The sequence below is a fragment of the Bos indicus x Bos taurus genome, unplaced genomic scaffold (assembly GCF_003369695.1).
Source record: "Bos indicus x Bos taurus breed Angus x Brahman F1 hybrid unplaced genomic scaffold, Bos_hybrid_MaternalHap_v2.0 tig00011622_arrow_arrow_obj, whole genome shotgun sequence".
Classification (NCBI taxonomy): Eukaryota; Metazoa; Chordata; class Mammalia; order Artiodactyla; family Bovidae; genus Bos; species Bos indicus x Bos taurus.
In genome coordinates, this window is record NW_020867858.1 from 78,027 (window position 1) to 149,222 (window position 71,196).

At 50.3% G+C, this 71,196-nt stretch overlaps 1 protein-coding gene, 1 pseudogene and 1 gene segment (V, D, J or C); all 3 read left to right on the forward strand.

Moving 5' to 3' along the window:
* Positions 1-26,305: 26,305 nt before the first annotated feature.
* LOC113889214 lies at positions 26,306-28,587 on the forward strand (annotated as a pseudogene).
* Positions 28,588-38,371: 9,784 nt separating this feature from the next.
* LOC113889215 lies at positions 38,372-41,092 on the forward strand. Its single transcript, XM_027535993.1, has 5 exons — positions 38,372-38,483; positions 38,566-38,997; positions 40,364-40,494; positions 40,818-40,935; positions 41,034-41,092. The coding sequence occupies exons 1-5, from the start codon at positions 38,438-38,440 to the stop codon at positions 41,090-41,092; spliced, it is 786 nt and encodes a 261-aa protein (XP_027391794.1). The 5' UTR covers positions 38,372-38,437.
* Positions 41,093-51,909: 10,817 nt separating this feature from the next.
* Positions 51,910-52,436, forward strand: LOC113889217. The segment is given in 2 exon segments: positions 51,910-52,019; positions 52,102-52,436. Coding segments are annotated over 2 exon segments (366 nt in total).
* The last annotated feature ends 18,760 nt before the right edge of the window (positions 52,437-71,196 follow it).

The following is a 71,196-nucleotide window of genomic DNA, read 5'->3' on the forward strand; positions in this document are numbered from 1 at the left end:
AGACCCTGAGGCTGGGAAAGATTGAAGGCGAGAGGAGAAGGGGACGACAGAGGATGAGACGGTTGGATGGCATCACTCACTCCACGCACTTGAATTTGGTAAACTCCAGGAGTTGGTGATGTGACGTTGGTGATGCCAGGGAGGCCTGGCGTGCTGTGGTCCATGGGGTCACAAAGAGTCAGACACGACTGAGTGACTGAACTGAACTGAAATAGTCACATGATAAAATAATATCTATATGAAAAGACAGGGCCATCCTATATTGTGTCTTCAGGCCTCTTCCTAGATGCAGTGATTTCAATGTAGCTCATAAAACACGTGCTCCCCTAACCAAATTCAAATACTGAGAGAGCTGAAGAAAAGAGACTTCACAGGGACCCAGAAAGGCCACGGGGATGGTGATCACACTCCATCCCCACTTACAAGGACAGGGCTGGTCCACATGGAAACTCCTCCTCATGCTCCAGGGTACAATCCACCCCTGGGTAAGGGAGCTCACATCCCTCCTCCCACAGGGCTGAGGTGTCAGGGAAGGCAGGGTGGTGGTGTAGAAGATGGGGGTGTGGGGTCTTCTCCTCTGCCTGGTGACAGCTCCCCACGGTGAGGTCTCAGGTGCAGACATGGGTCTGTAGGATGGTTGCAACTGCAGGTTACTGATAGGGACTGATGATTCTCCTTCCCAGGTGTCCTGCAGCAGTTGGGCCCAGAACTGGTGAGCCCTCAGAGACCCTCTCCTCACATGTGCTATCTCTGCTTACACCATCATGTGGTTATAGTCAGAAGTGGATTCGCCAGGCCGCAGGGAAGGGGCTAGAGCAGATGGCATGCATAAACTATGATGGTGACACTTACTACAGCCCCTCCATTAAGAGCCACACCTCCATCTCAGAGACATCCAAGAATCAGTTCTCCCTGCTACTGAGCTCTGTGACCACTGAGGACATGGCCGTGTGTTGCTGTGCAAGAGACACAGTGAGGGGAAGTCAGTGTGAGCCCAGACACCAGCCACCCTCCGGGGGCCCCATGACCACCAGCGGGTGCTGGGGACACACAATTGTGTGTTTCAGGAGCAGGTGCAGATGGTGATTGACAGCTGGTCTCCTCTCAGGGGGCTTCCTCTCCTTGTAGCAGTTTTTCTGGGGAACTTCTCTGCATTCATGACTCTTAGTTACCTCCTCAGTCTCTGAGGCAGAATGGTGGTTGGGATAGGGGAGGATATCCTCACTGCACGAAAGGCACAGTCTTTTAGGGTTGCTTCCTCTTGTCACTTAGGCCCCTTCTCTGGACATTTGGTGTAATCTCGCTAAGTCCACAGGAGAGGCTCTGAGTGACTCAGCAGTGCTGCTCATCACAGCAGGGCCAGTGAACGAGCTAGCCAGGGGTCAGCAGTGTAAGTGCAGCTGGACTCAGACAACAGAGGTGTATAAACCCAGAGCCAGGGAAGAACCCCCCTTGGTGGTGCTAAGTGAACTGACACCTCCCTCACAGCATCAGCCACAGTTCTCTCCATGGAGATGCAGCAGGACCTCCATGCCAGCCTGAGATAGAAGCTGAGTCTGCTGACACCACGCTCAGATGCAGGAGGATGAAAAGATTGTGTCATCTGTGTTCCTTCATCTATGTCTGTGGTGTCCTCAGACTCACCTTCTACATCAACCTGGGGTGGGGTCCCACTGAATTTCCATGGAGAAAACTATGAATAATGCTCTGAGTGTGGTGTCAGCTCTTTGAGCACCACCGAGGGGCATTCCTCCCTTCACTAATTGACAGGCTCTAGTAGGTGCAGTAGCTTCTGTCATTCTGGTGGTTTTATGGCAGATAGACGACACATACTAAAGGGAAGCTTGTACTTGAAAAGCAATTCTTACTTTATGTCCTCAGCTTTCTTGTCAAGGTATGAACCACCAGAAGTTTATACAAGGACAAGTCTTTCAAGGAGAGAGTACAATACATATAAGGAACATACTAAATATTCCCTGATGAATAAAGAAGCCATTGTGAGCACTGTCCTGGTGTTCAGCCATGTCTCCTGACTGTCTCATGGAACAAACACTACATTTATCTTATGGAACTTAGTGATTTTAAACACTTTTGTCCTGTGAATGCTAGCACTTCAGTCATGTCAGACTCTTTACCATCCAATGGACTATAACCCATTAGGCTCCTCTGTCCATGAGATTTTCCAAGCAAGAATGTTGCAGTGGGTTGCCATGCCCTCCTCCAGGGCATCTTCCTGACCCAGGGGTCAAACTTCTGTCTCTTACATCTGCTTATGGGACAGAAATGGTATGGACCTAACAGAAGCAGAAGATATTAAGAAGAGGTGGCATGAATATACAGAAGAACTGTACAAAAATCCTTCATGACCCAGATAATCACGATGGTGTGATCACTGACCTAAAGCCAGACATCTTGGAACGTGAAGTCCAGTAGGCCTTAGAAAGCATCACTACGAACAAAGCTAGTGGAGGTGATGGAATTCCAGTTGAGCTATTCCAAATCCTGAAAGATGATGCTGTGAAAGTGCTGCACTCAATATGCCAGCAAATTTGGAAAACTCAGCAGTGACCACAGGACTGGAAAAGGTCAGTTTTCATTCCAATCCCAAAGAAAGGCAATGCCAAAGAATGCTCAAACTACTGCACAATTGCACTCATCTCACACGCTAGTAAAGTAATGCTCAAAATTCTCCAAGCCAGGCTTCAGCAATATGTGAACCGTGAACTTCCTGATGTTCAAGCTGGTTTTAGAAAAGGCAGAGGAACCAGAGATCAAATTGCCAACATCCACTGGATCATGGAGAAAGCAAGAGAGTTCCAGAAAAACATCTATTTCTGCTTTATTGACTATGCCAAAGCCTTTGACTGTGTGGATCACAATAAATTGTGGAAAATTCTGAAAGAGATGGGAATACCAGACCACCTGACCTACCTCTTGAGAAATCTGTAGGCAGGTCAGGAAGCAACAGTTATAATTGGACATGGAACAACAGACTGGTTCCAAATAGGAAATGGAGTACGTTAAGGCTGTATATTGTCACCCTGCTTATTTAACTTATATGTACAGTACATCATGAGAAACGCTGGACTGGGAGAAACACAAACTGGAATCAAGATTGCTGGGAGAAATATCAATAACCTCAGATATGCAGATGACACCACCCTTATGGCAGAAAGTGAAGAGGAACTAAAAAGCCTCTTGATGAAAGTGAAAGTGGAGAGTGAAAAAGTTGGCTTAAAGCTCAACATTCAGAAAACGAAGATCATTGCATCCAGTCCAATCACTTCATGGGAAATAGATGGGGAAACAGTGGAAACAGTGTCAGACTTTATATTTCTGGGCTCCGAGATCACTGCAGATGGTGACTGCAGCCATGAAATTAAAAGACGCTTACTCCTTGGAAGGAAAGTTGTGACCAACCTAGATAGCATATTCAAAAGCAGAGACGTTACTTTGCCAACAAAGGTCCATCTAGTCAAGGCTATGGTTTTCCCTGTGGTCATGTATAGATGTGAGAGTTGGACTGTGAAGAAGGCTGAGCACCGAAGAATTGATGCTTTTGAACTGTGGTGTTGGAAAAGACTCTTGAGAGTCCCTTGGACTGCAAGGAGATCCAACCAGTCCATTCTGAAGGAGATCAGCCCTGGGATTTCTTTGGAGGGAATGATGCTGAAGCTGAAACTCCAGTACTTTGGCTACCTCATGCGAAGAACTGAATCATTGGAAAAAACTCTGATGCTGGGAGGGATTGAGGGCAGAAGGAGAAGGGGATGCCAGAGGATGAGATGGCTGGATGGCATCACTGACTCAATGGACTTGAGCCTGAGTGAACTCCGGGAGTATGTGATGGACAGGGAGGCCTGGCGTGCTGCGATTCATGGGGTCGCCAAGAGTTGGACATGACTGGGTGACTGAACTGAACTAGGTTGGTCAAAGCTTTTCTTCCAAGGAGCATGTTATCAGGGAAGCTTGAACTGATCTATCGGGGAAGCCCAAACAATGAGAAAAAATCACAAGCCAATGAAACAAGGAGCCCAGATGTGGGTGGTCCCAGATTTGGTAAAGTCAGCAGTTCATGTACCTGGAGAGAATGAACACCCTTCCACATGGCACACCCACCTGTCAGTCCCTCCCCCAGGGGACCCCCTCATGTACGGACGTGATTTCTGCATTCCCTGGTCACACGGGGACATGGAAAGGTGCTGGAAGAAGGGGGATGGCTCCCCTGAAACTAAGTCAGGAACCCAGAATCACCAAGAGGCACTTTGTCCTGCCTTCTTACTAGAACTTGGGCACCAGGACGTGAGAATCTCCTCACCGTGGTGCTTTCTGAATTCCAGCCTCTTGGAAGAGCCTTGGAATCTGAGCCTAAAATAAGTGCCCTGCTGAGTCCTTCATCCCTGTCTATGTTGGTCAAGTCTGTCCAGGCTCCTCTGACTCTTAGTGACATTTGATTTCTCCTTCGCCTCCCAGGTCAAGGACAACCTCAGCTGATACCTGCTGGTTCCTGCATCAAGAGGTAGTGTGTGTGGAAACTGTCATTTCCATCATTAAAGCAAGGAAATTCTCAACACCAAAACTTTCCCTGTACCTAACAGAGTCCTAACATTGCAGGGCAATCCCCCACACAAAACCAGAGAGGTGGGCAATCCACAGTTCAGGTGAGATCTGCCCATAGATGCAAAGCTTCAGGAGGAGCACCTTAAGGTTAATTATTACGAATTCCTGCAGGACCAGCAATTACCACTGTGAGGATGAGAGATCCTGGGGACCATAGTCCATGGTTTGTGGGATATAACTCCAGAAACATCCAGGTCTTCAAGGTGAGTGTTCATATTTATCCCTTCAGGACACCTGACGGACAAGGGGAAGGCCAACACTGAGAAATGTTAACACCTACCCAGAAGGTTCATCAGGAAAGACCCTCCATGGAAGAGCTCTTCCCCCAGCTTCTCCTAGGAGGTGAACAGAAATTCTTGTCCACTGCAGACCTACAGAGGGGGCAGATCTCACGGCTAAGAGAAGGAACTGGACCAGTGCACTGCAGCCCAGGAGAGAGTAGAATATGGATGGGCCAATACTGGAGACCCTGGCGATGCTCACAGCCAGACCCAGCTCCGCTGAGTTGTGGGTGTTCAACCTAAACAATGCAGTAAACCCCTACCCACACGTGACACCCAGGGACCATGCAGAGCTACGATGTGTAGCCTCTTTGAGGAGGGGAGTTAGTGTGCAGAGACCACAGCCCGGCAACATCCAGAGGGCAGGGCACTGTGGCTCTGGTATCCACGGCTGGAGACAGTCTCAGAGCACCTCACTGCTGGCCTCAGACCCACTCTCTGCTGCCTGATCGACATGGCCAGTATCCCTCTCCTGCTCTTGGGTATCTGATGTGCTCAAGACTATTTATGAAGGTTCCATCAGAGACTCACAACAGGGGGTACGCAGGTTTGTCACAGGGTCCTGCTGGAGGAGACTTGGCTGACTCAGCAGTGGGTCTGTTTCCCCACTGATGCCAGGTCCTGAGGTCCTTGGGCAGGGGGTCAGGAGGGACAGTGAGAAGCAGGATGGAGTCTGAGGATGGATGCACCCTGAGGCTGTCCTGCTGAAGAGATGTCCTGCCAGGGGACACGCATATGGCTGACCTAGTTTCTCTGCAGGGTGCTGTTGTGGCAAACCCACTCCAGTGTTCCTTCCCGGAGAATCCCATGGACAGAAGAGTCTGGTGGGCTACAGTCCATGGGGTCTCAAAGGGTCAGACATGACTGAGGTGACTAAGCATGCTCACCACCCCATTCCCTGGGTGAGCACTTCCTCAGGGCAGTCTCCCCTGAGTCAGCTGACAAGACCTCTGCCTCGTCCTCCTCCAGTGTCTCAGGTGTCTCCTCTCACAGGTGGGGCACTAGGAGCCCCTCAGGTGTTTGTGCTATGAGTTTTCTGGGGCGACTGCACTGGTTTCCAACAAGGGGGCTCATCTGGACCTTCTTGTGGGGCCCCTGCAGGGTCCAGGTGCTGCAAGAACAGGTGAGCCCAGGAGTGAATGGTAGGTGGAGTGGGCATCGAGCCCCATGCTTCTGCGTGCAGCTATCCTGTGACATGATGTTAGCCCACGGGGGGCTCCAGGAGGCCAAGGAACCCCAAGTCCTCTAGAGCGTCTGGACTCACTGTGAGTGTCAACTGCATTAGTGCACCTTCAGCCGCAGGGAGGCGACATCCAGGTGTTCTCACAAACTCCTTCCTTGGGGTCTCTCTACAGAGTGCATGCCTTATTGAGGCTATTTCTAGAGATGATTAAAAGAACATGCTGTCTCTAGAAGAATACTCTGAAGATGGAACAGAGCCATTTAATACCAGACTAGAAACACTGCTAGGACTGCCCTGTGAGCCCAGGCAGGGGATGCCCAGGACCCCAGTGCAGGGCTGCTGCCCAGGAGCATGTGGGGAGGTGTCCAGGAGTCTCAGAGACAGAGTCTTCTCTTTTCACTGAAAACAATAACTAGCAGGACAAGGACTGGTGATGTTTAACATTGGGGCCTGTTGGGATACACAGCCTGGTGAGGCCATGAGAAGTACAGATGTATATGTCTGTGAGTGTATGTGTGAGTGTGTGTAAGTGTGCATGTGAGTGTGTGGGTACATATGTGTGTGCATGTTTGTGTGTGTGTTTATATGAGTGAGTGTGTGTATGTGTGTGCATGTGAGTGTGTGTATGTAAGTATGAGGGTGTGTATGTGTGCATCTGAGTTTTTGAATGTGTGTGATTGGGTTTGAGTGTGTATGTGTGAGTGTGACAGAGAAGGCAATGGCAGCCAAGTCCAGTACTCTTGTTTGGAAAATCCTATGGACAGAGGAGACTGTAGGCTGCAGTCCACGGGGTCACAAAGAGTCAGATACGACTGAGCCACTTCACTTTCACTTTTCACTTTCATACATTGGAGAAGTAAATGGCAACACACTCCAGTGTTTGTGCCTGGAGAATCCCAGGGACGCCAGAGCCTGGTAGGCTGCCTTCTATGAAGTCTCACAGAGTCAGACGCAACTGAAGCAACTTAGCAGCAGCAGCATTGTGAGTGTTAAAGTGTGTGTGAATATGTGTGTCTGTGTGAATGTGTGCATGTATGTGCTTGTGTTTGAGTGTTTGTGTCTATATGTGTGTGAGTGCATGTCTCTGTGTGACAGGTGTGTGTGTGTGACAGGTGTGTGTGTGACAAGTATGTGTGTGTGATAGGTGTGTGTGTGTGTGTGTAACAGGTGTGTCTGTGTGAGACAGGTGTGTGTGACAGATGTGTGTGTGTTTGTGTGTGTGTGTGTGTGACAGGATGTGTGCATATCTCTGTGTGACAGGTGTGTGTTTGTGTGAGACAGGTGTGTGTGTGTGTGACAGGTGTGTATGTGTGTGTTTAACGTGTGTGTGACAGGTGTGTGTGTGTGAGACAGGTGTGTGTGTGCTTGTGTTTCTGTGTATGTGCGTGTGACAGGTGTGAATGTGCATGTCTCTGTGTTACAGGTGTGTGTGTATGTGACAGGTGTGTGTGTGTGTGTGTGTGACAGGTGTGTGTGTAACAGGTGTGTGTGTGTGTCTTTATGTCTGTGTGACAGGTCTGTGTGTGACAGGTGTGTATGTGACAGGTGTGTGTGTGTGTGTGTGTGTGTGTGTGAATACCCAGTGGTTGCTGACTTTGGGGAAACACACTGATTAGAGGTGAAGATGTCTCTGTGGCACTAAAGGCTGGTTCACGATGGGGACTGTGTCCTCTGGGGCAGGTCCCTCAGTGGAAGAGCTCTGTGTACACAGGGCTCAGGGACCTGGCAGGACACACACCCTTAAACAAGCATGAGAACATAGACCCACACCCAGTGAGCGTGATCATGGGTCATAAGACTACTCCTTCCTAATATCGCCCGTGTATTGAGTGTGAAGTTTTCAGCCTCAGAACATGCAGGTTACCTGAGTGTCCTAGGTTAAATATGGATATTCTGAGCCCTGAGAACATCACCCAGAGCAACACTGGCTCTGAACAGCAGTCCTGGGAGCACAGCCCTCACCAGGGACTGGAGCTGGAGAGTCCTCCTCCTGGTGGCCTTGGCTCCAGGTCAGGGTCACCCCAGTGCTGCGGTGAAGGAAGGGACAGGGTCCAGTCAAGGGGCTTCATGCACTTCTGTCCCGTCCACAGGGGTGCATGCCCAGGTGCAGCTGGTGCCGTTGGGGCTGAGCTGAGGAAGCCTGGGGCCTCAGTGAATGTGTCCTGCAAGGCTTCTGGATACACCTTCACCAACTACATACACTGGGTGTGACAGGCCCCTCAGCAAGGGCTTGAACAGATGGACAGATTGACAGCAAAGATGGTGGAGCAAAGTATGCAAAGAAGTTCCAGGGCAGAGTCATGTTGGTTGCAGACACGTCCACCAGCACCGCCTACATGGAGCTGAGCAGTCTGAGGTCTGAGGACATTACTGTGTGAGACACCCAGTGTGAAAACCCACATCCTGAGGGTGTCAGAAACCCGGAGGAGCAGGGCGGCTGTGCTGGGGCTGATGATGACAGGGATGATTGGGTTTGGGTCCTGAGAAAAGTGGATACAAACATGTGTTCACTGTTACAGGAGTGTGTTCACTGTCATAGGAGTGTGTTCACTGTCAGAATTTGTGTTCACCATCAAAGGAGTTGTGTGTTCACTCTGAGGACTGTGTTCCACCAGAGGGGTGTGTTCGCTTGTACAGGAGTGTGTTCCCTATCTGTGGAGTGTGTTTGCTGTTACAGGATTGTGTTCACTGTTAGAAGAATATGTTCATTTTTAGAGTGTGTTCCCTGTCAGAGGAGTGTGTTCAGTGTCAGAGGAGTCTGTTCACTTTTATAGGAATGTTTTCCATACAATTGATACTCTCTCAGAGGAGTGTGTTCCATACATAAACACCCTGTCAGAGGAGTGTGTTGTGTACAATACAGACTCTGTTAGAGGACTGTGTTCCATACATTACACGTTCTGTTAGAGAGTGTGTTCCATACAATAAGCACTGTATCAGAGGAGTGTGTTCCATACAGTAAAGATTCTGTAAGCAAAATATCAGCACTGGGGGGGAAGCGTCAGTGCACTCTAAGGACACAAGCCCCTGTGAGGTCTCTGTGTGGACCTGAGTCTTTGCCTCAGAGCCATGGCTCCATCCCACATGAAGTCCAGCTTCATCTCCATGCAGATGTGTTAAGTCGTCTGCAGGTGGTTGAGCCTTTTGCAGCCCCGCCCAGGAGTGAACAAAAACTCCTTTTGCTCTATGTCATGTCCAGGACCTGGTATGTTGGGATCTGGGTTCCAGCCATTCTAACTGTGCAGTGGTACCTCACGATCCTTTAAGCATGCAGTCCCTGATGGCTTGTGATGTGGAAGGTCTTTCCAAGTGCTCACGTGTCAGCTGTCCATCTTTGGAGGCAAGTTCAGACTTCACCCATTTTTCACTGGGTTGCTTACCTTCTGTTGTTCAGTTATGAGTGTCCACGTGTATTCATAGCACAAAGTTCTTACAAATATGCTATTTATAAGTGTATCTTTCCAGCCTGTGGCTTGCCGTTAGAGTCCCTTAACAGTGAGTTCAGAAAACAAGTGTTTTTCATTGTGATGCTCTCCAATTTATCAGTTTTTCCCCCATGGATCATGCTATTGGTCTTATGTCTAAAAATTGTTGGCAAATTTAAGGGCACCCAGAAGTTTTCCAAGTGCAGCCCCGCCCCTCCCTCAACAGATGGGGCTGAAGAGGTGGGAAAATCAGGAATATGGAAGAATCCTAGATCCATTGACAGGTTTGTCCTGTGTGTGTGTGTATGGGTGTTCAGTTGAGTCTGACTTGTTCAGACCCCATGGACTGCAGCCCACCAGGCTTCTGTGTCCGTGGGATTTTTCCAGGCAAGAGTACTGGAGGGGGTTGCCATTTCCTCCCTCAGAGGATCTTCCGCACCCAGGGATTGAACCCGTGTTTCCCACGTCTCTTGTGTCTCCTACATTAGAAGCAGACTCTTTACCACGGCACCACCTGGGAAGCCCTGCCCTAACTGTAGTTTCCCCTTTCCAGAACGGCCTATAAATGAAGTCACACAACATGCAGGCCTTTAAGACTGCTTTCTTTCACTTCGCCATATGCATTAAGGTTCATTCACACCAGCCATGGACAGTCCAGAAAGGAAATTAAGAAAGTATTCCATTTAAAATTGCATGTTAAAGAATTAAATGCCTAGCAATAAATTTAACCAAGGAGAGGAGAGACATGTGCACTGAAAACTACAAAACCTAAGACAAAACATAAAACACGGAAAGAAATGAGACTCCATGCGTGTTCAGTTGTAGCTGGCTCTTTGAGATGCCCTGGACTGTAGTCCGCCAGGCTTCTCTGTTCATGGGATTTTTCAGGCAAGAACACTGGAGTGGGTTTCCATTTCCTCAGGCGGGGCATCTTCCTGACCCAGGCATCCTATTTCTCCTGACAGTCTTGACTGCAGCCCAGGCCCCATGGAGCCTCCCCTCCTGTGTCTCCTGCACTGACGGGCGGGGTCTTTGCCATGCACGTCACCTGGTGCACACACATCTGAGCTCACAGATGGAACAGCTTCTCCACATTGTAGGACAGCAAGGCTTACCCGAGTCACTAACATGACCAGTGAGGAGCAGAAAGCCACTGAGTAAGAGGGCAGGGTTTCCCTTAGGGCTGATGGGAGCCCTCAGGACCCGGAGCAAGGAGGTGGCTGCTCAACTGTTCGGTGTCAAACGGTTAGTTTCATGACATGTGAAGTTTCCATCCACTAAAAAGAAAAGATTCCTAGATGACCCTTGAGGGTTCCATAGCTCGTTCTTCTATTCTTCCCATGCACGTGAGGACCACGGGCGGCCCACTCTTCCTCTGGGGGAAAGGACACCATGCTTGCCTGCAGTTCCAGCAGTCATGGATGAGGCTGCTCCAGCCGTTCGTGTGCAGTCCTGTGTGGACATGTTTTGGTTGACTCAGAGGCACCTAGAAGCATGCTTGCCGATCTTAGGAGAAACCTGCGGATATTGCTCAGTTGCTAAGTTGGCTCCATGAACTGCAGCACGCAGGGCCGCTTGTCCTCCACTGCTGCTGCTAAATCATTTCAGTTGTGTCCGACTCTGTACGACCCCATAGACGGCAGCCCAGCAGGCTCCCTCGTCCCTGGGATTCTCCAGGCAAAAACACAGGAGTGGGTTACCAATTCCTTCTCCAATGCACGAAAGTAAAAACTGAAATTGAAGTCACTCCGTTGTGTCCAACTCCTAGCGACCCCATGGACTGAATCCCACCAGGCTCCTCCATCCATGGGATATTCCAGGCAAGAGTATTGGAGTGGGTTGCCATTGCCTTCTCCAACTACCTCCTGGAGTTTGTTCAAACTCGGGTCCATTGAGTTGGTGATGCTATCTAACCACCTCATTCTCTGCTAACCCTTCCTCTGGCCTCAATCTTTCTCAGGATCTGGATCTTTTCCAATGAGTCACCTCTTCACATCAGGTGGCTAAAGTATTGGAGCTTCTGCATCATTCCTTCCAATGAATACCAGGGTTGATTTCCTTTAGGATTGACTGGTTTGATATCCCTGCTGTCCAAGACACTCTCAAGAGTCTTCTCCAGCAGCACAGTTTGAAAGCATCAGTTCTTTGGTGCTCAGCCTTCTTTATGGAAAATGGTAACCCACTCCAAGGTTATTCCAAGATAACCTCACAAATGGTATGAAAAGTGTAAAATTATGTTACCTTTCTTCGAAACTGTCACACTGCCTGCTGAGGTGACTGGATCAACCTTCTTTCCACCAACAATGATGAGCTTTTCCATTGTCCTCCTCACTGGTCAACAGTGGGCATTGCAAGACTGGTGGGTTTTAGCCATTCTAACAGTATGGCTGAACAGTGGCCCTGCGAGTGAGGAGAGCTCTTAGGGAGGGTCTGGATTCTCTCTGGTCCTGATGCTCTCAGACATCTCCCCTCCATACCTGTGGGGACAGACCCTCACTCTCCTGAAAATCCACTGCACTGTGACCTTCACAGAAGGGGAGTGGTCCCACAGAGAGCACAGGTCTCATTATAAGCATGGGGTTCCAGACCCCCAGCCCACCACATAAGCTCTGTCTCACACACACCAGAGTGGGCCGAGAGGCCCTCCCCGCCCCAAGAGCCCCTCCATGATGCTCACAGGTCATGCTGTCACCTCAGTAGCAGCCCAGGTGGTGGGACGATGGAAGGATGATGAAGCCCCCTCTGCCTTTGGAAATGCATCTGATGCAACATGCAAGTGTCTCTGTTCCCAGTGTGCTGTCCTGTGGAAGCTGGAGGGGCCAGCTCAGGGTAAGTGTGTGAGATGCGCCCCGATAGACCCCCATCCTCCTCCACTCCGGCTCTGGCCATGTCCAGAGAAAGGGCTGGAGGTCAGTGGGTGGCAGAACTGCATGGCCAACCCCGGCTGGCAGAGGCGGTGGCCGCAGGAGTCCTGGAACAACGTCTGCTTCTTGGAAATGTCCCAACACACTCTCCCCTTTTCCATCAGGCAGCAGGCAGGCCAGTCTGTGGGCGCCCCCACGGCCCTGCCTCAATGGGCCAGGCCAGGATCCCCATGAAGCCACCCCGGCACCTGTGCGCTCCCCACACTGCATCTGCTCCCTGACTGTGCCTCACACACAGCATCTCTGTTCAGGGGGCAGGTGACCGGGGGCAAGCCCTCTGGGCCAGCACTTTGGTCCTTGTAGGTCAGGAGCACCCTCTCAATCACCCCCTCTGGGGAGGGGGACCAGCTCCCTTGTACAGGATTCCTTCTAGCCCAAGAAAGGAGCTACAGGACTATTCCCCTACCCGACCTCACCCCAGCACCCCAACTTCTGAATAACGACAGCTTCTGTAAACCACGTGTGCAGGGGACGTAGGAGCTGGTGATGCCCCTGGTGGCCACACGCGTGTGCTCCACGTGTTCTCCACACCAAGCCCTGAGGTCCCCACCATTGCTGCAGGGCCCCCTCTGCCAGAGGGAAGGGGACCCTGTGTGTGGCAGCTGCAGGTCTGGCTTGGGCGCTGCCCTGATGTGGGCCCCTCAGAAATCCCAGGGGTCCCTGGCCTTTACTGGCTCTCCTGCCACCTGTGGGCATGTGATGTTTGCCTCCTTCTAAGGTTGTGCCTGTTTCCTCCCACACTCAGGAGGCTGACACGAGCTCCGGAGACCCATGGAGCCAACTGGGCTGCTAAATACAGCCAGAATGAATACCGATCCTTTTCACACCCAACTCGAGAGCTGCCCTTATCCCTGGTGGAGACTATTGGTCAGCAGGTGTCCTCCCACACTCTGAAGAAGACAGGGTGTAGGTACAGAAGGGTGGAAATAGTGGCCGGGTACATCACATCTAAGCCGAGTGAACTTCCTGAGACTCCTGTCTTCTGTTGTTGTCTCTGGGGCTGATGCTCCACACGGAGCACCATCCAGATGGGGAAGATGGAGACCCTGTGGACAGTAGGAGCCAGGCTCCACGGCATAGGGAGCCCTTTCCCGTTGCCAGCTCGTCTCCAATTGCATGTCTCAGGTACTAGGAATACCACAGGGCTGTCAAAGCACCGTTGCCCCGGTTATCACCACAGAACTTCCTAGGAGCACACTGGTTGCCAGAGCCCGTATAACACACACCCTGTGTTCCTGCAACCAAAAACACCAGGCCCAGAATCAGAGACACACCTTCCTGGGACATCATCCCTGGCAAGCGCCTCCCCAGTGACAGCCGCTGCTGCACAGGGCTGAAGGCAGATGCCGTGCTCTGTCCTCTACAGTATCCAGCAAGTAAAAGCAAACACCTTCCCCGCCTGCAGGAAGTACTCCCTCTGACCGTTTCTGCAAATGGTGAAGAGGACGTGAAGGAGTCTGTGACTCCCCCAGGATGACAGCAGGCACTGACACTGAATACAGAGCCAAGAGGAAGGGGGAAGGGCTGCCGAGCAGCAGGGCCCAGAGACATCCCGGATCCCACGCTCCTTCCACTCTGCTCGCCTCACCACAGGCCGATCCGCCGAGGGCCAGGAGTCGGGGCCACGAGTAGCGGCCTTACTGGCAGAGCCAACAGACAGAGCAGAGGGCCGACGAGAGTCCTCCCGAACCATGTGGCCTGGAGTTTGACTCCTGTTTCTCTTACAGTGCGGAGACTGGGAGGTGAGGAGGTCGGGTGCTAAAGTGCTAAAGGCCACAGGCTGCTGCAGACACTTCGTGCTTCCAGCCAGATTCTGCATGGAGGGCTCAGGTTCTCATCCCCTGCAGCCATGCCCAGCAGGGCTTGACCAAGGGTTTCCTGTGAGCTGACTCTCAGGCAAGGGGCCAGGGTTCAGGAGACAGCCACTGCGTACACCGTGGGCCACCTCCCTGTAGCGAGCAGCTTGCAGTCAAGGCAACAGAACACAGACATGAAAGGGAAGGAGCCAGATCCGACCTGAGTCAGACGTGTTCTCTCCCAAGACAAGAAGGCAAAAAGAGAAACAGACCAACGAGCAAAATGCAGCAGAGGGCACCCTCTGTTGATACAGAGTTCTCATATTATGGATGAAAGCGAAATCTTGCTTTTGATTCTGCCCTGTGAGTGAGTTTCTGTCCTCTGTGGATGGCTACAAAGTGGTGTAAAACTGCCTGAAATACTTCCTCGCTCCCCTTGGGTACCATGCAGCCCCCTGGGTCCACAGAGGCACAGGCGAGAACCATCCCCTGCCGGGAAAGAACCACACAGAAGGTCACCCAGGGTCTCGCAGTCAGGCCTGATTTCTGGTCTCACCAGCCAGGGTCAGCAAGAATCACAGAGAGTGTCCCAGAGGAGAGTGGGGAGCCTGCTCCTCAGGGGGCCTAAACGACGCTTCCAAGCAAAAATCAAGAGGAACACGTGGTTTGCAAGTGACCTACCTGCTAATCGGAATGAGACACACGCAATTATGAGCTTCTAAAACATTTTCAACACCTACAAATGTTAAGTGACGTGAGCAGTGTCTGGTTCCAATCGCCAAAGTAGCAGGAAGTGGTGCTCGCAGGGAGGAAAAGAGGCCTGTGCAGGAGGGGGCCTGGCAGCTCCAGGGGGCAGAGTGGGGGGCCGTGAGCCGTGTTGCAGGTGTACATTGGGCGTGCAGACCGCTGGAAGAAGGGCTGGACGTGTGGAGTGGAGACAGGCCTCTGCTCCCCTCCCCTGCCCCTCCCATGCCACCCTCGTGGACACAGCCTCCCCCCTGCCCCTGGTCAGCCCCACTGCACTGATGACCAGGCTTGCCCAGGGCCTCGCCCTGTGACTGTGACTCCGTCTCTGCACACGACCCGCCCAGGGCTGGGCGCTGGCAGCCCCGGCACCCTTTGTTCTCTGTCAGTGTCTCCTCTGACGGCAGTGGCCTCAGCACGCGGCTCAGACCTGGCTTCTCTGCGGGGCCTCGCCTTCTCTGTCCTCGCTGGCAGACATCCTTGAGCAGCACCCCCATGCCGGCAGAGGGCTGGGTCTCCCTGAGGGCAGCCCTCTGGCTGCTCGGGCTCTGTGCAGTGCTGGCCCCTGTCCAGTGCTCTCCGGACTGTCCCTCATGGCGCTACATCTCCACGGAGGTGGTGATTCCCAGGAAGGAGCTGCACCAAGGCAAGGGCACCCAGGTGTTGGGCTGGCTCTCCTACAGCCTGCGTTTTAGGGGACAGAGGCATGTAATCCACATGCGACGCAAGAGGCTCTTTTGGCCTGGATACCTGATGATGACTCAGGATGACCAAGGAGTCCTGCAGACGGACCACCCCTTCGTCCCTGAAGACTGCTACTACTTTGGCTACCTGGAGGAGATCCCTTTCTCCACGGTCACCATAAACACGTGCTATGGGGGTCTCCAGGGTTATATGAAGTTGGATGACCTCGCCTACGAAATCAGCCCCCTCAAGCATTCTCGAAAGTTTGAGCACACTCTTTCTGAGATGGTGGCAGATGCCAGCACTATGGGACTGAAGCACAGACCAGGGTATGAGGAGGAAAGGGACCCTCTGCTTTCTCCAGCAAACATCACTGCAGCCCCCAGGATGTCTAGTAAGCTGTATATGTTCCATGAAGCACATATGAAAGGAGTATTTCAGTCTACTAATTCATTTTACAGAACTGTAAACAATGTGTGAAAAACTGTTCAGTACATGGTGGATGTGGGCAATATCATTGATGCAGTTTATCGTGGTCTTGAGATAAGGTTTTATATTGGCCTCGTATACGTTTATGATGTTAGGGACCCAGTCAGCACTGCATCTCTCAGATCACAGAGTGCATATTTCCAGTTCTATTCAACAACCATATTTCCTGCTTTTAACCCACATACAGCTGTAGTCTTTAGCACAGTTGAACCACCTGATGGTGCCTATATTCCAAACCTATATAGTTTCTGCCATCCAGCTAATTTGGTGCCAATTGCTACATCGGGGAAAAATACCCTAACGGTGGCTCTCTATTTGTGCTTTCTAATTGGCAGAAGTATTGGTCTCTATTATGACGACCCAGACTGTGTTTGCCAGAGAAGGACCACCTGCGTTATGAATGGCTACCAGTCACTGACAGATGCTTTCAGTAACTGTTCCTATGGGCATTTACAACATATACTTATGCGTGATAGAAGCGCTTGTATATATCTCCCTGAGCTGGTATATTACAATAGATCGAAGACACATGAACGTTGTGGAAACAAAGTGGAAAATGAGGAGCAATGCGACTGCGGCTCCTTCAAGGAGTGCTATAGCAACCCATGCTGTGACAACCTCTGTTCTTTCACTGAGGCAAGTATTTGTGATGCAGACACATGCTGCACAAACTGCACATTCTCCAAGCCCGGGACGCTCTGCAGACCCATCCGGAGTATGTGTGACCTTCCTGAGTACTGCCGTGGGATAAGCAAGACCTGCCCTAGAGATGTTTTTATGCAAGATGGAACCCCATGTGGTGAAGAGGGGTACTGCTTTAAAGGAACTTGTACTGACCGTAGTGTGCATTGCAAAGAAATCTTTGGTAGAGGGGCTTTGAATGCTCCGGATCAATGCTATACTATAAACAGAAAAGCTTACCGATTTGGATTCTGTAGAAGAACATCTTGGTCTGTCTGCTTTATAGCTTGTTCACAGTAGGATCAGCTTTGTGGAAGGCTGCAGTGCACCAATGTCAGTTTTCTCCCTCCGCTGCAGCAACATGTTGGATTTCATCAAACGCATACGTTAGAAGCCTTGTGTTTTGGGCTGAACCTACACCGTGGGCAAGGAGCAGTTGATTATGGCCAAGTGAAAAACGGTGCCCTCTGTGCTCCTGGAACGTACTGTTTAAACACCTTCTGCAACGGTTCTGTTAGTGAAATGGAGCATACCTGTTTCCCTCAGAAATGCAACTCCAGAGGAGTTTGCAACAGTGAAGACAACTGCCATTGCCACCTGGGCTGGGCACCGCCGTTTTGCCAAAACACGGGTTATGGAGGGAGTGAAGACAGCGGACCCCCTCCAAGACTGTTTCGATCGGTACCATATGACGAAACAATTTTAGTCTATGTGAGACTGGTGTTCGGTCACCTGTATGCCCTTATAGCTGCAGTCCTCTTTGGTGTGGCCACAAATGTAAAAACTATCCATACCAGCAAAATTAAGGAAGAGACAGTGCATCCTGTGTAAACCAGCCTCCTGACCCCTGCACAACTGCAGGGAAGGTAGGAGGAACTTCTGAGAAGGAGTCAGTGATAGACAGCAAAGCTGAAGTCTGCGGCAGACAGGGGTGGGGCCAGGTATCAGGAGGGTCAGCATTCTCACACCAGGTCTCTTCGATAGGCTGCTGATCAGAACTCTGAAATAAATCTTGAAAAGCATACATAGGTGTCCTCTAATATTTTGTATTCCTAAGAGCCCAAACTGAGCCTGAGACTGGTCAGGAGAGACCTGAGTCAGCAACTGGGTCTTGACCCAAAGTTGCTGGTCCCGGTGTTAACAACCCCTTTAGGGGAAACTTTATTGGGGGTTTCTCCAAATCAGTGATCTTGAACACTGAGGTTTTCCTCATCTCCTAGGTAGCTTCTCTTTTGCCAAACCCAAACTGGATTCAGGGTATTCAAGGGCTACTCCCAGTCGAGGACTACTCGCGCAGGGTCGGGGGCTAATGGAATGATCTGCCACACGTGGCAGCCCCACTGTCCTCTGGCAGCTGGGCAGGGTGGGAGCCTTCCACGTCCAGCCTCAGGACAGAGCAGAGGCCCAGACAGCCATTTCTCACCCTTGGGTGACCTCTGGCTTTTTTTGAGGTGAACATCATGCGCGTGTGTGCAAGAGTGAGTGTGCTCAAGTGCTGGGTGTGTCTGGCCCCCATGAGGACACCCCCTGGGAGGCCAGCCTGGTGCCCATGGCCTCCAGGCTCTGCAGACCCAGCGCTAGAATCTAGGTGGGCTCTCCTCTTTTTTCCACAATTCTTGGGTAAAGGCTTTAAAGTCCTCAAACTCAAACGGGGTTCTAAAACTCAGAGATGGAAGGTTCTGGAAACACTCTCCTGGCCCCACAATGGCTCCAGTTTGTGGGAGCCCAGGGACCACTGGGTCTGCTTGGGAGACGCACTGCCAGCACTCTTGTGTGAAGACCCTCCCAACCGCCCAGGGTCCTCCTCCCTCCCACCGACCCCTGCCTGCAGAGCCCAGTGCAGGTGGAAGAGGTGCCCCACACCCTGTCCAGGGACAGGAGTGTTCCCCCTTCTCCTGGTCAGGGCTGGCAGAGAGCCTGGGTTTAGGTGCTTTCAACACTGGGGCACCTGGTCAGGACCTTGACAAAGCCTCCTTTGGCCCACCTGCTCCCTCCCGTACCTGAGGAAGCAAGTGGACCAGAGACAGCACCCCGTGGTGAAAGGCCTCTCTTCCCCAGAGCCCTTGAGAGACAAGGTTCTTCTCCTTCCAGCGGTTCTTCCCTCATGTCAGAGAAGAAGCTGGGGAAAGCGGGCTGCTGTGGGTTAGCCATTGCAAAGGCCCACTGAGCACAGTTAGTGGCTCCGGTTCCATCCAGGGCTTTGGGAGGAGGGAGAGGACACAGAGGCAGTCTCATCATGTTTCTTGACCTGAAGCAGCCCAGGGGAAAAACACACATTTGGTATTAGTCAATTCAGAAACTGAAAGCAGAAATAGAGTCTAAAATAGAAGATACCTTCCCCTGTCTCCGGGGAAGAACCAAGGAAACCTGGACCAAGCAGCAGGTATCAAAGAGTGGGGCTGATGGCGGTGACTGGTGAGTGAGCCCAGGAACCCTGGACGGGCTGGGAGGAGCTCGTCGGCGGAAGGTTGGGCCCACCCAGAAGGAGATGCTCCCTAGGCCTCCCACCACCCCCCAGAGCCACATCTTCCTGACCGGCCCTGCCTCAGTGCCTCCCTGTTGGAGAAGACTCTGGAGAGTCTCTTGGACAGCAAGGATATCTTACCAGTCCATCCTAAAAGAAATCAGTCCTGAATATTCATTGGAAGGACTGATGCCCAAGCTGAAGCTCCAATACTTTGACCACCTGATGTGAAGAACTGACTCCTTGGAAAAGACCCTGATGCTGGGAAAGATCGAAGGCAGGAGGATCAAGGACAACAGAGGATGAGATGGTTGGATGGCATCACCGACTCGATGGACATGAGTTTGAGCAAGCTCCGGGAGATGGTGATGGACAGGGAAGCCTGACGTGCTGCAGTCCATGGGGTGGCAGAGTCGGACACGACTGAGCACGTGAACTGACTGAACTGAGGCCTCCCACCACTCCCCAGAGCCACGCCTTCCTGCCTCAGCACCGCCTCCTGCCCTCAGCTGTCCTTGCTCATAGACGCCAGCTGGCCCCCCTACAGGGGACAGCACTGCAGTCCCTGTGGGCCGGGTGCTGCTAGCAGCCTCAGAAGGAAAACCCACCTGCATGGAGCCCCCAGGACAGGCCGCAACACCCAGCCCAGGCCTAGCTGGTAGGCCTGGACACTGGTGAGGGCCTCAGCAAGCAGCCACAGCTGCCCAGCACAGCTGCAGCCCCACGAGGGCACATGCCGGGGGCGTTCGGCTCCAGGGACCCTACTGGCCACCTGGGGCTCCAGAGGTGACCTGGAGAGGATGAGGGGAGACGTGCCCTCTGCCTGGAGCCCCGTGCAGGTGCCCACGGGAAGCCTGGAGCAGTGGCCAGGAGCTCCTGTTGTCCTCAAAGGCGCAATATCAGCCCCAGAATGCAGGGCCTGGCGAGTCCTCCATCCAGACCCAGCACAGTGCGCGTCGTCCACTCAGCCTGAGCTCACTGCAGACCTGCCCTGGACTCCGTGCCTCTGCGCCATCCTCCCCAGAAGCCAGAGCCCTTCCCCACCCCAGAACCAACCCTGCCCACCCACCCCCAGCACCGTCTTCTCATCACAGCCTCCGTTCTTGCATGGAGATCTGGCCCCACCAGCAGCTGGCAGGAGACGGTGTGCTGGGTCCTTTGCAGCCCGTGCCAAGCCTGTGGAGTAATTAATCGTCACAGTTCCCACGGGTTCCCTGGGAATTCCTGGTGAGGACCCAGCGAGTGACATGTGGGCACCAGGCGTGCTGCCCAGGCCACACCAAGCATTCAGTCTGCCAGGGTCTTCACCAGCTCCTGCCACTCTGTTGCTGCAGCCTGAGCCCCTCCCTCCACCTGCAGCAGCAGACACACCTGCCCCACCTGCAGCTCCGAGACTGTGCGCCCACCCCCAGCATGGCCATGCCCGTGGAGCCAAAGCCTAGCCATGGGATTCACTCCAGCGGCCCTGCCCCTCGGGCAGGGCACGACACACCCTCAAGCTGGAGGCCACTGCCCCAGTGGGCAGTGCTCATGGACAGCCCAGCCACCCAGCCGTGTTTGCAGCAGTGTTCCCTGTCTCTGCCCCACCTCAGGGGCTCTCCCTGCCCTGCACCACCTGCTCCCCCTGCAGGCTCTGCTCCTCTGCCCTGGACACACTGCAGGCTGGGAGGACCGAGCAGGTCCAGAGCACAAGGGTTAGCAGAGCGTGCCAACAAAGTCACTGCCGGCACCCAGAACATTCCTTTTCTAGCCACAAAACTGAGTGAGACAGAAGTAGGAATCTAATTAGAATGTGAATCCTCAAGAAAGCGTTGAGGTTACCGAGTTGTAATCATCTGCACAGGCTAATCCGGGCCCTGGTGGATTTGGGGCAAGCTTTCGGACATCTGCAAAACTGGTCATGCCCGCGTGTAGGAATCCTGCCCCAATGCCCCATGGCTGTGTGTGGGGATCCTGCCCTGATGCCTTCAAAAGGAGAAGCTCGGACTGGATGACGTGTCAGCAAACAGCCAGACATCATCAATGAAACTCTTATTCTTGTTTGTTGTGGTTTAGACACTAAGTTGTGTCCAACTCTTCACAACCCCATGACTGTATCACCTGCCAGGTTCCACTGGCCATGGGATTTCCCAGGCAAGAATAATGGAGTCTGTTGCCATTTCCTTCCCAAGGGGAGCTTCCTGACTCAGGATCAAACCAGCATCTCCTGCATTGGCAGGAGACTTCTTTACCAGTGAGACACCAGGGAAGTCCAGATGAAATCAGTGCACCTGCAGCCCCAGGGAGGCGACGTCCAGGTGTTCTCACAAACTCCTTCCTTGGGGTCTCTCTACAAGGTGCATGTGTTTATTGAGGCTGTTTCTGCTGCTGCTGCTGCTGCTGCTGCTGCTGCTGCTGCTGCTGCTAAGTCACTTCAGTCGTGTCGACTCTGTGAGACCCCAGAGATGGCAGCCCACCAGGCTACCCCATCCCTGGGATTCTCCAGGCAAGAACACTGGAGTGGGTCGCCATTTCCTTCTCCAAAGGCTATTTCTAGAGAAGATTAAAAGAACATGCTGTCTCTAGAAGAATACTCTGAAGATGGAACACAGCCCCTTAATACCAGACCAGAAACACTGCTAGGACTGCCCTGTGAGCCCAGGCAGGGGGTGCCCAGGACCCCAGTGCAGGGCTGCTGCCCAGGAGCATGTGGGGAGGGGCTGTGAGTCTCAGAGACGGAGTCTTCTCTTTTCACTGAAAACAATATCTAGCAGGTCAAGGACAGGTGGCGTTTAATATTCTTGCCTTTGGGAATACAGAGCTTCGTGAGGCCATGAGCAGTATGTGAGGAGATGTGTGATCATGTGTGAGTGCATGTATGAGTGTGTAAATCTGTGTGTGTATATGAGCATGCGAGTGTGGATGTGTGTGCATCTTTGTGTGTGTGTGAGTGTTTATATGAGTGTGTGAATATGTTTGAGTATGTGTGAGTGTGGATATATGTGCATGTTTGTGTGTGTGAGTGTGTGCATGAGTGTGTATATGTATGAGTATATGTACGTGTGTATCTTGGTTAGTGTGAATGTGTGCATGTGTGTGCTTGTGTTCGTGTGTATGTATGCATTTGTGTGTGAGTGGGAAGGTCTCTGTGTGACAGGTGTGTGTGTGTGTGTGAGAGGTGTGTGAATGTGAGATAGGTGTGTGTGTGTCTGTGTGTGACAGGTGTGTGCGTGACAGGTGTGTGTGTGACAGGTGTGTGTGTGACAGGTGTGTGTGACGTGTGTAACACATGTGCATGTGACAGGTGTGTGTGTGTCAAGGTGTATGTGTCAAGGGGTTGTGTGTGACAGGTGTGTGTGTGAGACAAGTGTATGTGTAACAGATGTGTGTGTGACAGGTTGTTGTGTGTGAGTTGTGTCTCTAAATTTGTGTGACACGAGTGTGAGTGTGTAACTGTTGTGTCTGACAGGTGTGTGTAACCGGTGTGTGTGTGACAGTTGTGCATGTGACTGTGTTTGTATGTCTGTGTGACAGGTGTGTGTGTCTGTGACAGGTGTGTGAGTGTGACACGTGTCTCTGTGTGAAGGGGTGTGTGTGTGTGTGTGAAGGGGTGTGTGTGTGACAGGTGTATATGGAACAAGTATGTGTCTGTGTGTGACAGGTGCATGTGTGACAAGAGTGTGTGGGTCTGTAACAGGTGTGTGTGTGTGACAGATGTTTGTTTGTGTGTGTCTGTGTGTTTGTTTGACAGATGTGTGTGTGTGTGTAACAGGTGTGTCTGTGTTTATGACAGGTCTGTGTGTGTGAAGGGGTGTGTGTGTGCATGACAGCTGTTTGTGTTACTCTGTGTCTGTATGTCTTGTGACAGGTATGTGTGTGTGTGTGACAAGTGTGTGTGTGTGTGTGTGTTTGACGTGTGTGACAGGTGTATGTCACTGTGAGTCTGTATATCTGTGCGACAGGTGTGTGTGTTAATGTGTGACTGGTGTGTGTGCATGAGAGACAGGTATGAGTGTGTGTGACAAGTGTATGTGTGTGACAAGTGTGTGTGTGTAAAACCTGTGTTTTTGTGTGTGACAGGTGTGAGTGTCTGAAGGGGTGTGTGTGAGTTACAGGTGTGTGTGTGACAGATGTGTGTAACAAGTATGTGTGTTTGTAACAGGTGTGTGTGATTGTGACAAGTGTGTATGTGTGTGTGTGTATGTCTGTGTGACACCTGTGTGTGTGTGTGACAGGAGAGTGTGTGTGGGTAGCAGGTGTGTGTGTACACCAGGTGTGTATGTGTGTGTGACAGGTGGTGTGTGTGTGCATCACCGGTGTGAGTGTGACAGGTGTTTATGCGTGTGTGACAGGTGTGTGTGTGCATGACCAGTGTGAGTGTGTGACAGGTGTGTTGAGTGCATGAAGTGGTCTTCACGTGAGTAACAGGTGTGTGTGTGACAGGTGTGTTGTGAGTGTGACAGGTGTGTATGTGTGTGTGACAGGTGTGTTGTGTGTGTGAAGGGGTCTGCGTGTGAGAATCAGGTGTGTGTGTGTGACAGGCGTGTATGTGTAAAACAGGTGTGTATGTGACAAATGTTTGTGTGAAGGGGTGAATGTCTGTGACAGGTGTGTGTTTGACAGGTGTTCTGTGTGTGTTAAGGGGTGTGTGTGTGACAGGTGTGTGTGTAACAAGTATGTGGGTGTGCGACAGGTGTGTGTGTGTGTGAGGTCTGTGTGTGTGTGGCAGCTGTGTTGTATGTGTGAATGTGTGTGTCTGTATGTCTGTGTGACAGGTATGTTTTTATGTGACAGGAGTGTGTGTGTGTAACAGCTGTGTGTCTTTGTATGACAGGTGTGTGTATGACAGGTGTGTGTGTGTAACACGTGTGTGTGTGAGAGAGGTGTCTGTGACAGGTTAGTGTGTGTGTCTAAAAGGTGTGTGTATAAAGGGGTGTGTGTGTGACAGTTGTGTATAACAAGTATGTGTGTGTAACAGGTGTATGTATGTATGTGTGTGACAGGTGTGTTGTGTATGTGACTGTGTGTGTCTGGGTGTCTGTGTGACAGGTGTGTGTGTGTGACAGGAGTGTGTGTGTAAAAGTGTGGGTGTGTACCCCATGAACTGTGGCGTGCCAGTCTTCTTTGTCCTTTTCTAGACAAGAATCCTGGAGTGGGTTGCCTTTCCTATTCCAGGGAATCTCACACCCGGGGAATCAACCCAGGTCTCCTACATTGCAAGTGGATTCTTTACCACAAGAGGCAAAATTCTCATTATCTACAGAACACTGTAGATAGAAAACCCTAAAGACTCCACACAAAGCTACGAGACCACACTCATCCAGAGAGCCCTGAACTCAACAGGTCAGAGTGGGTACCAGCATGTGATTGCTCATGGCTTAGGAGTTGTTGGGGATTCTCTGGATCCCACTTCTGATGCCATAAACTAAACGCCATAGAAATCCACTGGCAGTGGATTGGGGGATGTGGTCTGCAGCCTTCCAGTCTCGTGGGATGAAACGCATATTTGGGTTTTACAGGTGGTCCAGTGGGATCACAAGATCAGAGAAAGTGCAGGAGAGAGGAAAGCCTGTTAGGCAATGCACCACAAGACTCCACTGGCTTTGATGATGGACAAAAGTGTTGAGCAAAGGGATGAGGACACACCTAGCTCAGTGACCTGGATGCCAGAGGCCACAGTTCCAGGGTCACCCTCAGGAGTCTTGACCATGTTGCATAGCATCAGGCACAAGTGACCCCACAAGCTATGAGGCAGAGTGAGGTGGGGCCTCTCCCCAGAGCACATTCAGGTGTTGGGAAACGGGATTTGGCACAGAAGACACACTCGTGCAGAACTGCTGTGGCCAAAGCCAGACCGGGAAGGGCTTTGCATAGGCAGTAGGTTCTAACTCAGTCAATGTACAGTTGAGATCCTTGGGCCGAGGAAGAGCTGACCTACACCAGACCTGAAGGGGTGATGTCTCAGGGCAGGAAACCAGGGTCACATGGACAGGGCATCCATCAGAGTGGGGACACACACTGGTCTTTTTTGCTCCAGGAGGGATAACACCACTGATGACACTGATGACAGCTCTCCCCACCCCGGGCCAACCCGCTGTAAAGTCCACACATGCTGTGACTGTCGTCAGCCCCAGTCTACATCCTCACACACAGAAATGCAGGTGTGAGGACACAGCCTCAGAGCCATAGGGAGGCGGGGGAGTGAGCCCTAAGGAGCTCCCAGGAGCTGTGTGTCCTCAGTCCTCAGCAGACTTGGGGTCCTCAGTGTCCACCCTCAGGGAAGAGATGCTGAGGTTCACGAGTTCCTGCAGACACTCGGTTATGCACAGGAAAATGCAGCCCACTGGGCAAGTCAGCCGTGCTGGGAAGACGAGCATCTCAGCAGAAATGTCTACTTTGTCCACAAAATTAATACTGTGTTTAATTTCTATGCACAAACCACCTCTAGAGTGATTCTTGAGGTTATTTAAGCTGTGCAAGATGAAAAAATAGTGAAGAAAGCAAAGGAAAATATAAATGCTTTAGGAATTCTGATAGACATTAAATTGTACTCAACTCCATTTGAATTCGATGTGATTATTACATGTATATTTTTCTCTGATGTTTGCATATGGAATAAGTAAACATCAGCTAATTAGAAAAGAAAAAAAATTAAGAGTAGGTGTCTAAGAAATGGCTGGTACCTAATGCGTGGTGTGTATTTGTTGAGTAAAGGTAAACACAGTCTTAGGATTGAAGTATCTTCCCCAAATCTGCCATTGTTCCCTGAAAGCACCTTTTTCCCTGACCAGCCCTCCTTCAACATTTTATTCCTCAAGAGACTCCTTGTCGTGGGGAGGGGGACCCCAGCAGGGGCTGAGTTCTTTGAGGGCACAGTCAGCACCCCCTCACAGGGGGAGCCCCATAGACAGGACCTCTATTCACTGCTTTCTGCTTTTTATACGGAGGTCCCCCCGGTATGCAAATATCCACTCAAGTCACAGGGTAGAAACACAGCACCAGCTCACTTAAATTCAGCCTCCTCCTGAGGCTTGAAGAGACTTGCGGGAGTGGTGACTCTCATCTGCTCCAAGATGAACCCACTGTGGACCCTCCTCTTTGTGCTGTCAGCCCCCAGAGGTGAGTGTCTCTGGGTCAGACATGGGCACGTGGGGAAGCTGCCTCTGAGCCCACGGGTCACCGTGCTTCTCTCTCTCCACAGGGGTCCTGTCCCAGGTGCAGCTGCAGGAGTCGGGCCCCAGCCTGGTGAAGCCCTCACAGACCCTGTCCCTCACCTGCACGGTCTCTGGATTCTCATTAAGCGACAATGCTGTAGGCTGGGTCCGCCAGGCTCCAGGAAAGGCGCTGGAGTAGCTTGGTGGTATAGATAATGATGGATACACAAGGTATAACCCAGCCCTGAAATCCCGGCTCAGCATCACCAAGGACAACTCCAAGAGCCAAGTCTCTGTGTCAGTGAGCAGCGTGACAACTGAGGACTCGGCCGTGTACTACTGTGCGAAGGACACAGTGAGGGGAAGTCAGTGTGAGCCCAGACAAAAACCTCCCTGCATAGGGGCCCGTGACCACCAGGGGGCGCTCAGGACTCAGTACAGAGCTGAGCCCTGGAGCAGGTGCAGAAGAGGCGTTGGGCGGTGGGGGGCCTGGGGGGTATTCTCCTCAGAGCTTCTCTTTCCTCCTCCTGCCTAGGAGCTGCACCTCAGACCCTCTTCTGTGTCCTGGTATTTCATTTCTGTGGTTTATGTCGCTCTCAGAAAACTGTGTGTTTATATATATTTTAATTTTTCCTTGAAGCAGGATAGCTTTATGCAAACACACACACACACACATATAATACTAAACAGCTAAAATTTTTCACCTTCATTTCTCTTCTTTCAAAGGAACTCAGTAAAACACTTGACTCTCATGTTATTTTCAAACTATTAACTATCCTGAAAGGAAACTTGAGATATTTAAACATTTTAATCTTTGTTTTGTTTTTTGTCCACGAAGAAGGAAAAGACTCAACCTCCTTCTATCTGTCAAACTGCACAGTAGAATCTGGAGCAAGCAGTGTCTAAGGCTCCAGTGTCAGGGGTCCCCAGTGCTGCATATGCAATGATTCTCATCATTCACAGGTTCTGTACTGCAAATTCACCTACATGCTAGCTTTTATTAGCGTCTTAACATAAACACTGTTACCTTGTGTCCTTATATAGACATTGAGAATTTGGCCAGTTCACTGAATCACTCAACACACACAGATTCCAGGTGAGGGCAGTCAGGGTGATACCATCTCGCCTCAACGTCTCTCAAGTCCACACCCCATTCTGAGCTTATGTCTGGATCATTCATAAGGGGAAATACAGAGATCCTCATGAAGATTTATCCGTGGGGTCAACATGGAGCCCACCACTATCAGTCCTCGCTCCCATCACCCATCATCACAGTGACCGTCACTGGCACAGGGCAAGGAAGCAGGATTTGTGCTGGACTCAGCCCTGAGGAAAGACCCAAGGACTGAGACGATGAAGGGCTGAGCTGAGATGGGCAAGGAGTGGGAGTTGGGGGCCGTCAGGGTAGAGATTCTGGCCTCAGAAAGGGGGACCTGCCCTGGGATCCGGTTCCAACCTATCTGATAGACACACTGCTTTCCCACCCTTGCTCGCCAACCATGTAAATTCAGAAGGCGCCCACGGGGATCCTGGGATGACTAGGGTGAGTGTGACCACAGCCTCTCTGGATTCACAGGAAAAGGGCTCCGCAATGCAAATTCCTCCTCAAGCTCCAGGGTAAAATCCACCCCTGGGCTGTTGGAGCTCACCACTCTCTACTCACAGAGCATGAAGGTCTCAGTAAAGGCCAAGCTGTTGTGTAGAAGATGAGACTCTGCAGTCTTCTCCTCTGCCTGGTGGCAGTTCCCCAAGGGGAAGGTCAGGCGTCAGGCACGCATCTGTGGGGGTGATTGTGACAGCAGGTGACTGACTGGGCTTGAATCTTCTTGTCCCCGGGGGTCCTGTCCCAGGTGAAGGTGCAGGAGTTGGGCCCAGAACTGGTGAAGCCCTCGCAGATCGTCTCCCTCACATGTGCTGTCTCTGGTTACTCCATCACGTGGTTATGGTGGGAGCTGGATCCACCAGGCCCCAGGGAAGGGGTTAGAGTGGATGGGAAGCATATATTATAATGGTGACACTTACCACAGCCCCTCCATCAAGAGCCACACCTCCATCTGCAGAGACATCCAACAATCAGTTCTCCCTGCAGCTGAGCTCTGTGACCACTGAGGACACAGCTCTGTGTTGCTGTGCAAGAGACACAGTGAGGGGAAGGCAGTGTGAGCCCAGACACCACACACGCTCCGGGTGCTCCATAACCACCAGCAGGTGCTGGGGACACACAGTTGTGTGTTGCAGGAGCAGGTGCAGATGGTGATTGACAGCTGGTCTCCTCTCAGGGGGCTTCCTCTCCTTGTAGCAGTTTTTCTGGGGAACTTCTCTGCATTCATGACTCTTAGGTACCTCCTCAGCCTCTGAGGCAGAATGGTGGTTGGGATAGGGGACCGTATCCTCACTGCACGAAAGGCACAGTCTCTTAGGGTTGCTTCCTCTTGTCTCTTAGGCTGGTTCTCTGGACATTTGGTGTAAGCTCGCTAAGTCCACAGGAGAGGCTCTGTGTGACTCAGCAGTGCGGCTCAGCACAGCAGGGCCAGTGAACGAGCTAGCCAGCGGTCAGCAGTGTAAGTGCAGCTGGACTCAGACAACAGAGGTGTATAAACCCAGCACCAGGGAAGAACCCCCCTTGGTGGTGCTAACTGAACTGACACCTCACTCACTGCATCAGCCATAGTTCTCTCCATGGAGACCCAGCGGGACCTCCACGCCAGCCTGAGATAGAAGCTGAGTCTGCTGACACCAACCACAGATGCAGGAAGATGAAAAGTTTGTGTTGTCTGTGTTCGTGCATCTACGTCTGTGGTGTCCTCAGACTCACCTTCTACATCAACCTGCGGTGGGAGTCCCACTGAATTTCCATGGAAAGAACTATGCATAATGCTCTGAGTGTGGTGTCAGCTCTTTGAGCACCACCGAGGGGCATTCCTCCCTTCACTAATTGACAGGCTCTAGTAGGTGCAGTAGCTTCTGTCATTTGGGTGGTTTTATGGCACATAGAGGACACATACTAAAGGGAAGCTTGTACTTGAAAAGCAATTCTTACTTGATATCCTCAGCTTTCTTGTCAAGCTATGAGCCACCAGAAGTTTATATGAGGACAAGTCTTTCAATGAGAGAGTACAATACATCTAAGGAATATACAGAATATTCCCTGATGAATAAAGAAGCCATTGTGAGCACCATCCTGGTGTTCAGCCATCCCTTCAGACTATCTCATGGAACAAACACTACCTTTAGCTCATGGAACATGGTGATTTTAAACACTTTTGTCCTAATATATGCATGCTGGTCGCACCACTCATGTCAGACTCTTTACCATCCAATGGACTGTAGCCCATTAGGTTCCTCTGTCCATGAAATTTTCCAAATAAGAATATTGGAGCAAATTGCCATGCCCTCCTCCAGGGCATATTCCTGACCCGGGGATCGATCCTGTGTCTCTTACATCTGCTTATTGGTAGGCGGGTTCCTTATCACTAGCGCCATCTTGCGATCATTATGTGAGTCTCGTTCAGCAGAAATCACACAAAGTGAACAGAGTAAACAAGGAGAAAGTGAAAGTTGCTCAGTTGTATCCAAATCTTTGCGACCCCACGGACTATAGAGTCCATGGAATTCTCGAAGGAAGAATACCAGAGTGAGTAGCATTTCCCTTCTCCAGGGGTCTTCCCAACCCAGGGATCAAACCCAGGTCTCCCAAACTGCAGGCAGATTCTTCACCAGCTGAGCCACAAGGGAAGCACAAGTACACTGGAGTGGGTAGCCTATTCCTTTCTCCAGCAGATCTTCCAGTCCCAGGAAGCGAATCCTATATTGCAGGATGATTCTTTACCATTGAGCTGTGAGTTCAGTCGCTCAGTAATGGCTGACACTTCCCAACAGCATGGACTGCAGCATGCCAAACTTCCCTGTCCATCTCCAACTCCCAGAACTTGCTCAAGCTTATGTCCATCCAGTCGATGATGCCATCCAACCATCTCATCCTTTAGCATCGCCTTTTCCTCCAGTCTTCAATCTTTCCCAGCATCAGGGTCTTTTCCAATGAGTCTGTTCTTCAAATCAGGTGGCCAAAGTATTGGAGCTTCAGCTTCAGCATCAGTCCTTCCAGTGAATATTCAGGACTGATCTCCTTTAGGATAGACTGGTTTGATCTCCTTGCAGGCCAAAGACTCAACAGTCTTCTCCAACACCACAGTTCAAAAGCATCAATACTTCAGCACTCAGCTTTCTTTATGCTCCAACTCTCGTATCCATACATGACTACTGGAAAATCCATAGCTTTACAAGACGGAAGTTGGCCAGCAAATAAAGTCTTCCCGTTTTAATGAGCTGTCTAGGTTGGTCAAAGCTTTTCTTCCAAGGCCCGTGCTGTCAGGAAAGCTTGAACTGATAATCGCAGAATCCCAAACAATGAGAAAAATCAAAAGCCAATGAAACAAGGAAGCCCAGATGCGGGTGGCCCCAGATTTGGTGAAATCAGTTCCTGTACCTGGAGAAAATGAACAACCTTCCACATGGCACACCCACATGTCAGCCCCTCACCCAGGGAACCCCCTCATGTACGGATGTGATGACTGCATTCCCTGGTCACACGGGGACATGGAAAGGGGCTGGGAGAAGGGGCACAGCTCCTCTCAAATTACCTCAGGAACCCGGAATCACAGAGAGGCACTTTTCCTTCCTTCTGACTAGAACTGGGTCACCAGCGACATAACAATCTAGTCACCGTGGTGCTTTCTGAATTCCAGCCTCTTGGAAGAGCTTTGGAATCTGAGCCTAAAATAAGTGCTCTGCTGAGTCCTTCATCCCTGTCTCTCTATGTTGGTCAAGTCTGTCCAGGCTCCTCTGACTCTTAGTGACATTCGATTTCTCCTTCACCTCCCAGGTCAAGGACAACCTCACCTGGAACCTCCTGGTTCCTGCAACAAGAGGTAGTGTGTGTGGAAACTGTCATCTCCATCATTAAACAAGGAAATTCTCAATACCAAAACTTTCCCTGGACCTAACAGAGTCCTAACATTGCAGGGGAGTCCCCCAGCACAAAACCAGAGAGGTGGGCAATCCACAGTCCGGGTGAGATCTGCCCATGGAAGTGAAGCTTCAGGAGGAGCACCTTCAGGGTAATTACCACCAATTCCTGCAGGACCAGCAATAACCACGTGAGGGTAAGAGATCCTGGGGGTCACAGTCCATGGTTTGTGGGATATAATTCCACAAACATCCAGGTCTTCAAGGTGAGTGTTCATATTTATCCCTTCAGGACACCTGACGAACGAGGGAAAGGCAAACCCTGAGAAATGTTAACACCTAACCAGAAGGTTAATCAGGCAGACCCTCCATGGAAGAGCTCTTCCCCCAGCTTCTCCTAAGAGGTGTACAGAAATTCTTGTCTACTGCAGACCTACGGAGGGGTCATAACTCATGGCTAAATGAGGGGACTGGATCAGGGCACTGTAGCCCAGGAGGGAGTATTACGTGGACAGGCCAATACTGAAAACCCCGGTGACGCTCAGAGCCCAGACCAGATCCCCTGAATCATAGGTATTCAACCTCAACAATGCATGTAGCCCCTACCCACATGTGACCTCCAGGGACCTGGCAGAGCTATGATATGCAGGCTCTTTGAGAAGGGGAGCTAGTGTGCAGACACCACAGCTAGACACCATCTAGGAGGCAGGGCGCTGAGGCTCTGGTACCCACGGCTGGAGACCAGGCTTGGAGCCCTCACTACTGACCTCAGACCCGCTCTCTCCTGCCTGATCGACATGGCCAGTATCCCTCTCCTTCTCTTGGGTATCTGAAGATCTCAGGAATATTTATGAAGGTTCCATCAGAGACTCAGAACAGGGGGAAGCCGGTTTGTCACAGGATCCTGCTGGAGGACACGTGGTTGACACAGCAGTGGATCTGTCTCCCCAGTGACCTCAGGTCCTGAAGTCCTCGGGCAGGTGGTCAGGAGTATATGGTGAGAAGCAGGATGGAGTCTGAGGATGGATGCAACCCGAGGCCGTCCTGCTGAAGAGATGTCTTGCCAGGGGACACGCACACGGCTGACCTAGCTTCTCTGCAGGGTGCTGTTGTGGCAACCCTCTCCAGTGTTCCTGCCCAGAGAATCTTATGGACAGAGGAGTCTGGTGGGCTACAGTCCGTGGGGTCTCAAAGAGTCAGACACGACTGAGGTGACTGAGCATGCTCACCTCCCCATTCCCTGGGTGAGCACTCCCTCAGGGCAGCCTCTCCTGAGTCAGCTGACAAGGGCTCTGCCTCCTCTTCCTCTGATGTCTCAGATGTCTCCTCTCACAGGTGTGGGCACTAGGAGCCCCTCAGATGTTTGTCCTGTGAGTTTTCAGGGGCGATTGCACTGGTTTCCGACAAGGGGGCTCATCTGGACCTTCTTATGGGGCCCCTGCAGGGTCCAGGTGCTGCAAGAACAGGTGAGCCCAGGAGTGAATGGTAGGTGGAGTGGGCATCGAGCCCCGTGCTTCTGCGTGCAGCTATCCTTTGACATGATGTTAGCCCACTGGGGGCTCCAGAAGGCCAAGGAACCCCACGTCCTCGAGAGCCTCTGGACTCACTGTGAGTGTCAACTGCATCAGTACACCTGCAGCCCCAGGGAGGTGACGTCCAAGTGTTCTCACAAAGTCCTTCCTTGGGGTCTCTCTACAGAGTGTGTGCCTTATTGAGGCTATTTCTAGAGATGATTAAAGAACATGCTGTCTCTAGAAGAATACTCTGAAGCTGGAACAGAGCCACTTAATACCAGAACAGAAGCACTGCTAGGACTGCCCTGTGAGCCCAGGCAGGGGGTGCCCAGGACCCCAGTGCAGGGCTGCTGCCGAGGAGCATGTGGAGAGGGGCCAGGAGTCTCAGAGACGGAGTCTTCTCTTTTCACTGAAAACAATAACTAGCAGGACAAGGACTGGTGACGTTTAATATTGGGGCCTGTTGGGATACACAGCTCGGTGAGGCCATGAGAAGTACACGTCTATATGTCTGTGAGTGTGTGTGTGAGTGTGTGTAAGTGTGCATGTGAGTGTGCGGGTGCATATGTGTGTGCATGTGAGTGTGTGTATGTAAATGTGATGGTGTGTATGTGTGCATCTGAGTGTGTGAATGTTTGTGATTGGGTTTGTGTCTGTATGTGTGAGCATGAAAGTGTTTGTGAGTATATATCTCTGTATGTCTGTGTGACAGGTGTGTGTTTGTATAACAGGTGTGTATGTGACTGGTGTGTGTGTGTGATAGGTGTCTTTGACATGTGTATGTGTGCCTGTATGTCTGTGTAACAAAGGTGTGTGTATGTAACAGGTGTGTGTGCTATAGGTGTGTGTGCGTGTGTGACAGGTGTGTGTTTCTGTGTTGTAGATGTGTGTGTTACGGGAGGGTGTGTTTGTAACAGTTGTGTGTGTTACAGGTGGTGTGTGTATGTGAGACAGTTGTGTGTGTGTGTGACAGGTGTGTCTGTATGTGTGTGACAGGTTCTGGTGTGTGACAGGTCCTGGTGTGTGACAGGTCTCTTTGTGTGTAACAGGTGTATGTGTGTTGTAACAGGTATGTGTGTGACAGGTGTGTGTGTGCCCTCAGTCTGTGGCAGCACATCGTTCTTCCCAGGGACCACGGCCTGCAGTGCATTGTCCCCGGGGCAGTGCTTGTGGTCACCGAGTAAGTGGGAGCCAAGTGGGAGACACTGGTGGATGTGAGACCCACGTCCTAGCCTGTATCACTCTGCTGCTCATTGTGCCAAGTTCCCACACGTGTGGGATTCAAACCAACACACACACATTCCCTTTCAGTCCACAGTTCAGAGTCTGATATCAGTTTCACTGGATTGGAATCCAGATGCAACAGGAACACAGTCCCAAGGCTCTCAGGGTCTGAATGCATCTGTGCCCCCAGAATTCAGGTTTGGAAGTCCGGTGCACCCAGAGAATGCTGCTAGAATCACGGTCTTTGGCAGATGCTTTGTTCATGAGAGGAGAGTCCTCATGATTTGGGTTGGAGTCTTTCTAAGAATCCCCAGAGAACATACTAGTCCCTGTCCACCAGGTAAGGACCCAGCAGGAAGGTGCCAGATGTGAACCAGGAAGGGGGCCTCACCAGAAGGCAGCCTCACTGGTGTCCTGACCTGGGGCTTACAGCCTCTAGGAGCTCTTGGAAATAAAGTCTTGCTTACAGACCAGCCCACCTGAGCTCCTGTTGTGCACTCTGAAAGGATAAAGTCAGGGACAAACTGCTTCTTTGCCGTGTCCACTCTAGAGCTTCACTGCCCGTATCCCTGGCTCTCAGCCACTTCCTTCATCTGCACAGCCCAGCAAAGCACTTTCCAACAGTGGTCACTTCTCCCAGGGTCAGATGCCCTTGGCCTCCCTCTGATGAACACATTTGTGGTTTCAACTGGAGCCACACGATAATCCAGGAAAAGCAGACCTCTCAATCAGTCACATTTTCCAAAGTCCCTAATGCCATGTGAGATGACATTCAGAGACTCAATGAATGATTCAGACAAACACAGTCCACCTTCAGCCCAGCAAATATTCCTTCCCACAGGCCCATTACACTTAGCAAATCCCAGAAAACCTCCAAAATGTCCACCTAAGAATTGACACTAAACTATAATGTGATTTATAATAAAGATTGTAGAGCAAAGTTGGTCTAAATACCATCAACCCCAAGTCCCAAATCTAGTCCTCTAACTCAGCTATGCATGAGGATCTGTGTTCTAAAATACAACACGAAGACAGGCATATCTCAGCTACAAGAAGTTTCATTCCGTAAAAAGGATAAATGTAAGTCAGAAAGGACCCCTGGTCCCAGTGTGCACGAGTGCTCAGTGCTACAGTTGTGTCTGACTCTTTGCCACCCTGTGGATTATAGCATGCCAAGCGCCTCTGTCCATGGGGTTCTCCAGGCCGAGAATACTGGAGTGGTTGGTATTTCCTCCTCCAGGGGATCTTCCCGACCCAGGGACTGAACCCAAGTCTCCTGCATTTCTTTTTTTTTTTTTTTCCTGCATTTCTTTCAGTGCAAGCAGATTCTTCACTGCTGAGCCACCAGGGAGGCCCCACTGGCCCCGACAGTGTTTAAATCCATGCATGCAAACCCTGCTAAGTCCAAGGTCTGGGAATAATCTTCTTTGGCTCCTCTTCCACCGTCTGGGCCTGTTGATCTGCCCCCTTATTTTCCATTCCTTTTTGTGGGAGGTGGTGCATATTTGAAGCTGAGCACTTTCACCAGCCTATTTCCCACTTCTGGGATCTTGAACCATTGCCATGACCCTCATGTAAAAGACAATTGAGGATGGTGCATGATCCTTTCTCTTCATTGTTGAATTTGATTTGCTAATAGGCTTTGAGAAGTTTTGCATTAAATTCATCAAAGATATGTTTTATAGAAGTCCCTAGAGAAACTTTCTGTTCCGAGACTGTTGCTCCTTGGAAGATTTTAAAATTACTCTGACGAAATTCAATTTTCACACAAACGATCAGTGTCTTGATGTTGTCTCCTCGATCTTGATTCAGTCCTGCAGGTTTTAGAGTTTAGGAATTTGTCCATTTCTTCTAGATTGTCCAATTTGTTGGCATACAAGTCTTTGTAATAATGTCGTATGATTTTCTGTATCTCTGTAGTATTAGCTTTATGTCTTTTCTATTTTTTATTTTATTCCAGTAAATTCTTTTTCCTCCTTTGGAGACTGGCTACAGATTTATGGTTTTGTTTGTCTTTGCAAAATGACAACAATGACAATGACACAGCCAGCTGTTGATTTCACTGATCTTTTTTGCTGTTGTGTGTGTGTGTGTGTTCATCTCAACATTGTTAATTTCTGCACTGTTTTGTCATTTCCTTCCTCCAACTGCCTCTGGGCCTTTGTAGTGTCTGTGTTCTAATTTCTGTAGGTAATAAGTTGGATTGTTTCCTTCCATTTCTTGAAGAAGGCCTGCATCACTGTCAGCTTTCGTTTCAGAACTGCTGGGCCGGCATAGAGTTTAAAGATAAGTGTGTGTTAGTCCCTCAGTCGTGTCTGGCACTTTGTTGCCCCTTGGACTGTAGCGCACCAGTCTTCTTTGTCTTTTCCAGGCAAGAATCCCTGAGTGGGTTGCCATTTCCTACTCCACAGAATCTCACACCCAGGGAGTCAACTCAGGTCCCAACAATGCAAGTGGATTGTTTACCACAAGAGGCAAAATTCTCATTATCTACAGAACACTGTAGATAGAAAACCCTAAAGACTCCACACAAAGCTACGAGACCACACTCATCCAGAGAGCCCTGAACTCAACACGTCAGAGTGGGTACCAGCATGTGATTGCTCATGGCTTAGGAGTTGTTGGGGATTCTCTGGATCCCACTTCTGATGTCATAAACTAAACCCATAGAAACCAACTGGCAGTAGATTTGGGGATGTGTCTGCAGCCTTCCATTCCTGTGAGATGAGAAGCATATTTGGGTTTTACAGGTGGTCCAGTGGGATCACAAAATCAGAGAAAGTGCAAGAGAGAGGAAAGCCAGTTAGGCGATGCACCACAAGACTCCACTGGCTTTGATGATGGACAAAGCTGTTAAGCCAAGGGATGAGGACACACCTAGAAGCTCAGTGACCTGGATGCCAGAGGCCACAGTTCCAGGGTCATGCTCAGGAGTCTTGACCATGCTGCATGGCATCGGGCACAAGTGACCCCACAAGCTGTGAGGCAGAGTGAGGTGGGGCCTCTCCCCAGAGCACATTCAGGGCTTGGGAAAGTGGATCTGGCACAGAAGACACGCTTGTGCAGAACTGCTGTGGCCAAAGCCAGACAGGGAAGGGCTTTTCATAGACAGTAGGTTCTAACTCAGTCAGTGCACAAGTGAGATTCTTGGGCCGAGGAAGAGCTGACCTGCACCAGACCCGAAGGGGTGACATCTAAGGGCAGGAAGACCAGGGTCACATGGACAGGGCATCCATCAGAGTGGGGACACACACTGGTCTTTTTTGCTCCAGGAGGGATAACACCACTGATGACACGGATGACAGCTCTCCCCACCCCGGGCAAACCCGCTGTAAAGTCCACACATGCTGTGACTGTCGTCAGCCCCAGTCTACATCCTCACACACAGAAATGCAGGTGTGAGGCCACAGCCTCAGGGCCACAGGGAGAAGGGGGAGCGGAGCCCTAAGGAGCTCCCAGGAGCTGTGTGTCCTCAGTCCTCAGTAGACTTGGGGTCCTCAGGGTCCACCCTCAGGGAGGAGATGCTGAGCTTCACGAGTTCCTGCAGACACTCAGTTGTGCACAGGAAAATGCAGCCCACTGGGCAAGTCAGCTGTGCTTGGAAGACGAGCATCTCAACACAAATGTCTACTTTGTCCACAGAATTAATACTGCGTTTAATTACTCTGAACAAACCACCTCTAGAGTGATTCTTGAGACTATTTAAGCTGTTCAGATGAAAAAACAGTCAAGAAAGCCAAGGGAAATATAAATGCTTTAGTCATTCCGATAGACATTAAATTGTTCTCAACTCCATTTGAATTCAGTGTGATTATTACATGTATATTTTTCTCTGATGTTTGCATGTGGAGTAAGTAAACATCAGCTAATTAGAGAAGAAAATAAAAAATAAGAGTTTGTGTCTAACAAATGGCTGGTACCTGAATGTGTGGTGTGCATTTGTTGAGTAAAGGTAAACACGTTTGTGGGATTAAAGTCTCTTCCCCAAATCTGCCATTGTTCCCTGAAAACATTTTTTTCCTGACCAGCCCTCCTTCATCATTTCATTCCTCAACAGTCTTCCTGGTCTGGGGAGGGGGACCCCAGGAGGGGCTGAGTTCTCTGAGGGCACAGTCAGCACCCCCTCACAGGGGGAGCCCCATATACAGGACCTCTATTCACTGCTTTCTGCTTTTTATACAGAGGTTCTTCCAGTATGCAAATACTCACTCAGGTCACAGGGTAGAAACACAGCACCAGCTCCCTTAAATTCAGGCTCCTCCTGAGGCTTGAAGAGACTTGCAGGAGTGGTGACTCTCATCTGCTCCAAGATGAACCCACTGTGGACCCTCCTCTTTGTGCTGTCAGCCCCCAGAGGTGAGTGTCTCTGGGTCAGACATGGGCACGTGGGGAAGCTGCCTCTGAGCCCACGGGTCACCGTGCTTCTCTCTCTCCACAGGGGTCCTGTCCCAGGTGCAGCTGCGGGAGTCGGGCCCCAGCCTGGTGAAGCCCTCACAGACCCTCTCCCTCACCTGCACGGTCTCTGGATTCTCATTGAGCAGCAATGGTGTAGTCTGGGTCCGCCAGGCTCCGGGGAAGGCACTGGAGTGGGTTGGTGGTATAAGTAGTGGTGGAAGCACATACTATAACCCAGCCCTGAAATCCCGGCTCAGCATCACCAAGGACAACTCCAAGAGCCAAGTCTCTCTGTCAGTGAGCAGCGTGACACCTGAGGACACGGCCACATACTACTGTGCGAAGGACACAGTGAGGGGAAATCAGTGTGAGCCCAGACAAAAACCTCCCTACATGGGGGCCCGTGACCACCAGGGGGCGCGCAGTACTCACTCAGAGCTGAGCCCTGGAGCAGGTGCAGAAGAGGCGTTGGGCGGTGGGGGGCCTGGGGGGATTCTCCTCAGAGGTTCTCTTTCCTCCTCCTGCCCAGGAGCTGCACCTCAAACCCTCTTCTGTGTCCTGGTAATTCCTTGTGCTTTATGTCGCTCTCAGAAAACTGTGTTTATATATATTTTAATTTTTCCTTGAAGCAAGGATAGCTTTATGCAAACACACACACACACACACACACACACACACATATAATATTAAACAGCTAAAATTTTTCACCTTCATTTCTCTTCTTTCAAAGGAACTCAGTAAAAACATTTGCCTCTCATGTTATTTTCAACTATTAACTATCCTGAAAGGAAACCTAAGATATTTAAACATTTTTAATCTTTGTTTTGTTTTTGTCCATGAAGAAGGAAGAGACTCAACCTCCTTCTATCTGTCAAACTGCACAGTAGAATCTGGAGCAAGCAGTGTCTAAGGCTCCAGTGTCAGGGGTCCCCAGTGCTGCATATGCAATGATTCTCATCATTCACAGGTTCTGTACTGCAAATTCACCTACATGCTAGCTTTTATTAGCATCTTAACATAAACACTGTTACGTTGTGTCCTTATATAGACACTGAGAATTTGGCCAGTTCACTGAGTCACTCAACACACACACATTCCAGGTGAGGGCAATCAGGGTGATACCATCTCGCCTCAACGTCTCTGAAGTCCACACCCCATTCTGAGCTTAGGTATGGATCATTCATAAGGGGAAATACAGAGGTCCTCAGGTGGATTTGTCCGTGGGGTCAACATGGAGCACACCACCGTCTGTCCTCTCTCCCATCACAGTGACCGTCACTGGCATAGGGAAAGGAAGCAGGATCTGTGCTGGCTCAGCCCTGAGGAAAGACCCAAGGACTGAGAGGACGAGGGACTGAGCTGAGATGGGCAAGGGGCAGGAGGTAGGGGCCGTCAAGATGGAGACTCTGGGCTCAGAAAGGGGGACTTGCCCTGGGATCTGGTTCCAAGCCATATGATAGACACACTGCTTTCCCACACTTCCTCACCAACCATGTAAATCAGAAGGCACCCGTGGGGATCCTGGGATGACCAGGGTGAGTGTGACCACAGCCTCTCTGTATTCACAGGAATAGAGCTCCTCAATGTAAATTCCTCTTCAAGCTCCAGGGTAAAATCCACCCTGGGCTGTGAGAGCTCACCTCTCTCTGCTCACACAGGATGGAGGTCTCAGTGAATGCAGAGCTGTTGGGTAGAAAATGGGGCTTTGGGTCTTCTCCTCTGCCTGGTGACAGCTCCCCAAGATGAGGGTCTCAGGTGCAGACACGGGTCTGTGGGGATGATTGTGACTGCAGGTGACTGACAGGGACTGATTCTCCTTGTCCCTAGCTGGTCTGTCCCAGTGCAGCTGCAGGAGCAGGGTCCAGAACTGCGGAAGCTCTCACCTGTGCCATCTCTGGTTGCTCCATCACGAGTGGTTACTGGTAACCAGTACTCCCTGCAGCTAAGCTCTGTGACGACCAAGGACACGGCAGTATGCTGCTGTGCAAGAGACACAGTGAGGGGAAGGCAGTGTGAGCCCAGAACCAGCCACCCTCCGGGGGCTCCATGACCTCCAGCGGGTGCTGGGGACACACAGTTGTGTGTTTCAGGAGCAGGTGCAGATGGTGATTGACAGCTGGTCTCCTGTCAGGAGGCTTCCTCTCCTTGTAGCAGTTTTTCTGGGGAACTTCTCTGCATTCATGACTCTTAGGTACCTCCTCAGCCTCTGAGGCAGAATGGTGGTTGGGATAGGGGACCGTATCCTCACTGCAAGAAAGCCACGGTCTCTTAGGGTTGCTTCCTCTTGTCTCTTAGGCCCGTTCTCTGGACATTTGGTGTAAGCTCGCTAAGTCCACAGGAGAGGCTCTGTGTGACTCAGCAGTGGGGCTCAGCACAGCAGGGCCAGTGAACGAGCTAGCCAGCGGTCAGCAGTGTAAGTGCAGCTGGACTCAGACAACAGAGGTGTATAAACCCAGGGCCAGGGAAGAACCCCCCTTGGTGGTGCTAACGGAACTGACACCTCACTCACAGCATCAGCCATAGTTCTCGCCATGGAGACTCAGCGGGACCTCCACGCCAGCCTGAGATAGAAGCTGAGTCTGCTGACACCACACACAGATGCAGGAAGATGAAAAGTTTGTGTTGTCTGTGTTCCTGCATCTATGTCTCTGATGTCCTCAGACTTACCTTCTACATCAACCTGGGGTGGGGTCCCAATGAATTTCCATGGAGAGAACTATGAATAATGGTCTGAGTGTGGTTTCAGCTCTTTGAGCACCACCGAGGGGCGTTCCTCCCTTCACTAATTGACAGGCTCTAGTAGGTGCAGTAGCTTCTGTCCTTTGGGTGGTTTTACGGCAGATAGAGGACACGAACTAAAGAGAAGCTTTTACTTTAAAAACAATTCCTACTTCATATCCTCAGCTTTCTTGTCAAGCTATGAGCCACCAGAAGTTTATACGAGGACAAGTCTTTCAACGAGAGAGCACCATACATCTAAGGAATATACAGAATATTCCCTGATGAATAAAGAAGCCATTGTGAACACCGTCTTCGTGTTTAGCCATCCCTCCTGACTGTCTCATGGAACAAACACTACCTTTAGTTCATGAAACTTAGTGATTTTAAATCACTTTGTTCTAATGCATGCATGCTAGTCACTCCAGTCATGTCAGCCTCTTTACCACACTAGGGACTGTAGCCCATTAGGCTCCCCTGTCCATGAAATTTTCCAGGCAAGAATACTGGAGCGGGTTGCCATGCCCTCCTCCAGGGCATCTTCCTGACCAGGGATGGATCCTGTGTCTCTTACATCTGCTTATTGGTAGGCGGATTCCTTATCACTAGCGCCATCTTGCGATCATTATGTGAGTCTCCTTCAGCAGAAATCACACAAAGTGAACAGAGTAAATCATGAGAAATGAAAGTTGCTCAGTTGTATCCAACTCTGCGACCCCACGGACTACACAGTCCATGGAATTCTCCAAGGAAGAATACCGGAGTGAGTAGCATTTCCCTTCTCCAGGGCATCTTCCCAACTCAGGGATCAAACCCAGATCTCCCAAACTGCAGGCAGGTTCTTCACCAGCTGAGCCACAAGGGAAGCCCAAGTATACTGGAGTGGGTAGCCTATCCCTTCTCCAGCAGATCTTCCAGTCCCAGGAAGCGAATCCTATATTGCAGGATGATTCTTTACCATTGAGCTGTGAGTTCAGTCACTCAGTAATGGCTGACTCTTCCCAACCCCGTGGACTGCAGCATGCCAGACTTCCCTGTCCATCTCCAACTCCCAGAACTTGCTCAAGCTTATGTCCATCCAGTCGATGATGCCATCCAACCATCGCATCCTCTGGCATCCCCTTTTCCTCCTGTCTTCAATCTTTCCCAGCATCAGGGTCTTTTCCAATGAGTCTGTTCTTCAAATCAGGTGGCCAAAGTATTGGAGCTTCAGCTTCAGCATCAGTCCTTCCAGTGAATATTCAGGACTGATTTCCTTTAGGATAGACTGGTTTGATCCTCTTGCAGTCAAGGGACTCTCAACAGTGTTCTCCAACACAGCAGGTCAAAAGCATCAGTACTTCAGCGCTCAGCTTTCTGTATGGTTCATCTCTCATATCCAGACATGAGTACTGGAAACTCCATAGCTTTACCAGACGGAATTTGTCCAGCAAAGTCTCCACTTCTTAATGCGCTGTCTAGGATGGTCATAGCTTTTCTTCCAAGGACCATGCTGTCAGGGAAGCTTGAACTGATCTATCGGGGAAGCCCAACAATGAGAAAAATCACAAGCCAATGAAACGAGGAGCCCAGATGTGGGTGGTCCCGGATTTGGTGAAGTCAGCAGTTCAAGTACCTGGAGAGAATGAACAACCTTCCACATGGCACACCCACATGTAAGCCCCTCCCCCAGGGGAACCCCTCATTACGGACGTGATGACTGCATTCCCTGGTCACACGGGGACATGAAAAGGGGCTGGGAGAAGGGGGACGGCTCCTCTGAAATTACCTCAGGAACCCGGAATCACCGAGAGGCGCTTTGTCCTGCCTTCTGACTAGAACTGGGTCACCAGGACGTAACAATCTCCTCACCATGGTGCTTTCTGAATTCCAGCCTCTTGGAAGAGCTTTGGAATCTGATCCTAAGATAAATGCCCTGCTGAGTCCTTCATCCCTGTCTCTGTATGTTGGTCAAGTCTGTCCAGGCTCCTCTGACTCTTAGTGACATTCGATTTCTCCTTCGCCACCCAGGTCAAGGACAACCTCAGCTGATACCTGCTGGTTCCTGCATCAAGAGGTAGTGTGTGTGGAAACCATGATTTCCATATTAAAGCAAGGAAATTCTCAACACCAAAACTTTCCCTGGACCTAACAGAGTCCTCAGATTGTAAGGAAATCCCCCAGCACAAAACCAGAGAGGTGGGCAATCCACAGTCCTGGTGAGACGTGCCCATGGAAGTGAAGCTTCAGGAGGAGCACCCTCAGGGTAATTACTACCAATTCCTGCAGGACCAGCAATAACCACTGTGAGGATGAGAGATCCTGGGGTCGCAGTCCATGGTTTGTGGAATATAACTCCAGAAACATCCAGATCTTCAAGGTGAGTGTTCATATTTATCCCTTCAGGACACCTGACGGACGAGGGGAAGGCAAACGCTGAAAAATGCTAACACCTACCCAGAAGGTTCATCATGCAGACCCTCATGGAAGAGCTCTTCCCCCAGCTTCTCCAAGGAGGTGAACAGAAATTCTTGTCTACTGCGGACCTACAGAGGTTTCATATCTCATGGCTAAGAGAAGGGACTGGACCAGGGCACTGCAGCCCAGGAGGGAGTATTATGCAGACGGGCCAATACTGAAAACCCTGGCGATGCTCAGAGTCCAGACCCAGATCCCCTGAGTAATGGGTGTTCAACCTCAACAATGCATGTAGCCCCTACCCACATGGGACCTCCAGGGAAGTGGCTGAGGTACGATATGCAGCCTCTTTGAGGTGGGGAGCTAGTGTGCAGAGACCACAGCCAGACGCCATCTAGGAGGCAGGGCACTGAGGCTCTGGTACCCATGGCTGGATACCAGGCTTGGAGCCCTCACTACTGGCCTCAGACCCGCTCTCTCCTGCCTGATCGACATGGCCAGTATCCCTCTCCTGCTCTTGGATATCTGACGTGCTCAGGAATATTCATGAAGGTTCCATCAGAGACTCAGAACAGGGGGAAGCAGGTTTGTCACAGGGTCCTGCTGGAGAACACAAGGCTGACACAGCAGTGGGTCTGTCTCCCCAATGACCTCAGGTCCTGAAGTCCTCAGGCAGGTGGTCAGGAGGGACGGTGAGAAGCAGGATGGAGTCTGAGGATGGATGCAACCCGAGGCCGTCCTGCTGAAGAGATGTCCTGCCAGGGGACATGCACACGGCTGACCTAGCTTCTCTGCAGGGTGCTGTTGTGGCAACCCACTCCAGTGTTCCTGCCTGGAGAATCCCATGGACAGAGGAGTCTGGTGGGCTACAGTCCATGGGGTCTCAAAGGGTCAGACACGACTGAGGTGACTGAGCATGCTCACCACCCCATTCCCTGGGTGAGCACTCCCTCAGGGCAGCCTCCCCTGAGTCAGCTGACAAGGGCTCTGCCTCGTCTTCCCCCAGCGTCTCAGGTGTCTCCTCTCACAGGTGTCGGCACTAGGAGCCCCTCAGGTGTTTGTGCTGTGAGTTGTCAGGGGCGATTGCACTGGTTTCCATCAAGGGGGTCATCTGGACCTTCCTGTGGGGCCCCTGCAGGGTCCAGGTGCTGCAAGAACAGGTGAGCCCAGGAGTGAACAGTAGGTGGAGTGGGCATCGAGCCCCGTGCTTGTGCTTGAAGCTATCCTGTGACAGGATGTTAGCCCATGGGGGGCTCCAGGAGGCCAAGGGACCCCACATCCTCGAGAGCCTCTGGACTCACTGTGAGTTTCAACTGCATCGGTGCACCTGCAGCCCCAGGGCGGCGACGTCCAGGTGTTCTCACAAACTCCTTCCTTGGGGTCTCTCTACAGAGTGCATGTGTTTATTGAGGCTGTTTTTGCTGCTGCTGCTGCTGCTGCTGCTGCTGCTAAGTCGCTTCAGTCGTGTCCAAATCTGTGTGACCCCAGAGATGGCAGCCCACCAGGCTCCCCCGTCCCTGGGATTCTCCAGGCAAGAACACTGGAGTGAGTTGCCATTTCCTTCTCCAAAGGCTTTTTCTAGAGAAGATTAAAAGAACATGCTCTCTCTAGAAGAATACTCTGAAGATGGAACACAGCCACTTAATACCAGACCAGAAACACCGCTAGGACTGCCCTGTGAGCCCAGGCAGGGGGTGCCCAGGACACCAGGGCAGGGCTGCTGCCCAGGAGCATGTGAGGAGCGGCCGGGAGTCTCAGAGATGGAGTCTTCTCTTTTCAGTAAAAACAATAACTAGCGGGACAAGGATTGGACAAGGACGTTTAATATTCAGGACTGTTGGGATTGCACAGCTCAGTGAGGCCACGAGAAGTACATGTCTATATGTCTGTGAGTGTGTATGTGAGTGTGTGAGTGTGTGTAAGTATGCATGTTTGTGTGTGTGTATATATATGAGTGAGTGAGTGTATGTGTGTGCATGTGAGTGTGTATATGTAAGTGTGAGGGTGTTTATGTGTGCATCTGATCATGTGAATGTGTGTGATTGGTTTTGTGTCTGTATGTGTGAGCGTGAAAGTGTTTGTGAGTATATATCTCTGTATGTCTGCGTGACAGGTGTGTGTTTGTATAACAGGTGTGTATGTGACTGGTGTGTGTGTGATAGGTGTGTTTGACATGTGTATGTGTGCCTGTATGTCTGTGTGACCAAGGTGAGTGTATGTAACATGTATGTGTGCAACAGGTGTGTGTGTGTGTATAACAGATGTGTGTGTGTGAGACAGGTGTGTATGTGTGGGAGAGGTGTGTCTGTATGTGTGTGACATGTCTGGGTGTGTGACAGGTCTCTTTGTGTGCAACAGGTGTATGTGTGTGTAACAGGTGTGTCTGTGTGTGTGAATGGGTATGTTTGTGTATGACAGTTGTGTGTGTGTGACAGTTTTATGTGACTGTGTGTGTCTGTATGTCTGTGTGACAGGTGTGAGTGCTTGTGTGTGACAGTTTTGATTGTGTGTGTGACAGCTATGTGTGTGTATGTGAGACAGGTGTGTGTGTGTGTGTCTGTCTGTCTGACAGGTGCGTCTCTGTGAGAGGTGTGTGTGTGTATGTGAATACCCAGTGGTGGCTGACTTTGGGGAAACACACTGATTAGAGGTGAAGATGTCTCTGTGGCACTAAAGGCTGGTTCACAATGGGGACTGTGTCCTCTGGGGCGGGTCCCTCAGTGGAAGAGATCTGTGTACACAGGGGTCAGGGACCTGGCAGGACACACGCCATGAAACAGCATGAGGACACGGACACACACCCACTGAGCGTGGCCATGGATCATAAGTCTGCTCCTTCCTAATATCGCCCGTGTATTGAGTGTAAAGTTTTCAGCCTCTAGAACATGCAGGTGACCTGAGGTGTCCTAGGTTAAATATGGATATTCTGAGCCCTGAGAACATCACCCAGAGCAACACCGGCTCTGCACAGCAGTCCTGGGAGCACAGGCCTCACCAGGGGCTGGAGCTGGAGAGTCCTCCTCCTGGTGGCCTTGGCTCCAGGTCAGGGTCACCCCAGTGCTGCAGTGAAGGAAGGGACAGGGTCCAGTCAAGGGGCTTCATGCACTTCTGTCCCCTGTCCACAGGGGTGCACGCCCAGGTGCAGCTGGTGCTGTTGGGGCTGAGCTGAGGAAGCCTGGGGCCTCAGTGAAGGTGTCCTGCAAGGCTTCTGGATACACCTTCACCGACTACATGCACTGCGTGTGACAGGCCCCTCAGCAAGGGCTTGAACGGATGGATGGACTGACCCTCAACATGGTGGAACTAGGTACACCTAGAAGTTCCAGAGCAGAGTGATCTTGGTTGCACACACGTCCACCAACACAGCCTAAATTGAGCAGAGCAGTCTGAGGTCTGAGGACACGGCTGTTTATTACTGTGTGAGGTACACTGTGAAAACCCACATCCTGAGGGGCAGGGTGCTGTGCTGGGAGAGGAGAGGAGAAAAATGATGGTTTTCCTGACTTCTCATCACCAAGAGTCTGGAATCTGAGAGATCAGATCATGCTCTCCTGGGACACTGGTGCTTTTGAGCAAGATCTCAAAGAAAGATGCAAGATAAAGATTTCTCTCCAATGGGTTATGGATTTTTATTCCTTTTTTAGCAGGGGTATTGAGAGCCTCATTCTTCTTGGGAATGTTAGGTGAGGCATTATCTGGGAATACTTGGTTAATGTCAAGTATGGGGTTCTTATTCTGTAGAGTGTCCTGGCAAGTCCTCTGGCTCATTCTTTAGTTTGAAAAGTGCCATCGTCCTTGGGGGATCCCAAGGGTGAATTTCTATTTCCCAGTCTCTGCCAAGAAGCCCACACATAGCATCTGGTCAGACAGCCACGAGCAGGGTTATAGAGTCAGGGTCGAGGAGTGCACAGGTCCCTCAGTCTGTGGCAGCACATGGTTCCTCCCAGGGACCACGGCCTGCAGTGCCCTGTCCCCAGGGGCAGTGCTTGTGGTCACCAAGTAAGTGGGAGCCGTGTGGGAGACACTGGTGGATGTGAAACCCACGTTCTAGCTTATATCACTCTGCTGATCATTGTGCCAACTTCCCACACGTGTGGGGCTCAAATCAACACACACACATTCCCTTTCAGTCCATAGTTCAGAGTCTGATATCAGTTTCACTGGATTGGAATCCAGATGCGACAGGACCACAGTCCCAAGGCTCTCAGGGTCTGAATGATCTGTGCCCCCAGAATTCAGGCTTGGAAGTCCTGTGCACCCAAGAGGATGCTGTGAGAATCGGGGTCTTTGGCAGATGCTTAGTTCATGAGAGGAGAGTCCTCATGATCTGGGTTGGAGTCTTTCTAAGAATCCCCAGAGAACATATTTGTCCCTGTCCACCAGGGAAGAACCCAGCAGGAAGGTGCCAGATGTGAACCAGGAAGGAGGCCTCACCAGAAGAGCAGCCTCACTGGTGTCCTGATCTGGGGCTTACAGCCTCTAGGACTGCGGAAAATAAAGGCATGCTCACAGACCAGCCCACCTGAGCTCCTGTTGCACTCTGAAAGGATAAAGTCAGGGACAATCTGCTTCTTTGCCGTGTCCAGTCTAGAGCTTCACTGCCTGCATCCCTGGCTCTCAGCCACTTCCTTCATCTGCACAGCCCAGCAAAGCACCTTCCATCAGTGGTCACTTCTCCCAGGGTCAGATGCCCTTGGCCTCCCTCTGATGAACACATTTGTGGTTTCAACTGGAGCCACATGATAATCCAGGAAAAGCAGACCTCTCAATCAGTCACATTTTCCAAAATCCCCAATGCCATGTTAGATGACATTCAGAGACTCAATGAATGATTCAAACACAGTCCACCTTCAGCCCTGCAAATACATCCTTCCCACAGGCCCATTACACTTAGCAAATCCCAGAAAACCTCCCAAATGTCCACCTAAGAATTGACACTAAATTATAATGGCAATTATAATAAAGATTGTAGAGCAAAGTTGGTCTAAATACCATCAACCCCAAGTCCCAAATCTAGTCCTCTAACTCAGCTATGCGTGAGGATTTGTGTTCTAAAATACAACACGTAGACAGGCATATCTCAGCTACAAGGAGTTTCATTCCGTAAAAAGGATAAATGTAAGTCAGAAAGGACCCCTGGTCCCAGTGTGCACTAGTGCTCAGTGCTACAGTTGTGTCTGACTCTTTGCCACCCTGTGGATTATAGCCTGCCAAGCGCCTCTGTCCATGGGGTTCTCCAGGCCGAGAATACTGGAGTGGGTTGGTATTTCCTCCTCCAGGGGATCTTCCTGACCCAGGGACTGAACCCAAGTCTCCTGCATTTCTTTCAGTGCAAGCAGATTCTTCACTGCTGAGCCTCCAGGGAGGCCCCACTGGCCCCGACAGTGTTTAAATCCATCCATGCAAACCCTACCAAGTCCAAAGTCTGGGAATAATCTTCTTTGGCTCCTCTTCCAGCCTCTGGGGCTGTTGATCTGCCCCTTTACTTTCCACTCCTTTTTGTGGGAGGTGGTGCATATTTGAAGCTGAGCACTTTCACCAGCCTATTTCCTGCTGCTTGGATCTTGAACCATTGCTGTGACCTTCAAGGAAAAGACAATTGAGGATGGTGCATGATCCTTTCTATTCATTGTTGAATTTGATTTGCTCATAGATTTTGAGAAGTTTTGCATTAAATTCATCAAAGGTATGTTTTATAAAAGTCCCTAGAGAAACTTTCTGTTCTGAGACTGTTGCTCCCTGGAAGATTTTAAAATTACTCTGACGAAATTCAATTTTCACACCGACAATCATTCTCTCCATGTTGTCTCCTCCATCTTGATTCAGTCCTGCAGGGTTTACAGTTTAGGAATTTGTCCATTTCTTCTAGATTGTCCAATTTGTTGGCATACAACTCTTTGTAATAATCTCATATGTTTTCTGTATCTCTGAGGTATTAGCGTTATGTCTTTTCTGTTTTTAATTTTATTCCAGTAAATTCTTTTTCCTCCTTTGGAGACTGGCTAAAGACTTATGGTTTTGTTTGTCTTTGAAAAAACGACAATGACAACAACACCAGCTGTTGATTTAACTGATCGTTGTTGCTGTTGTGTGTGTGTGTGTGTTCATCTCATGTGTGTGTGTGTGTGTGTTCATCTCAACATTGTTAATTTCTGCACTGTTTTGTCCTTTCCTTCCTACTACTGCCTCTGTGCTTTTGTGGTGTTCTGTTCTAATTTCTGTAGGTAGTAAGTTGGATTCTTTCCTTCCATTTCTTGAAGAAGGCCTGTATCACTGTCAGCTTTCGTTTCAGAACTGCTGGGCCGGCATAGAGTTTAGAGATAAGAGTGTGTTAGTCAGTCAGTCGTGTCTGACACTTTGTTGCCCCAGAGACTGTAGCTCGCCAGTCTTCTTTGTCCTTTCTAGGCAAGAATCCTGGAGTGGGCTGCCATTTCCAACTCCAGGGAATCTCACACCTGGGGAGTCAACCCAGGTCTCCTACATTGCAAGTGGATTCTCTACCACAGGAGGCAAAATTCTCATTATCTACAGAACACTGTAGATAGAAAACCCTAAAGACTCCACACAAAGCTATTAGACCACTCTCATCCAGAGAGCCCTGAACTCAGTAAGTCAGAGTGGGTACCAGCATCTGATTGCTCATGGCTTAGGAGTTGTTGGGGATTCTCTGGATCCCACGTCTGATGCCATAAACTAAACCCCATAGAAACCAACTGGCAGTGGATGTGGGGATGTGTCTGCAGCCTTCCAGTCCCGTGAGATGAGAAGCATATTTCGGTTTTACAGGTGGTCCAGTGGGATCACGAGATCAGAGAAACTGCTGAAGAGTGGAAAGCCTGTTAGGCGTGCCCCACAAGACTCCACTGGGTTTGATGATGGATGAAGGTGTTGAGCCAAGGGATGAGGACACATGTAGGAGCTCAGTGACCTCGATGCCAGAGGCCACAGTTCCAGGGTCACCCTCAGGAGTCTTGACCGTGTTGCACAGCATCGGGCACAGGTGACCCCACAAGCTCTGAGGCACAAGGAGGTGGGGCCTCTCCCCAGAGCACATTCAGGTGTCAGGAAACTGGATCTGGCACAAAAGACATGCTCATGCAGAACTGCTGTGGCCAAAGCCAGACTGGGAAGGCCTTTTCATAGACAGTAGGTTCTCAGTCAGTGTACAGGTCAGATCCCTGTGCCGAGGAAGAGCTGACCTGCACCAGACCCGAAGGGGTGACATCTCAGGGCAGGAGAAGACCAGGGTCACATGGACAGGGCGTCAGTCAGAGTGGGGACACACACTGGTCTTTTTTGCTCCAGGAGGGATAACACCACTGATGACATGATGACAGCACTCCCCACCCCGGGCAAACCCGCTGTAAATCCACACATGCTGTGACTGTCGTCAGCCCCAGTCTACATCCTCACACACAGAAATGCAGGTGTGAGGCCACAGCCGCAGGGCCACAGGGAGATGGGGGAGCGGAGCCCTAAGGAGCTCCCAGGAGCTGTCTGTCCCCACTCCTCAGCAGACTTGGGGTCCTCAGTGTCCACCCTCAGGGAAGAGATGCTGAGGTTCACGAGTTCCTGCAGACACTCAGTTGTGCACAGGAAAATGCAGCCCACTGGGCAAGTCAGCCGTGCTGGGAAGACGAGCATCTCAGCACAAATGTCTACTGTGTCCACAGAATTAATACTGCGCTTAATTACTATGAACAAACCTCCTCTAGATTGATTCTTGAGGTGTTTAAGCTGTTCAAGATGAAAAAACAGTCAAGAAAGCAAAGGAAAATATAAATGCTTTAGGAATTCTGATAGACATTAAATTGTACTCAACTCCACTTGAATTCAGTGTGATTATTACTTGTATATTTTTCTCTGATGTTTGTATATGGAGTAAGTAAACATCAGCTAATGAGAAAAGAAAAAAAAAATAAGTTTGTGTCTAACAAATGGCTGGTACCTGAATGTGTGGTGGGCATTTGTTGAGTAACAGAAAACACATTCGTGGGATTAAAGTCTCTTCCCCAAATCTGCCATTTTCCCTGGAAGCATTTTTTTCCTGACCAGCCCTTCTTCATCATTTCATTCCTCAAAGTCTTCCTGGTGTGGGGAGGGGGATCCCAGGAAGGGCTGAGTTCTCTGAGGCCACAGACAGCACCCCCTCACAGGGGGAGCCCAACACACAGGACCTCTATTCACTGCTTTCTGCTTTTTATACAGAGGTCCCTCCTGTATGCAAATATCCACTCAAGTCACAGGGTAGAAACACAGCACCAGCTCCCTTAAATTCAGGCTCCTCCTGAGGCTTGAAGAGACTTGTGGGAGTGGTGACTCTCATCTGCTCCAAGATGAACCCACTGTGGACCCTCCTCTTTGTGCTCTCAGCCCCCAGAGGTGAGTGTCTCTGGGTCAGACATGGGCACGTGGGGAAGCTGCCTCTGAGCCCACGGGTCACCGTGCTTCTCTCTCTCCACAGGGGTCCTGTCCCAGGTGCAGCTGCGGGAGTCGGGCCCCAGCCTGGTGAAGCCGTCACAGACCCTCTCGCTCACCTGCACGGTCTCTGGATTCTCATTGAGCGACAAGGCTGTAGGCTGGGTCCGCCAGGCTCCAGGGAAGGCGCTGGAGTGGCTCGGTGGTATAGACACTGGTGGAAGCACAGGCTATAACCCAGGCCTGAAATCCCGGCTCAGCATCACCAAGGACAACTCCAAGAGCCAAGTCTCTCTGTCAGTGAGCAGCGTGACAACTGAGGACTCGGCCACATACTACTGTACTACTGTGCACCAGACACAGTGAGGGGAAATCAGTGTGAGCCCAGACAAAAACCTCCCTGCATGGGGGCCCGTGACCACCAGGGGGCGCGCAGTACTCACTCAGAGCTGAGCCCTGGAGCAGGTGCAGAAGAGGCGTTGGGCGGTGGGGGGCCTGGGGGGGGATTCTCCTCAGAGCTTCTCTTTCCTCCTCCTGCCCAGGAGCTGCACCTCAGACCCTCTTCTGTGTCCTGGTAATTCCTTGTGCTTTATGTCGCTCTCAGAAAACTGTGTTTATATATATTTTAATTTTTCCTTGAAGCAAGGATAGCTTTATGCAAACACACACACACACATATAATACTAAACAGCTAAAATTTTTCACCTTCATTTCTCTTCTTTCAAAGGAACTCAGTAAAAACATTTGCCTCTCATGTTATTTTCAACTATTAACTATCCTGAAAGGAAACCTAAGATATTTAAACATTTTTAATCTTTGTTTTGTTTTTGTCCATGAAGAAGGAAGAGACTCAACCTCCTTCTATCTGTCAAACTGCAAGTAGAATCTGGAGCAAGCAGTGTCTAAGGCTCCAGTGTCAGGGGTCCCCAGTGCTGCATATGCAATGATTCTCATCATTCACAGGTTCTGTACTGCAAATTCACCTACATGCTAGCTTTTATTAGCGTCTTAACATAAACACTGTTGCCTTGTGTCCTTATATAGACATTGAGAATTTGGCCAGTTCACTGAGTCACTCAACACACACACATTCCAGGTGAGGGCAATCAGGGTGATACCATCTCGCCTCAACGTCTCTGAAGTCCACACCCCATTCTGAGCTTATGTCTGGATCATTCATACGGGGAAATACAGAGGTCCTCAGGTGGATTTGTCCGTGGGTCAACGTGGAGCCCACCACCATCTGTCCTCTCTCCCATCACAGTGACCGTCACTGCCACAGCGAAAGGAAGCAGGAGCTGTGCTAGGCTCAGCCCTGAGGAAAGACCCAAGGACTGAGAGGACGAGGGGCTGAGCTGAGATGGGCAAGGGTCAGGAGGTGGGGGCCATCAAGATGGAGACTCTGGGCTCATAAAGGGGGACCTGCCCTGGGATCTGGTTCCAAGCCATCTGATAGACACACTGCTTTCCCACCCTTGCTCGCCAAACATGTAAATTCAGAAGGCACCCACGGGGATCCTGGGATGACCAGGGTGAGTGTGACCACAGCCTCTCTGTATTCACAGGAATAGAGCTCCTCAATGCAAATTCCTCCTCAACCTCCAAGGAAAAATCCACCCCTGGGCTATGGGAGCTCACCACTGTCTGCTCATACAGGATGAAGGTCTCAGTAAAGGCCAAGCTGTTGTGTAGAAGATGAGACTCTGCAGTCTTCTCCTCTGCCTTGGGCAGTTCTCCAAGGGGAAGGTCAGGCGTCAGACACGCATCTGTGGGGGTGATTGTGACAGCAGGTGACTGACTGGGCTTGAATCTTCTTGTCCCCGGGTGTCCTGTCCCAGGTGAAGGTGCAGGAGTCGGGCCCAGACCTGGTGAAGCCCTCGCAGATCGTCTCCCTCACATGTGCTGTCTCTGGTTACTCCATCACGTGGTTATGGTGAGAGCTGGGTCCACCAGGCCCCAGCGAAGGGGCTAGAGTGGATGGGAAGCATATATTATAATGGTGACACTTACCACAGCCCCTCCATCAAGAGCCACACCTCCATCTCCAGGGGCACGTCTAAGAACCAGTCCTCCCTGCAGCTGAGCTCCGTGACCACTGTGGACACAGCTGTGTATTACTGTGCAAGAGACACACTGAGGGGACCTCAGTGTGAGCCCAGCCACAAGCCACCCTCCAGGTGCCCCTGAACCACCAGGGGGCTTGTGGGACACACCGAGCACAGGGCTGAGCCCAGGAGCAGGTGCCCTGGGCTTGGAGGGGATGCTCAGGAGAGACTGTGCTTTCCTCTTCCTGCCCAGGAGTCCACCAGAGACCCTCCTCTGTGTCCTAACGTCTCACTGCTGTGCTTTATGTCACCCTCGGCATACTGTGGGAATATGCATATGTTTTTGCACTTTTAATTTCCTGTTGAAGTAAAATGGATTTTATACATACACATTTAATACTTTAGAATTAAGGACAATTTTTTGGTTTACTTGTCTTCTCAAAGGATCTCAGCATAGCCCTGAGGCCCATCACCATTTTCCTGGTGAGTCTGAATCTTGAAATCTATGAAGGTTCTGAGAAGACACAGGAGATTTTCAGTCGCTACAATGTTTGTTGTTTTTTACATGTGGAAGGAAGAGACTCACTCTCCTTCTTTCAGTGAAACTGCAAAAACAGGTAGAATTCTGCCGTGTCCAGTGTTAGAGGTGCTAGCACAGAGAGCCCCAATACTGCGTATACAGACATCCTCGTTATTCAGATTCCGCATTTGCAAGTTCACCTACTTTTTAGCTACTATTAGCATCATAAAACATATACCATCGTTTCACGGTCATTAATGGACATTTACAATGTGGACTGCCTTTACATCATCAAACACACACATGTTTCTACTTGAGGGCAGTCAAGCCCATTCCCTCATGTTTCATCCAATCATGTCAATCAGTCTCCTTCGTGTTCACTTTACTGAGGTATTTTCACATTTTGTGCTCCTAAGTTGACAGTTTCCCTCTTGAAAATGACCCCGTGTGTAGTCCTCACGCACAGGCTAGTGCTTCTAAGCACCCATTGCGGCAAGCTAACTTTCAATAGAAAATATCTCTCTCAGAAAGGTTCATTCAGGCAAGAATGGTACTTCTGGGCATGTGAGCTTGACATTGATGCCTCAGATATAAACACCATTTTTTAAGATGGGATTCAGATCTCAATCTCTGTTATTTAAGGTAGCCTTGGAAACTTGGTTGAGTTCCAAATACAGATGGTAAAATGGAGATTTATTGACAAGAAGGAGATTGACTGGACGGACAATGACCATGAGGAGACTTCAAGTTCAGGGGGTCCTGGCTAGACTGTCTCCCAAGGATTCTTGATCAATAGACATCAGGGAGATCAGAAGCACCTGGGAGACAGCAGGTTTAATGAAATGACCCCAACATTGAGGGTGATCAGAGTAAGTGTGCTCACTAGTCTGACTTAGGTGTCTTGATAAAACTAGGAAAGGGTGGACACAGAAACCCACAGGTCAAGACCTTGTTGAGAAACAAATTTCAGGAAGCCAGAGTAAAATGTGGTAAAGGCATCCTTGTCACCTTGGGAGTCAGAGTTCTTATATTCATTCACCTAGTCCTCTGAAAGTCAGCTTTAATCCAAAGGAAGATGATCTGTCTGGTCCCTCCCCGTCCTGCTGGCATCTCTGAGCTGTGAGCATCTCCCGCGTCTGAGGAAGGTGAGTGATGTAGTGACTTCTGTGAAGAGGTCTCATGCTTTCTCCTTCCCAGGTGTCCTGTCCCAGGTGCTGGGGCGGGAGTCGAACCAGGACCATTGGAGGCCCTCTCCTCACCTGGTGTGTCTGTGGATTCTGCACCACACAGAGCTGCTGGGACTGGAGCCCTCAGTCTTAAGACTCAGAGCTGCAGTGACGGGGTGCTTTGGTCCCGGGAATAGCACAGCATAGAGCATGTCTCTCCAGAAACCACTCTCCACCCAGGACACGTTCATCTAGCTCCATGAGGACCTAGGACACAACCCTGTGTTGCTGTCCCAGGAGGTCCAGGAAGAAGTCAGACCCAAGCCTCGTAACACTGCCTTCAGGGCTGCTCCAAGCACCAGGGGACACCCGCCTTCATCAGGAAACAAGAGGACACTTTTCAGGGCAGGAGAGAAAATGTCAGGATGGGGTTTTCTCTCAGAAGCTGGGGTCTCTCCACTGGAACATTCCCTCCCCTGCAAGCTCCTTCCACTGTCACCCCAGAGAGCTTTCCTGTTTCTGAACCTGGGACGTGATTTCATGGAGTCAGGCTGGTCTGTCTTTCCCCATCTGTCTTAGGACACGCTGCATAGAAATATTTCCTCAGGGGACATACTAGGTCACTACCTTCTGTTACTTGCTGTCAACTTTTTAATTATTAATTCTTCTACTTAACTTCGAGTCTGTTTTCACCTTCAGATGGATTTCCAAATCCTCTCAGGCTGAAGTTCTCCCCAGCCCTGTTAGACTCTGTGTCTTTCATTTGAATAGTGAGTAGTATTTGAAGTTGGCAATTAATGTCATAGACCACTGGAGTGACTTTTTCCCCAGAGGACACTTGAAAATGTCTGGACACCAGTGAGGCTGTCGTAAGGGGTGAATTGTAGGTGGCTAGTTCTGCATTTGGTAGACAGATAAATAATAGATGAAATAGAAATGAAGATAAAAGGAAACAACGCAAACAATTGTATCCTAACCATACGGTTCAGTACAGTCCCTTGGTCCTGTCCGACTCTTTGGGACCCCATGAATCACAGCATGCCTCGCCTCCCTGTTTCACCAACTCCCAGAGATTACTCAAACTCATGTCCATCGAGTCAGTGATGCCATGCAGCCATCTCATCCTCTGTCATCCCCTTCTCCTCCTGTCCCCAAGCCCTCCCAGCATCAGAGATTTTTCCAATGAGCCAACTCTTTGCATGAGGTAGCCAAAGTATTGGAGTTTCAGCTTTAGCATCAGTCCTTACGATGAACACCAGGACTGACCTCCTTTAGAATGGACTGGATGGATCTCCTCACGGTCCAAGGGACTCTCAAGAGTCTTCTCCAACACCACAGTTCAAAAGCATCAATTCTTCAGTGCTCACCTTTCTTCATAGTCCAACTCTCATATCCATACATGACCACTGGAAAAACCATAGCCTTGACTACATGGACCTTTGTTGGCAAAGTAATGTCTCTGCTTTTTAATATGCTATCTAGGTTGGTCATAACTTTAAATAACCATAAAATTTAGTCTATAAATTCAGCGAGTAGTAAAAGCTCAGAAGTACAAAGGTGATATGTGAATGTACTTGAAGATATTTGTAAAAACATAAATATTCAAATAATTGGTAAATACTTTTCTAGCCCACTCCTCAGTCAAGCAGTGATTCTCTGTTTTCTCTCTATGAAATCATCACATACATTACCAGTTGGCTGCCATTTCCATTCCTTCCAGCTAGTGGATGAGTGACCTTAATTTTACATCATCCCCAGCATTTGAGCACTTTAGTATTTTGTACTTTAGCTCCTCTAAAGGTGTGTAACAGCATCTCATCCTCCTGTTACTTCTTGCTTCCTAAGTGGTCAAACAGGAGATGACAAGAGTGAACATCGACATTTTGGAATCAGCCAACTAAGATGGACTGGAATGGGTGGATTTAACTCAGATGACCATTATATCTACTACTGCGGGCAAGAATCCCCTAGGAGAAATCGAGTAGCCATCATAGTCAACAAAAGATTCTGAAATGCAGTACGTGGATGCAGTGTCAAAAATGACAGAATGATCTCTGTCCATTTCCAAGGCAAACCATTCGATATCATGGTAATCCAAGTCTATGCCCCGACCAGTAATGCTGAAGAAGCTAAAGTGGAACGATTGTATGAAGACCTACAGGACCTTCTAGAATTAACATCCAAAGAAGATGTCCTTTTCATTACAGGGGACTGGAATTCAAAAGTAGGAAGTCAAGAAACACCTGGAGTAACAGGCAAATTTGGCCTTGGAATACGGAATGAAGCAGGGCAAAGACTAATAGAATTCTGCCAAGAGAATGCCCTTGTCATAGCAAAACCCTCTTCCAACAACACAAGAGAAGACTCTACACATGGACATCACAAGATGGTCAACACCGAAATCAGATTGATTATATTCTTTGCAGCCAAAGAATGAGAAGCTCTTTAGATTCAGCAAAAACAAGACCAGGAGCTGACTGTGGCTCAGATCAGGAACTCCTTAATGCCAAATTCAGACTTAAATTGAAGAAACTAGGGAAAACCACTAGACCATTCAGGTATGACCTAAATTAAATCCCGTATGATTTATACAGTGGAAGTGAGAAATAGATATAAGGGACTAGATCTGATAGAGTGCCTGATGACCAATGGATGGAGGTTTCTGACAATGTAGAGGAGACAGGGAGCAGCACCATCCCCAAGGAAAATAAATGCAAAAAAGCAAAATGGCTGTCTGAGGAGGCCTTAGAAATAGCTGTTAAAAGAAGAGACGGGAAAAGCAAAGGAGAAAAGTAAAGATATACCCATTTGAATGCAGAGTTTCAAAAAATAGCAAGGAGGGATAAGAAAGCCTTTCTAGCAATCAATGCAAAGAATTAGAGGAAAACAATAGAATGGGAAAGACTAGAGATCTGTTCAAGAAAATTAGTGATACCAAGGTAACATTTCATGCAAAGATGGGCTCAATAAGGGACAGAAATGGTATGGACCTAACAGAAGCAGAAATATTAAGAAGATGTGGCAAGAATACAAAGAACTGTACAAAAAAAGATCTTCACGACCCAGATAATCATGATAGTGTGATCAATCACCATGAGTCAGACATCCTGGAATGTGAAGTCAAGTGGGCCTTAGGAAACATCACTATGAACAAAGCTAGAGGAGTTGATGGAATTCCAGTTGAGCTAATTCAAATCCTAAAAGATGATGCTGTGAAAGTTTGCACTCAATATGACAGCAAATTTGGAAAATTCAGCAGGGGCCACAGGACTGGAAAAGGCAGTTTTCATTGCAATCCCTAAGAAAGGCAATGCCAAAGAATGCTCAAACTACCACACAATTGCATTCATCTCAAACACTAGCAAAGTAACGCTCAAAATTCTCCAAGTAGGCTTGGGACAATATGTGAACTGAGAACTTTCAGATCTTCAAGTTGGTTTTAGAAAAGGCAGAGGAAACAAAGATATAATTGCCAACATCTGCTGGATCATCGAAAATGCAAGAGAGTTTCAGAAAAACACCTATTTCTGCTTTATTGACTATGCCAAAGCCTTTCACTGTGTAGATCACAATAAACTGTGGAAAATTCTGAAAGAGATGGCAATATCAGACCCCCTGACCTGCCTCTTGAGAAATCTGTATGCAGGTCAGAAAGCAACAGTTAGAACTGGATGGAACAGACTGGTTCCAAATAGGAAAAGGAGTATGTCAAGGCTCTACATTGTCACCCTGCTTATTTAACTTATATACAGAGGACATCATGAGAAACGCTGGGCTGGATGAAGCACAAACTGGAATCAAGATTTCCAGGGGAAATATCAATAACCTCAGCTATGCAGATGACACCACCCTTATGGCAGAAAGTGAAGAAGAACTAAAAAGCCTTTTGATGAAAGTGAAAGAGGAGAGTGAAAAAGTTGGCTTAAAACTCAACATTCAGAAAACTAAGGTCATGGCATCCGGTCCCATCACTTCATGGCAAATAGATGAGGAAACAGTGGAAGAAGTGAGAGATTTTATTTTGGGGGGCTCCAAAATCACTGCCGATGGTGACTGCATCGATGAAATAAAAAGACGCTTACTCCTTGGAAGAAAAGTTATGACCCATCTAGACACCATATTGAAAAGCACAGACATTACTTTGCCAACAAGGTCCATCTAGTCAAGGCTACGGTGCTTCCAGCAGTCATGTATGGATGTGAGCGTTGGACTTCAAAGAAATCTGAGCCCCGAAGAAATGATGCTTCTGAACTGTGGTGTTGGAGAAGACTCTTGAGAATTTCTTGACCTGCAAGGGGATCCACCCAGTCCATCCTAAAAGAAGTCAATCCTGAATATTCATGGGAAGGACTGAAGTTGAAGAAGAAACTCCAATACTTTGGCCACCTGATGCTAAGAGCTTACTCATTTGAAGAGACCCTGAGGCTGGGAAAGATTGAAGGCGAGAGGAAAAGGGGATGACAAAGGATGAGACGGTTGGATGGCATCACTGACTCCATGCACTTGGGTTTGGGGAAACTCCAGGAGTTGGTGATGTGACGTTGGTGACGCCAGGGAGGCCTGGCGTGCTGTGGTCCATGGGGTCACAAAGAGTCAGACAGGACTGAGTGACTGAACTGAACTGAAATAGTCAGATGATAAAACAATATCTATATGAAAAGACAGGGCCATCCTATACTGTGTCTTCAGGCCTCTTCCTAGATGCAGTGATTTCAATGTAGCTCATAAAACACGTGCTCCCCTAACCAAATTCAAATACTGAGAGAGCTGAAGAAAAGAGACTTCACAGGGACCCAGAAAGGCAACGGGCATGGTGATCACACTCCATCCCCACTTACAAGGACAGTGCTGGTCCACATGGAAACTGCTCCTCATGCTCCAGGGTACAATCCACCCCTGGGTAAGGGAGCTCACATCCCTCCTCCCACAGGGCTGAGGTGTCAGGCAAGGCAGGGTTGTGGTGTAGAAGACAAGGGTGTGGGGTCTTCTCCTCTGCCTGGTGACAGCTCCCCAAGGTGAGGGTGTCAGGTGCAGACATGGGTCTGTGGGGATGGTTGTGACTGCAGGTCATTGACACCGACTGTTTCTCCTTCCCAGGTGTCCACTCCCAGATGAGCTGCAGCAGTCGGGCCAGAACTGGTGAACCCTCACTCACCCTCTCCTGACGTGCACTGTCTCTTCTTACTCCATCACGTGGTTATTGTCGGAACTGGATTCGCCAGGCCCTAGGGAAGGGGCTAGAGCAGATGTCATAAATAAGCTATGATGGTGACACTTACTACAGCCCCTGCATCAAGATCACACCTCCATCTGCAGAGACATCCAAGAATCAGTTCTCTCTGCAGCTGAGCTCTGTGACCACTGAGGACACGGCAGTGTGCTGCTAGGCAAGAGACACAGTGAGGGGAAGGCAGTGTGAGCCCAGACACCAGCCACCCTCCGGGGGCTCCATGACCACCAGCGGGTGCTGGGGACACACAGTTGTGAGTTTCAGGAGCAGGTGCAGATGGTGATTGACAGCTGGTCTCTGTCAGGAGGCTTCCTCTCCTTGTAGCAGTTTTTCTCGGGAATGTCTTTGCATTCATGACTCTTAGGTACCTCTTGATCCTTTAAAGCAGAATGGTGGTTGGGATAGGGGACCGTATCCTCACTGCGCAAAAGGCACAGTCTCTTAGGGTTGCTTCCTCTTGTCACTTAGGCCCTTTCTCTGGACATTTGTTGTAAGCTTGCTAAGTCTACAGGAGAGGCTCTGTGTGACTCAGCAGTGCGGCTCAGCACAGCAGGGCCAGTGAACGAGCTAGCCAGCGGTCAGCAGTGTAAGTGCAGCTGGACTCAGACAACAGAGGTGTATAACCCCAGGGCCAGGGAAGAACCCCCCTTGGTGGTGCTAACGGAACTGACACCTCCCTCACATCATCAGCCATAGTTCTCTCCACGGAGACCCAGCGGGACCTCCACGCCAGCCTGAGATAGAAGCTGAGTCTGCTGACACCACGCAGAGATGCAGGAAGATGAAAAGTTTGTGTCATCTGTGTTCCTGCATCTATGTCTGTGGTGTCCTCAGACTCACATTCTACATCAACCTGGGGTGAGGGTCCCACTGAATTTCCACGGAGAGAACTATGCATAATGCTCTGAGTGTGGTGTCAGCTCTTTGAGCACCACCGAGGGGCATTCCTCCCTTCACTAATTGACAGGCTCTAGTAGGTGCAGTAGCTTCCATCATTTGGGTGGTTTACGGCAGATAGAGGACACAAACTAAAGGGAAGCTTGTACTTGAAAAGCAATTCCTACTTGATATCCTCAGCTTTCTTGTCAAGGTAGGAGCCACCAGAAGTTTATACGAGGACAAGTCTTTCAACGAGAGAGCACCATACATCTAAGGAATATACAGAATATTCCCTGATGAATAAAGAAGGCATTGTGAGCACCGTCTTCGTGTTTAGCCATCCCTCCTGACTGTCTCATGGAACAAACACTACCTTTAGTTTATGAAACTTAGTGATTTTAAATCACTTTGTTCTAATGCATGCATGCTAGTCACTCCAGTCATGTCAGCCTCTTTACCACACTAGGGACTATAGCCCATTAGGCTCCCCTGTCCATGAAATTTTCCAAGCAAGAATACTGGAGCGGGTTGCCATGCCCTCCTCCAGGGCATCTTCCTGACCAGGGATGGATCCTGTGTCTCTTACATCTGCTTATTGGTAGGCGGGTTCCTTATTACTAGCGCCATCTTGCGATCATTATGTGAGTCTCAACAGCAGAAATCACACAAAGTGAACAGAGTAAATCATGAGAAAGTGAAAGTTGCTCAGTTGTATCCAACTCTGCGACCCCACGGACTACACAGTCCATGGAATTCTCCAAGGAAGAATACCGGAGTGAGTAGCATTTCCCTTCTCCAGGGCATCTTCCCAACTCAGGGATCAAACCCAGATCTCCCAAACTGCAGGCAGGTTCTTCACCAGCTGAGCCACAAGGGAAGCCCAAGTATACTGGAGTGGGTAGCCTATCCCTTCTCCAGCAGATCTTCCAGTCCCAGGAAGCGAATCCTATATTGCAGGATGATTCTTTACCATTGAGCTGTGAGTTCAGTCACTCAGTAATGGCTGACTCTTCCCAACCCCATGGACTGCAGCATGCCAGACTTCCCTGTCCATCTCCAACTCCCAGAACTTGCTCAAGCTTATGTGCATCCAGTCGATGATGCCATCCAACCATCGCATCCTCTGGCATCCCCTTTTCCTCCTGTCTTCAATCTTTCCCAGCATCAGGGTCTTTTCCAATGAGTCTGTTCTTCAAATCAGGTGGCCAAAGTATTGGAGCTTCAGCTTCAGCATCAGTCCTTCCAGTGAATATTCAGGACTGATTTCCTTTAGGATAGACTGGTTTGATCCTCTTGCAGTCAAGGGACTCCCAACAGTGTTCTCCAACACAGCAGTTCAAAAGCATCAGTACTTCAGCGCTCAGCTTTCTGTATGGTTCATCTCTCATATCCATACATGAGTACTGGAAACTCCATAGCTTTACCAGACGGAATTTGTCCAGCAAAGTCTCCACTTCTTAATGCGCTGTCTAGGATGGTCATAGCTTTTCTTCCAAGGACCATGCTGTCAGGGAAGCTTGAACTGATCTATCGGGGAAGCCCAACAATGAGAAAAATCACAAGCCAATGAAACGAGGAGCCCAGATGTGGGTGGTCCCGGATTTGGTGAAGTCAGCAGTTCAAGTACCTGGAGAGAATGAACAACCTTCCACATGGCACACCCACATGTAAGCCCCTCCCCCAGGGGAACCCCTCATTACGGACGTGATGACTGCATTCCCTGGTCACACGGGGACATGAAAAGGGGCTGGGAGAAGGGGGACGGCTCCTCTGAAATTACCTCAGGAACCCGGAATCACCGAGAGGCGCTTTGTCCTGCCTTCTGACTAGAACTGGGTCACCAGGACGTAACAGTCTCCTCACCGTGGTGCTTTCTGAATTCCAGCCACTTGGAAGAGCTTTGGAATCTGAGCCTAAAATAAGTGCCCTGCTGAGTCCTTCATCCCTGTCTCTCTATGTTGGTCAAGTCTGTCCAGGCTCCTCTGACTCTTAGTGACATTCGATTTCTCCTTCGCCTCACAGGTCAAGGACAACCTCAGCTGGTACCTGCTGGTTCCTGCATCAAGAGGTAGTGTGTGTGGAAACCATGATTTCCATATTAAAGCAAGGAAATTCTCAACACCAAAACTTTCCCCGGACCTAACAGAGTCCTAACATTGCAGGGGAATCCCCAGGCACAAAACCAGAGAGGTGGGCAATCCACAGTCCAGGTGAGACGTGCCCATGGATGTGAAGCTTAGGAAGGAGCACCTTCAGGGTAATTACTACCAATTCCTGCAGGACCAGCAATAACCACTGTGAGGATGAGAGATCCTGGGGTCGCAGTCCATGGTTTGTGGAATATAACTCCAGAAACATCCAGATCTTCAAGGTGAGTGTTCATATTTATCCCTTCAGGACACCTGACGGACGAGGGGAAGGCAAACGCTGAAAAATGCTAACACCTACCCAGAAGGTTCATCATGCAGACCCTCATGGAAGAGCTCTTCCCCCAGCTTCTCCAAGGAGGTGAACAGAAATTCTTGTCCACTGCAGACCTACAGAGGGGTCATATCTCATGGCTAAGAGAAGGGACTGGACCAGGGCACTGCAGCCCAGGAGGGCGTAGATCGTGGATGGGCCAATACTGAAAACCCTGGCGATGCTCAGAGCCCAGACCCAGATCCCCTGAGTCATGGGTGTTCAACCTCAACAATGCATGTAGCCCCTACCCACATGTGACCTCCAGGGACCTGGCAGAGCTATGACATACAGCCTCTTTGAGGAGGGGAGCTAGTGTGCAGAGACCACAGCCAGACAACCATCAGGAGCCAGAGCGCTGAGGCTCTGGTACCCACGGCTGGAGACCAGGCTTGGAGCACCTCACTACTGGCCTCAGACCCGCTCTCTCCTGCCTGATCGACATGGCCAGTATCCCTCTCCTGCTCTTGGGTATCTGACATGCTCAGGAATATTTATGAAGGTTCCATCAGAGACTCAGAACAGGGGGAAGCAGGTTTGTCACAGGGTCCTGCTGGAGGACACGTGGCTGACACAGCAGTGGATCTGTCTCCCCAATGACCTCAGGTCCTGAAGTCCTCGGGCAGGTGGTCAGGAGGATACGGTGAGAAGCAGGATGGAGTCTGAGGATGGATGCAACCCGAGGCCGTCCTGCTGAAGAGATGTCCTGCCAGGGGACATGCACACGGCTGATCTAGCTTCTCTGCAGGGTGCTGTTGTGGCAACCCTCTCCAGTGTTCCTTCCTGGAGAATCCCATGGACAGAGGAGTCTGGTGGGCTACAGTCCGTGGGGTCTCAAAGGGTCAGACACGACTGAGGTGACTGAGCATGCTCACCACCCCATTCCCTGGGTGAGCACTCCCTCAGGGCAGCCTCCCCTGAGTCAGCTGACAAGGGCTCTGCCTCGTCGTCCTCCAGCGTCTCAGGTGTCTCCTCTCACAGGTGTGGGCACTAAGAGCCCCTCAGATGTTTGCGCTGTGAGTTGTCAGGGGCTACTGCACTGGTTTCCGACAACGGGGCTCATCTGGACCTTCTTGAGGGGCCCCTGCAGGGTCCAGGTGCTGCAAGAACAGGTGAGCCCAGGAGTGAACGGTAGGTGGAGTGGGCATCGAGCCCCGTGCTTCTGCATGCAGGTATCCTGTGACATGATGTTAGCCCACGGGGGGCTCCAGGAGGCAAAGGGACCCCAAGTTCTCGAGAGCCTCTGGACTCACTGTGAGTGTCAACTGCATCAGTGCACCCGCAGGCCCAGGGCAGCGACATCCAGGTGTTCTCACAAACTCCTTCCTTGAGGTCTCTCTACAGAGTGCATGCATTTATTGAGGCTATTTCTAGAGATGCTTAAAAGAACATGCTGTCTCTAGAAGAATACTCTGAAGATGGAACACAGCCACTTAATACCAGACTAGAAACACTGCTAGGACTGCCCTGTGAGCCCAGGCAGGGGGTGCCCAGGACCCCAGTGCAGGGCTGCTGCCCAGGAGCATGTGGGGAGGGGCCGGGAGTCTCAGAGACGGAGTCTTCTCTTTTCACTGAAAACAATAACTAGCAGGACAAGGACTGGTGACGTTTAATATTGGGGCCTGTTGGGAATACACAGCTCGGTGAGGCCATGAGAAGTACATGTGTATATGCCTGTGAGTGAGTGTGTGAGTGTGTATGTGAGCATGCAAGTCTGGATGTGTTACATGTTTGTGTGTGAGTGTGTGCATGAGTGTGTATATGTATTAGTATATGTATGTGTGCATCTTTGTGAGTGTGAATGTGTGCATGTGTGTGCCTGTGTTTGTGTGTATGTGTGTGTGTAAGTGTGTGAGTGAGCATGTCTCTGTGTGATGTGTGTGTGTCTGTGTGTTTGACAGATGTGTGTGTGTGAGACAGGTGTGTGTGACAAGTTGTGTGTTAGACGGGTGGGTGTGTGTGTAACAGGTGTGTGTGTGTAACAGGTGTTTGTGACAGGTGTGTGTGTGACAGTGTGTGTGTGTCTGTATGTCTGTTTGAAAGGTGTGTGTGTGACAGGTGTGTGTGTTAGACCGGTGTGTGTGTGTGTGTGAATACCCAGTGGTGGCTGACTTTGGGGAAACACACTGATTAGAGGTGAAGATGTCTCTGTGGCACTAAAGACTGGTTCACGATGGGGACTGTGTCCTCTGGGGCGTATCCCTCAGTGGAAGAGCTCTGTGTACACAGGGGTCAGGGACCTGGCAGGACACACGCCATGAAACAGCATGAGGACACGGACACACACCCACTGAGCGTGATCATGGGTCAGAAGACTACTCCCTCCTAATATGGCCCATGTATTGAGTGTAAAGTTTTCAGCCTCTAGAACATGCAGGTGACCTGAGGTGTCCTAGGTTAAATATGGATATTCTGAGCCCTAAGAACATCACCCAGAGCAACACCGACTCTGCACAGCAGTCCTGGGAGCACAGCCCTCACCAGGAACTGGAGCTGGAGAGTCCTCCTCCTGGTGGCCTTGGCTCCAGGTCAGGGTCACCCCAGTGCTGCGGTGAAGGAAGGGACAGGGTCCAGTCAAGGGGCTTCATGCACTTCTGTCCCCTGTCCACAGGGGTGCACGCCCAGGTGCAGCTGGTGCCATTGGGGCTGAGCTGAGGAAGCCTGGGGCCTCAGTGAAGGTGTCCTGCAAGGCTTCTGGATATACCTTCACCGACTACTACACGCACTAGGTGTGACAGGCCCCTCAGCAAGGGCTTGAACAGATGGACAGATTGACAGCAAAGATGGTGGAGCAAAGTACGCACAGAAGTTCCAGGGCAGAGTCACGTTGGCTGCAGACACGTCCACCAGCACCGCCGACATGGAGCTGAGCAGTCTGAGGTCTGAGGACACGGCTGTTTATTACTGTGTGAGACACACAGTGTGAAAACCCACATCCTGAGGGTGTCAGAAACCCTGAGGGGCAGGGCAGCTGTGCTGGGGCTGATGATGACAAAGACGATTGGGTCGGGGTCCTGAGAAAAGTGGGTACAAACATGTGTTCACTGTTACAGGAGTGTGTTCACTGTCAGAATTTGTGTTCACCATCAAAGGAGTTGTGTGTTCACTCTCAGAGGACTGTATTCCATCAGAGGAGTGTGTTTGCTTGTACAGGAGTGTGTTCCCTATCTGTGGAGTGTGTTTGCTGTTACAGGATTGTGTTCACTGTTAGAAGAATATGTTCATTTTCAGAGTGTGTTCCCTGCCAGAGGTGTGTGTTCACTGTTACAGGAATGTTTTCCATACAATAGATACTCTGTCAGAGGAGTGTGTTCCATACACTAAGCACTCTGTTGGAGGAGTGTGTTGTGTACAATACACAGTCAGAGGAGTGTGTTACGTACAATACACGTTGTGTCAGAAGAGTGTGTTCCGTACAATAAGCACTGTGTTGGAGGATTGTGTTCCGTACAGTAAAGATTCTGTAAGCAAAATATCAGCACTGGGGGGGGAAGCATCAGTGCACTCTACAGACATGAGCCACTTTGAGGTCTCTGTGTGGACCTGAGTCTTTGCCTCAGAGCCATGGCTCCATCCTATGTGAAGTCCAGCTTCATCTCCATGCAGATGTGTTAAGTCGTCTGCAGGTGGTTGAGCCATTTGCAGCCCCGCCCAGGAGTGAACAAAAACCCCTTTTGCTCTATGTCATGTCCAGGACCTGGTATGCTGTGTTCTGAGTTCCAGCCATTCTAACTGTGCAGTGGCACCTCACGATCCTTTAAGCATGCAGTCCTTGATGGCTTGTGATGTGGAAGGTCTTTCCATGTGCTCACGTGTCAGCTGTCCATCTTTGGAGGCAAGTTCAGACTTCACCCATTTTTCACTGGGTTGCTTACCTTCTGTTGTTCAGTTATGAGTGTCCATGTGCATTCATAGCACAAAGTTCTTACCAGATATGCTATTTATAAGTGTATCTTTCCATCCTGTGGCTTGCCGTTAGATTCCCTTAACAGTGAGTTCAGAAAACAAGTGTTTTTCATTGTGATGCTCTCCAATTTATCAGTTTTTCCCCCACGGATCATGCTATTGGTCTTATGTCTAAAAATTGTTGGCAAATTTAAGGGCACCCAGAAGTTTTCCAAATGCAGCCCCGCCCCTCCCTCAACAGATGGGGCTGAAGAGGTGGGAAAATCAGGAATATGGAAGAATCCTAGATCCATTGACAGGTTTGTCCTGTGTGTGTGTGTATGGGTGTTCAGTTGAGTCTGACTTGTTCAGACCCCATGGACTGCAGCCCACCAGGCTTCTGTGTCCGTGGGATTTTTCCAGGCAAGAGTACTGGAGGGGGTTGCCATTTCCTCCCTCAGAGGATCTTCCCCACCCAGGGATTGAACCTGTGTTTCCCACGTCTCTTGTGTCTCCTACATTAGAAGCAGACTCTTTACCACGGCACCACCTGGGAAGCCCTGCCCTAACTGTAGTTTCCCCTTTCCAGAACGGCCTATAAATGAAGTCACACAACATGCAGGCCTTTAAGACTGCTTTCTTTCACTTCGCCATATGCATTAAGGTTCATTCACACCAGCCATGGACAGTCCAGAAAGGAAATTAAGAAAGTATTCCATTTAAAATTGCATCTAAAAGAATTAAATGCCTAGCAATAAATTTAACCAAGGAGAGGAGAGACATGTGCACTGAAAACCACAAAACCTAAGACAAAACCTAAAACACGGAAAGAAATGAGACTCCATGCGTGTTCAGTTGTAGCTGGCTCTTTGAGGTGCCCTGGACTGTAGTCCGCCAGGCCTCTCTGTCCATGGGATTTTTCAGGCAAGAACACTGGAGTGGGTTGCCATTTCCTCAGGCGGGGCATCTTCCTGACCCAAGGACCCTATTTCTCCTGACAGTCTTGACTGCAGCCGAGGCCCTGTGGAGCTTCCCCTCCTGCGTCTCCTGCACTGACGGGCGGGGTCTTTGCCGCGCACATCACCTGGTGCACACACATCTGAGCTCACAGATGGAACAGCTTCTCCACATTGTAGGACAGCAAGGCTTCCCCGAGTCACTAACACGACCAGTGAGGAGCAGAAAGCCACTGAGTAAGAGGGCAGGGTTTCCCTTAGAGCTGATGGGAGCCCTCAGGACCCGGAGCAAGGAGGTGGCTGCTCAACTGTTCAGTGTCAAACGGTTAGTTTCATGACATGTGAAGTTTCCATCCACTAAAAAGAAAAGATTCCTAGATGACCCTTCAGGGTTCCATAGCTCGTTCTTCTATTCTTCCCATGCACATGAGGACCACGGGCGGCCCACTCTTCCTCTGGGAAAGGGCACCGTGCTTGCCTGCAGTTCCAGCAGTCATGGATGAGGCTGCTCCAGCCGTTCGTGTGCAGTCCTGTGTGGACGTGTTTAGGTTCACTCAGAAAGGCACCTAGAAGCATGCTTGCCGATCTCAGGAGAAACCTGCGGATATTGCTCAGTTGCTAAGTCGGCTCCGTGAACTGCAGCATGCAGGGCCGCTTGTCCTCTGCGACCTCCTGGAGTTTGCTCAAACTCACGTCCATTGAGTTGGTGATGATATCTAACCACCTCATTCTCTGCCGACCCCTTCTCCTTCTGGCCTCAATCTTTCTCAAGATCTGGGTCTTTTCCAGTGAGTCACGTCTTCACATCAGGTGGCTAAAGTATTAGAGCTTCAGCATCATTCCTTCCAGTGAATATCCGGGATTGATTTCCTTTAGGATTGACTGGTTTGATATCCCTGCTGTCCAAGACACTCTCAAGAGTCTTCTCCAGCAGCACAATTCGAAAGCATCAATTCTTTGGTGCTCAGCCTTCTTTATGGAAAATGGTAACCCACTCCAGGGTTCTTCCAAGATAACCTCACAAATGGTATGAAAAGTGTAAAATTATGTTACCTTTCTTCGAAACTGTCACACTGCCTGCCGAGGTGACTGGATCAACCTTCTTTCCACCAACAATGATGAGCTTTTCCATTGTCCTCCTCACTGGTCAACAGTGGGCATTGCAAGACTGGTGGGTTTTAGCCATTTTAACAGTATGGCTAAACAGTGGCCCTGCATGTGAGGAGAGCTCTTAGGGAGGGTCTGGATTTTCTCTGGTCTTGATGCTCTCAGACATCTCCCCTTCATATCTGTGGGGACGGACCCTCACTCTCCTGAAAATCCACTGCACTGTGACCTTCACAGAAGGGGAGTGGTCCCACAGAGAGCACAGGGCTCGTTACAAGCACGGGGTTCCAGACCCCCGGCCCGCCACAGAAGCTCTGTCTCACACACACCAGAGTGGGCCGAGAGGCCCTCCCCACCCCAAGGGCCCCTCCATGATGCTCACAGGTCATGCTGTCACCTCAGTAGCAGCCCAGGTGGTGGGACAATGGAAGGACGATGAAGATCCCTCTGCCTTTGGAAATGCATCTGATGCAACATGCAAGTGTCCCTGTTCCCAGTGTGCTGTCCTGTGGAAGCTGGAGGGGCCAGCTCGGGGTGGGTGTGAGAGACACGCCGTGATAGACCCCCATCCTCCTCCACTCCGGCTCTGGCCATGTCCAGAGAAAAGGCTGGAGGTCAGTGGGTGGCAGAACCGCATGGCCAACCCCGGCTGGCAGAGGTGGTGGCCGCAGGAATCCTGGAACAACGCCTACCTCTTGGAAATGTCCCATTATACTCTCCCCTTTTCCATCAGGCAGCAGGCTGGCCAGTCTGTGGGCACCCCCACGGCCCTGCCTCAATGGGCCAGGCCAGGATCCCCACGAAGCCACCCCGGCACCTGTGCGCTCCCCACACTGCATCTGCTCCCTGACTGTGCCTCACACAGCGTCTCTGCTCAGGGGGCAGGTGACCGG

Bases quoted from the DNA above. Each gene is read 5' to 3' on its own strand.
- LOC113889215 (XM_027535993.1), top strand. From the start codon at position 38,438: ATGAACCCACTGTGGACCCTCCTCTTTGTGCTGTCAGCCCCCAGAG. The intron at 38,484-38,565 runs GTGAGTGTCTCT...CTCTCTCCACAG, and splicing joins TGTGCTGTCAGCCCCCAGAG to GGGTCCTGTCCCAGGTGCAG. The intron at 38,998-40,363 runs GTGGGGGGCCTG...GGTCTGTCCCAG, and splicing joins TGCAGAAGAGGCGTTGGGCG to TGCAGCTGCAGGAGCAGGGT.